The sequence below is a fragment of the Lampetra planeri genome, chromosome 61 (genome assembly GCF_965212315.1).
Source record: "Lampetra planeri chromosome 61, kcLamPlan1.2.h2, whole genome shotgun sequence".
Classification (NCBI taxonomy): Eukaryota; Metazoa; Chordata; class Hyperoartia; order Petromyzontiformes; family Petromyzontidae; genus Lampetra; species Lampetra planeri.
Genome location: NC_136167.1, coordinates 2,638,197 through 2,693,173, shown reverse-complemented (window position 1 = coordinate 2,693,173; position 54,977 = coordinate 2,638,197). Strand labels below are relative to the sequence as shown.

At 49.1% G+C, this 54,977-nt stretch overlaps 4 protein-coding genes across 4 annotated transcripts; 2 read left to right on the top strand and 2 right to left on the bottom strand.

The window, feature by feature from the left end:
• Positions 1 to 18,781: 18,781 nt before the first annotated feature.
• LOC144736590 (zona pellucida sperm-binding protein 3-like) lies at positions 18,782 to 25,044 on the bottom strand. Its single transcript, XM_078619153.1, has 10 exons — positions 24,891 to 25,044; positions 24,191 to 24,402; positions 23,640 to 23,756; positions 22,966 to 23,065; positions 22,089 to 22,266; positions 21,339 to 21,474; positions 21,147 to 21,241; positions 20,305 to 20,399; positions 19,809 to 19,937; positions 18,782 to 18,959 (listed from the first exon to the last, which is right to left on the bottom strand). The coding sequence occupies exons 1-10, from the start codon at positions 24,943 to 24,945 to the stop codon at positions 18,829 to 18,831; spliced, it is 1,248 nt and encodes a 415-aa protein (XP_078475279.1). The 5' UTR covers positions 24,946 to 25,044; the 3' UTR covers positions 18,782 to 18,828.
• Positions 25,045 to 25,201: 157 nt separating this feature from the next.
• Positions 25,202 to 33,927, top strand: LOC144736589 (zona pellucida sperm-binding protein 4-like). The gene is made up of 13 exons (XM_078619152.1): positions 25,202 to 25,344; positions 25,736 to 25,809; positions 26,665 to 26,754; positions 27,575 to 27,696; positions 29,195 to 29,309; positions 29,921 to 30,055; positions 30,238 to 30,416; positions 30,744 to 30,841; positions 31,250 to 31,377; positions 32,293 to 32,482; positions 32,950 to 33,085; positions 33,229 to 33,322; positions 33,599 to 33,927. The coding sequence occupies exons 1-13, from the start codon at positions 25,292 to 25,294 to the stop codon at positions 33,856 to 33,858; spliced, it is 1,674 nt and encodes a 557-aa protein (XP_078475278.1). The 5' UTR covers positions 25,202 to 25,291; the 3' UTR covers positions 33,859 to 33,927.
• A 5,405-nt stretch (positions 33,928 to 39,332) lies between these two features.
• Positions 39,333 to 45,651, bottom strand: LOC144736592 (zona pellucida sperm-binding protein 3-like). Its single transcript, XM_078619156.1, has 10 exons — positions 45,493 to 45,651; positions 44,794 to 45,005; positions 44,244 to 44,360; positions 43,571 to 43,670; positions 42,691 to 42,868; positions 41,940 to 42,075; positions 41,747 to 41,841; positions 40,902 to 40,996; positions 40,364 to 40,492; positions 39,333 to 39,510 (listed from the first exon to the last, which is right to left on the bottom strand). Exons 1-10 carry the CDS (start codon positions 45,545 to 45,547, stop codon positions 39,380 to 39,382), a joined length of 1,248 nt encoding a protein of 415 aa, XP_078475282.1. The 5' UTR covers positions 45,548 to 45,651; the 3' UTR covers positions 39,333 to 39,379.
• A 150-nt stretch (positions 45,652 to 45,801) lies between these two features.
• On the top strand, positions 45,802 to 54,415 carry LOC144736588 (zona pellucida sperm-binding protein 4-like). The gene is made up of 13 exons (XM_078619151.1): positions 45,802 to 45,946; positions 46,338 to 46,411; positions 47,269 to 47,358; positions 48,187 to 48,308; positions 49,693 to 49,807; positions 50,405 to 50,539; positions 50,722 to 50,900; positions 51,230 to 51,327; positions 51,736 to 51,863; positions 52,776 to 52,965; positions 53,432 to 53,567; positions 53,711 to 53,804; positions 54,087 to 54,415. The coding sequence occupies exons 1-13, from the start codon at positions 45,894 to 45,896 to the stop codon at positions 54,344 to 54,346; spliced, it is 1,674 nt and encodes a 557-aa protein (XP_078475277.1). The 5' UTR covers positions 45,802 to 45,893; the 3' UTR covers positions 54,347 to 54,415.
• Positions 54,416 to 54,977: the final 562 nt, after the last annotated feature.

The following is a 54,977-nucleotide window of genomic DNA, read 5'->3' as shown; positions in this document are numbered from 1 at the left end:
GGAAAGACAGCGCCTGAATGAACACCACCACGCTTGGCAGCGTATATTAGCAGCATCAAAGGGAGGGAGTAGAGTTAGCATTCATAAAGGGAAGGAATGTTAATAGTATGGAGCTGCAGCAACTGAACCACCATAAACTACATCAGATGATACTGATGTAGTTTATATTTTAGTTTTTTTACGCCTTTTGGCGTCATCTGGTCCAACCCATTTAAGACTAGGCTCTAAGGAAAGCTGTCTCGGGTGTGGACCAATCAACTTCAAGGACAGAGCACATTATCAGAGTTATGTTTTTTGTTTGCATTATGACTGCAGGTATTGTGGTCTATGCAAACATGACTCCTTGTAAAAAAAGGTGTCAGTTTTGTTGCCAGATAGAAGGGTAAAAAACCAATTATCATATTTTTTACTGGCAAATGAGGTTCCAATGGTGTAAATAACTTTTTACTGGTAGGAACCACCTGGTTACACCAGCCCACAGGGGATTATTGTGTCCCTCCGTCCGTCGTGCATCCAAAAATGGGAGGGGTGGGACTGGGTGGAGAGGGGCTGGGTGGGGAGAATGGGGCTGGGTGGGGGTGGGAGGGGTGGGGCTCGGTGGGGAGGGGCTGGTCACCCCTTGGTGCCCTTATAAAACTCAACGTTTAACCTACTCACGCCGGCTTGTGCCCGCCCTCACAGTCGGGAATATTTGCGGAATACACCACGCCGCCGTTAACCCTGGCCATTGACCGAACAACCCAACGTTCCTACCAGCTCCCTCCGCAGGAATGTTATTGCCGCCAGCAGCAACAGCACTGGACGCGATTCCGATACGAAACACGCAAAGTCACCAGCAAACAAATAACAAACACTGTACATCCACGCGCTGTGACGCTAAATGCGCAGTGCACAACACAACATAAAAGCCACGTGGTGGTGGTTGTGATGGTGGTGGTCATCGCGCACGCCACAGCGACGAGCGAGCGCTTCAGAAGGTGAACACGAGGGTGACGTCCACGCTGGTACAGAGAGGGGCTTGTCCAGCCCCCCAGTGTTACAGGAAGACGCGCACATCACCGGCATGTGTGTGTGGTATGCCTGCTCGAGAGAGACCCCCCCCACCCCGATCGAGAAGTTTGGTTACGGCGCCAATGCCGCGTGTGTGTGTGGTGGTGGAGGAGGAGGAGGAGGTGAGACCAACAATATCTGGCCCGCTACCTTAACATCTCCTCCACCGGCTCTGGCTCATCTTCTTGGTTCTTTCGGTAAAGTCACGTAGAAGGGAAATAATAAAATAATCAAAATTAAAACATAATAAAATAATTCTCACGACGTTTCGGCCACAACGCAAACAGCCGACACGTCGTGAGAATTATTTTATTATGTTTTATTATTTTATTATTTCCCTTCTACGTGACTTTACCGAAAGAACCAAGAAGATGAATCTCTGCAGTCACGAAAACTTTAAATCGAAATCGGCTCTGGCTCCTCTACCAGCCCCAGTGAGACGAGATGCCACGTCCCAGTCGCGAGTGTCCACCGCCAAAGGTCCGCCTCCATCCCAGACCATCATCATCATCATCTCTCTGTCTCCTCTCTCTCCCTGCCACACTCTGGCATCGCAACACGCTCCCAATCACCCTTCGGCATGCGCATGGCGGCACCCACAGGACGGCTCCTTTGTCCGCGGGAGGTTCTCTGATTTTTAAAAAAATGTATTGTTTTTTTTAATCATTCGTGAGCGATGTTCGTCTGGAAGCTGCCACCACCACCCCACTCACCCACGAGATCAGTTCGCCGAGGGGAGAACCCTAACCAGGAGTACGAGAACACAGGGGAGGTCGCTCTGAGGATCATTGGAACACACGAACCCCCAACACCGCGATAACGTCACGATCCCTTAGGTGGGCGCGTGGCCTGTTGTTATATTTTTATTATACTTTTTATAATTTTATAAATTTTATTTTTTATTTCACCAAACGCAGCCTGGTTGACGAACCGGTTCGATTTCGCCGCTTAATCACAGCCGGGTCAAACCTCGATTCGAACCCCAGGGGCGTCAGGTACCCGGTCAAAGGCACGGCCCAACGTTGGGCCGACGTTGGGCCGAACGTCTCCATAGCAAACGCCAACGTTGGCTCAACGTTACCTTAACGTGGCCACGCTGCCTCGGGCACTGTGACCCGTTCGCATGTTGTCGCCTATTATATATATATTTTAAGGCTCACGGAGTTATTGGCGAATGTGTTTAGTTTTAGTTTGTTTTTTGTTCTCATCATCATCATTATGATTGTTGTAAGAAATCTAATGAATGTCAGACGCCAGTCGAGAACGGCTTAGCTGTGGTGGGGAAGGCACCGAGGATTCGAGTTAAGGGGATTGGGGGCAGCCAAGAGTGAGCTTTACATAATGCGAAAGACAGACCAAAAGCAACATGCATATTTAAACCCACATTGCAAAACAACCGAGGCGTTAGATAGGCATGCCGTGTGTGTACGCGTGTGTGTGTGTAAATGTGTGTGCGTAGCGTGTGTGTGTGTAAATGTGTGTATGTGTAGCGTGTATGTGTGTGTAGCGTGTGTGTCAGTGTGTGTGCACGTGTGTGTACGCATGTGTACGTGTGTGTAAATGTGTGTGTGTAGCGTGTGTGTGTGTAAGTGTGATGTGTGTACGTGTGTGTGTGTGTCCGTGTGTGTACGTTTGTGTGCACGTGTGTGTACGCGTGTGTACTTGTGTGTAAATGTGTTTGTGTGTAGCGTGTGTGTGTGTACATGTGTGTGTACGTGTGTGTGCACGTGTTTGTACGCGTGTGTACGTGTGTGTACACGTGTGTCTATGCGTGCGCATGTGTGTGCATGTGCGCGTGTGTTTGTGTCTATGTGTGTGTACGCGTGTGTGAGTGTTTGTGTACGTACGCGTGTGTGTGTGGGGGGAGCGCGGTAGTGTAGTGGTTAGCTTTAATCACATTTTCCTATTACATCGAATAAGGAATAACAATTTTAATTTTAATGAAACATTGTATTTAAAGAAGCAAATTTATAGAAATTATATTACATGGTTCACTCAGTCACTGTCGTAGACTGGTTGACATAGTCTACAAAAGATACAATTTTCTTGATTTAACTGTCGCAAACTGGTCAATCACGTAATCAAAATCTGTTTTTTTTTCAATGTTTCTCTTTCAACGCTAAGAAGAGCAAGATCGCTGAGACGATCTTGTCCCATTGAAGCCGCAAATACGACAAAATAAGTTTCAATTTGTTGAACGACCACTCTCAGCTTGCAATTGAAACTGCTATTGTTAATAAAATTTGCAGTGAAATTCGCAAATTCGGAAATATTTCGTCTCCATAAAACACAATAAAACCAAGAAGATCCAAAGGAGTTTCTGGTAGAACTTCATTCCGGTTACTGAGCAGCATTTTGCAATCTCCAATTTCTGTGAAAAGTTCGTGGCCATTTATGTCGGTGTCATAGAAATTTACAAAATCTGTGCAATTTCGACGAATTGCATCGACATCTGTGTCGGATAGAAGAGTTTTGACGTCCAGCAGAAATCAAAATTTTGTGTTCAGGTCTATTATTCGTAAAAACCGAGTTGACATCTCCTGTTGAAGTCGATAAAATACGCTTATCATAACGCGCACAATTTATTCTTCCGCTGAAAGTCCTGCATCTCTTGCCAGTTATCCTGGCATCTTCCGACGTCGCCTAATTCTTCTGTCCACATCGATCCCGAAGGCTGTGCATCTTGTTTTGGCGTTTTCTACAGCAACTTGGCTCAAATCATCACGAAGCTTGACAAATTCAAGCTCCAAAGATTCAAGATCAGTTGCTGCTTCCTTGATATTCATAGTAGGATCCTGTAAGCGCTTCTGAACACGATCAATTTTTCCAAGAATGGGTGGGCGGTGGGGGTGGGGGGTGGTGGGATGGTGGGGGTGATGGGGGGTGGAGGTGGTGGGGGTCCAAAATGTGAAATGGCCAAGCGGGCCAGAAACAAACAGCACCACTTGAAGGTGCGGTGGGCAGACAGCAGACAATGACGATGGTGATGATGACGACAACGATGGTGACGATGATGATGATGACGATGCGTGGTGACGACGGTGATGATGATGATTATGGTGATGATGACGATGGTGATGATGACGATGATGACAATGATGGTGATGATGATGTTGATGATGACGATAACGATGGTGATGATGATGACGACGATAATGATGGTGACGATGACGATGGTGATGCTGACGATGATGATGATAACGATGACGATGATGGTGATGATGACGATGACGATGGTGATGATGGTGATGATGACGATGACGATGGTGATGATGACGATGGTGATGATGACGATGATGACAATGACGGTGATGATGACGATAACGATGGTGATGATGATGACGACGATGACGACGATGATGATGGTGACGATGACGACGATGATGATGGTGATGATGACGACGACGATGATGAGCGACTGCGTCGTGGTGACCTGCCGCGTGTTGGTGGGATGAACGATCGACTCCAGACCGCGCGGCCACCGTGGCAGCGTGAACCCTCACGGAGCTCACGGATGAAAGTGGAGTTGCTGCGTGACCACGGCTACTCTGCCCGTCGAGCCTGCAGAGCCCCCACACAGGGGCTAAGGTGCCCACACACCTTAGGGGCGAAGGTGTGTGGGCAACGCGCCCCTCTTCAGATGCGTCCGTCGGGCGTGCGAGGACTTGGGCCGGATGAGCCGCTCGGGGAAGGGGACACTTGGTTGCACGTTCCTCAAGAAGCACCGCCTTTTGGCGTCATCTGGTCGAACACCATATAAGACTAGGCTCTAAAGAAAGCTGTCTCTGGTGTGGACCAATCAGTTTCAAAGACAATGCATAAATTATCAGAGTATTGTTTTTTGTTTGCATTTGACTGCAAGTATTGTGGTTAATGTAAGCATGATTCCTTGCCAGAAAAAAGGGGAAAAACCCTATTAGTATAAGTGTAATATCGTTGAGGACTCTTGGACGCCGGGGTTGAGGCACACGTATTTATTCCGCAACAGTTGTCACAACCGCGGACATACAACACTGGAGGGGGTATCGGCCCCCTCACCCGGCTAGCTGGGAATACACTGCTAGCTATCTCTGACCTACCTCCTAGTCCTCCACTAACGGGCTAGGGGAGGCTGTCTGGCCCGACACTGGTAAGTCGGGCTACGGTACCCGGAGTCCCAGAGCACTAGCTCTGGTTTTCGGGACCACGCCGCTGGCTCGGTCCTGCGCGGCCCTGACAAGGGCGGCGACCCAGGGGAGTCCAGGGCTCTAGCTAGACGATCTTCGGTCTTCACTGGTTTAGCTTTAACATTGTACCCCGAGCTCTCCGGCTCATCCCCTTTTATACCAAAACCCCCCGCTGAGGGGTGGGGCCAGCCCCCCCCCCCCCCCAGGCTGCCCTGTGCGGACGTCGTTGAGAGCACCTCCCCGTGCACTCACGAAGCCCCGCCCACTGTGTTTGTTTCCCGTGTGATCCTATGTATACAGCCCCTCCGTAACACCCCTACATCACCCCCCCCTGTACAGCTCGCAGCCGTCCCGGCTGCAACAACCGACAATAAAAGTGTATTTACCCCTCGACCCCGCGTGTGCCTCGCAATTTTTTCAACAATAACGAGAACGAGAACAACAACAAGAACCAGAAAAGCAAGAAGGGAAAATAACCCGACGCACCCCACCCCCGAATAAATACGAAATCCGTAAAACCAACGTATATACAATTTGCAGGGAACCCCAGCACACACACAACACACAGTGAACACAACATACGTACAATCCAATGTGCCAGGAACACACCACCGACGCCGCACACAGTGAACATAACATGTGAAAAATATATTTTTTTCTTTTTGTGCATCACAAGAGTCTGCGCATTCTTGCGCGCGTCCTTGCAGCAGGCCCGTCACACGGGGCAACCCCGGATGGCGGGCCGTCGGGTGGCAACTGTCCATTTCCAAGTGAGTCTCCTCTCGATGTCGCGAGACCCTCGGCATCCCCCGTAGGGGTTGTCGGGCGTGAGCCCGTCATTCCTGGTGCACCTGGGGGCGGGACAGCCGGCAACACGTCAGGCGAGAGCAGCAGAGACGGACCCTTTGAGTCGGTCGACCCCCCACATGTTTGGCCACGCGTGTGTGGAGTGTGACTTCGCACCGCAATGAAGGGTTTCAATCTGGAGGGGTGCACAAACCACCGGCGCTTCCCCCATTTGATGCGTACGCACTGAGGCCGCAAAACCTCAACCACCTCGACAGGGCCCCGCCACGGCCGCACCAGTTTAGAGGAGGTCGCGAGTGGTACCTGGGGACAGTGCAGCCATGCCCTGTCCCCCGGCTTCCACTGTAGCACGTGCGCGCGACCCAGTCTGAGCCGCTCATTAGCTTTCTAACGTAGGTCGGAATTTTGCATGGCAGCATCCCGTGCCTCTGTTAATTTCGCAAGATTAAATTTAACATGGTCGGCCAATATAGTTTTACCCTGCGGCGCGGGGATCTGCAGCTGGGCCCGAACAGGTGGGTCAGGTTCGCGGCCATACATGAGGAAGAAGGGAGAAAATCCCGTTGCCGCATGGGGGGCCAATCTATATGCTGCCAGGACCCCTTTAATTTGCAGGTCCCAATCGGTCTGTGAGTCCGAAACCTGCTGTGACAACATGGACGTGATGGTTCGGTGCAGACGCTCGACCATCCCGTCAGTTTGCGGGTGATAGGGAGAGGTACGCATTTTTTTCGTGCCCAGGAGCTCACAGACTTGTTGGAGAAGTTTGCCGGAAAAATTTTTGCCCTGGTCGGTCAGCAGCCGCTCGGGAGCACCTTTGTCCAGGACGTATCCCTGGACAAAGGCCTCCACGATGGCTGCTGCTGACTGGTTGGCCAGGGGCCAGGCCATAGGCCAGCGCGTAAAGTACTCCACCCCGGTCAACAAATATCTATTGCCCCTGAGGGTGGCGGGGAATGGGCCCAGAATATCCAGCGCGACAAGTTCGTTGACTCTGGAGACTCTGATAGACTGCAAAGGCGGGTTAGACTCCCGTGCTGGTGGTTTCCATTGCGCACACCGAGGGCATGACCCCAACAGATCTGCGACATCCCTTGTCATGCCCGGCCAAAAAAAATCAAGCTGGAGCAAGGCGAGGGTCTTTTGGGTCCCCAGGTGGAGGAGGCGCTCATGAGCGGCCCACACCACCTTACCCCGTAACCCAGAAGGGACCACCAGCCGGTGTCGATGGGATTTCCCGTCCCAATGCATCAGCAGACCCGTGACCATTTCCCATGCGTCGGCATCACCCCTCCCCCGCCCAGCATCCCCGACGCGATGACGCAACGCGAGGAGGGAGGTATCCTCCATCTGTAGGCGCCCCCATTCAGTGACAGGCAAGCCCAACAGGGAATCTGATCCCTGTTGTGCGATCGAATTCGTCATTGACGCTGCGTCGTCTGCGGCCACCAAGACCGGAACAGATATTTCCCCCGGATGCCTGCAACGACCCGACCCCAGGAGGCATGCGCATTCGGGGGTGGTTGGCATGCGCGACAGAGCGTCCGCATTGGTGTGGCGGACGCCCTTACGGTACGTGGTTTCAAAATCAAAGTCCTGGAGAACCTCCAACCATCAAGACAATTGTCCCGATGGTTGTTGAACTCGCAGGGCGTACTGTAGTGCCGCATGATCTGTACGGACGGTGAAACGCTGACCGTACAGATATGGGCGGTACTGTTGGATGAAATAGACAATTGCCAACAGTTCCCGACGGGTGACACAATATCTTTGCTCCGCTGGAGACAACACCCGACTACTGTACGCGACTACCCGTTCCACGCCGTCAACCACCTGGGAAAGCACGCCCCCAATACCTGTGTTGCTCGCATCGGTGTCGAGCACAAAGGGTTTAGAAAAATCGGGGTAAACCAAGGGAGGAGCTTTAACCAGAGCGTCCCGAAGGGAGCGAAAAGCAGCCTCCTCCTCCTGTCCCCAATGAAAGCGGACCCCCTTTGACGTCAAAGCGTGTAGGGGCTTTGCAATTGTCGCAAAATCCGCGACAAAGCGTCGGTAATACGACGCGAATCCAATGAAACTCCTGACCTCCCCCACAGAGGTGGGAGTCGGCCAGGAGCTGACGCACTGCGTTTTGGCGGGATCGGGAGCAATACCCGAGCGTCCAACGATGTGTCCCAAATAACGCACAGATTTGCATAACAGATGACATTTTTGGGGTTGAAATTTCAAATTAGCAGCCCGCAATCACTGGAAAGTCGCCGGCGCCGAGTGGAGTCCCATCGGCTACCGATTGAATTGGAAGAGACCGTGCGGTGTACGGAATGCAGTTTTAGGCTTAGAATCATCGTCCAGAGGAAGCTGCCAGAATCCCGAAAGCAAATCCAATGTGGAGAAGAATCGCGCTCCCGCCAAAGCGTCCAGCGATTCGTCAATCCGTGGGAGCGGGTATGCGTCAGCAACAGAAATTTAGTTGAGGCGGCAAAAATCGACGCAAAACCGCAACGAGCCATCCTGTTTCTTAACCAGGACGATCGGCGCTCCCCACGGGCTGGTAGAGGGAGAAATGATGTCGGCGGCCAACATGTCATCAACAGCCGATTTGACATGGTCCTTTTCGGCGGGACTTAACCGAAAAGGATTTTGGCGTATTGGCGCGCTGTCACCTGTATCAATATGGTGACGCAGCAGATGGGTACAGCCCAAATCGAATTTGTTCTGACTGAAAACGTCGAAAAATTCACGCAGCAGTGTCTTAAGCTTTTGACGCTCTAAATCCGACAGGTCCGTCGATCCCGCACAAAGCGCCTCGAGCCACCCTTCATCGGTGTCCGAATGTGGATGCGGCAGAGGGACAGTGCCTACGTGATTCGCGACAGGTTCCTCACAGGGCACCGGCGTTGCGTGAGCAAGCACGGTCCCTTGAGGAACCACCACTGTCTGCGACCCCACATTGAGGACCGTGATGAAAGGGTCCCCGTCCCCTTTTACGATGGTCTGGGCCGGAATCAAATGGGGTCCGCTAACCCCGGCCCTAGATGGCCCCAGCAGAATTCCCTGGTCCCCAACTCCTTTAGCGAAGGGCCGACGAAGTTTGAGAGGCACCAACATTTGTGCCCCCGGCGGTACGCGAACCGTTTTAACGACGAACGCCGGTACCGTCGCGAACGCCGTCCGAGCCGCAGTAGGGGACGGCAGAAACGCCATGCGTCGTCCCGACGGGAGCTCAATGCAGCCCTGGTCTATTAAAATACGAATCGGCATTTTGCCCAAAAAGTCCGTCCCCAGCAGGCACGGAACCGCCAGCGAGGAGGAAACAAAAATCGGGCCGGACAATTTGATATCACCGATACAAATTTGTGCTCGAATCTGTCCAATGATGCCAAGTGAGCCCCCATTAGCAGCATAGAATGGGACGTTAACCGGCAGTAAAGGACGGCTCTGGACAGGGAGAATATTGTAAATTAGTTCAGAAATTATGGTCGCCGATGCTCCTGTATCGACCAGGATGCGCACCTCAACCCCGTCAATGTGCCCCACCACGGCTGACGACCCCGACGATGCGGCCACAACGCGATGGGCCAACACGGACCACTGCCTGGGTTCGATCTGAGTCCCCATAGTGGTGCGTGTTGGCGCGATGGTGCGCAATGTCGGCCCCCCGTTCGTTGTGGTGTGCGAGTGTGTGACGGGTGTGTGCGTGGGCCAAACATGAGGGGTGCCGCGACTCGCCGGGTTATGTTGATGGAGCTTGGGAGGAGGGCCGGCGTCCTGTCGAGGCGTCGTCCCGCGCTGCCGAGGAGAGCGGCACCCCGAGGCGACATGGCCCCGGATGCCGCAGTTGTAACAGCGCGGGAGCGCAGGCGGCGATGACGGATGGTCGGAGCGGCTCGCTCCATCCCGGCCTGCCCGTACTCCCACCCTCTGCTGCAGTTGATGGTCGATGGCGCAAACTTCCTCCGCCGGGAAGGTGGCTGCAGCCACCGTACGCCCGGCCACTGCCCTCCTGGCCTTCCGTCGCTGCGACAGCAGATTGGCGTGGAGGAGCCGCGCAGCCTGGAGGGAACCCATTTCTGTGTCCTCCTGTGCAACGACGGCGATGTTCAGGTCGTCCGCCAGCAGGAGGATCTTTTCCGTTACCATCGCGTCCACGCCTTCGTCGTCCATTCGTGGGAAGGCCGTCTTCGCCAGCGCCAGGAGACTCGTATGGTACGCCAGGGGCGACTCCTTTGCACCCCGCTGGCGATCATAAAAGAGCTGCCTGCATTCCGTCGATGGTCCGTAGACCCCAGCCAGCAACTGCAGCGCCATCTGTAGCGTGGAGCGTTTGTCCTTCGGCGCCGATGTAAGAGCAGCGAGGGCGTCGCTGTCGAGGAGCGCCGGCAGCGCGCAGAGGGCCTCGGCATCCGACCACTGCGCCATTTCCTGGTGCGCGAGGAAGCGCCGCTGGAAGCCGCCCCAGTCGCCCTCCTCGCCCACAAACTCTTTGAGTGGAGGTAGGCGTTGTTGCAGCGCAGCGGCCGCCGTGGAAGCTCGCACTCCGCTGTCCCCGTTACTCGGCTGGGCTTCGGCGCGAACGACGGATGGCATCGCCGGTCGCACCAGTGGTGACGCTCTGTCCGCTGGTGATGACGCGGCAGCACCTGTGAGGCCGATGTCGGACCCGAGGTTCAGGCCGGCCACGCCCTCAGCAGCTGCTGCGGCAATGGCGGGAGATTCAAAGTTGTGCTCCGTTGAAATGGCGGGAAGGCGCACCGGTCGTCGGCTGTCCTCGCCCCGTGGCTGTCCACCAGCCCCCAGCCGTGTGATGTGTTCGAGCGTGGCGGCAGCAGCGTACAGCAGCTCCGCCAGTCTGGCGTGAGCCAGCCTCAGTCCGTCTGTTGACGGCTCCCCTTCATCCCGATGCTGCGGTAAGGATGCGTCCGGGCCCGGCTGCTCGATGCCTTCTTCAGCCGTCCCGGGCTCCACAATTTCAGCGGTGTCCTCCGCCTCCGGTACCCCGGCTCGAGCTGTCCGGCGCGTGTCCATGTTCGTGGTCGTTTACTTCTGTCACCAGATGTAATATCGTTGAGGACTCTTGGACGCCGGGGTTGAGGCACACGTATTTATTCCGCAACAGTTGTCACAACCGCGGACATACAACACTGGAGGGGGTATCGGCCCCCTCACCTGGCTAGCTGGGAATACACTGCTAGCTATCTCTGACCTACCTCCTAGTCCTCCACTAACGGGCTAGGGGAGGCTGTCTGGCCCGACACTGGTAAGTCAGGCTACGGTACCCGGAGTCCCAGAGCACTAGCTCTGGTTCTCGGGACCACGCCGCTGGCTCGGTCCTGCGCGGCCCTGACAAGGGCGGCGACCCAAGGGAGTGCAGGACTCTAGCTAGACGATCTTCGGTCTTCACTGGTTTAGCTTTAACATTGTACCCCGAGCTCTCCGGCTCATCCCCTTTTATACCAAAACCCCCCGCTGAGGGGTGGGGCCAGCCCCCCCCCCCCAGGCTGCCCTGTGCGGACGTCGTTGAGAGCACCTCCCCGTGCACTCACGAAGCCCCGCCCACTGTGTTTGTTTCCCGTGTGATCCTATGTATACAGCCCCTCCGTAACACCCCTACATAAGCACCGTGTTGTAGAAAGGGAGGGGGGGAGGTAACATTTCCAGCGGGGTTATACTCTCGTCATCGTCGTCTTCGTCCTAGGCACCCGCCCTGGCTGCCCGCGACGCTCCGCTATTATCATATCTTCTCGCTCCTTCAGTCTTCTTGCTGTAGCTCCCCATCATTAATTATCCCGTCAGCCCCTGTGCCCCTTCCTCTCCGCATGTTTCTCAACCATCCTCAACACAAACTGTTCTCTTTCCAATTTCTCTCGGCTCCTCGGCGTCTTCTTTCTCCTCGGCCATTCTTCAGCAGCTCCCCGTGACCTCTCTCCATTGACGCACTCATGCCAGCAGGCAGCGTCAGCAGGGGGAATTGCAGGGCTGCGCTTCAGCCTTACATCTTATCTGTGGGGAGGACGCCAGCACACCACGTTCTGAAACGTTACGTATGTTTCGTCTTTGTTTCACGCGTTAAAGCTACAACATGTATATGCTGTTTTAAGCAATACGTCCCTTTAAGAGGTAACACCAGATATATATATTTATTGAACAGCGGATTCAAAATAATATATCAAGTCTCGACGCGTGGTCAGTGTGGCATTACATCGATTGAAACGAGAACACGCTTCAACTTTTGTCACGCGTTTGGGGCTCAGCGACTTTTACTGAACAAAGTAGAACTTTGAAGAAAAGTTTCGTCCCCATCGAGGTTAGTAAGTCTAACACGTAGGCTTTCGCGACCAACACACAAGCGGTGTTGCTGTACTAGTGACGGATTGGCCACGTTCTGTTTACGTGACAAGCCTTACTCGTTGGCTGCGTCGGTGGTGGCAGGTTCTAACGATACAACATTTATATATTTACGCGATCGAACCCAAACAAAAGACCTGTATTCTGAAAGTAGAACTTTGTTTGGCTGCAGTGAGGCTGATCGTGATGATTGCCAACCTAAAAGTGTGCCGACAATCCCCCTCAGTCACGGATGGCGGTGATGGTGGTGGTGGTGACGATGGTGGTGGTGATGGTGGTGGTGATGGTGGTGGTGATAGTGGTGGTGATGGTGGTGACGATGGTTGTGGTGATGGTGGTGGTAACGATGGTGACGATGGTGGTGGTGACGATGGTGGTAGTGATGGTGGTGATGGTGGTGGTGACGATGGTGGTGGTGATGGTGGTGGTGATGGTGGTGGTGGTGATAGTGGTGGTGATGGTGGTGACGATGGTGGTGGTGATGGTGGTGATGGTGGTGGTGATGGTGGTGATAGTGGTGGTGATGGTGGTGACGATGGTGGTGGTGATGGTGGTGATGGTGGTGGTGGTGATAGTGGTGGTGGTGGTGATGGTGGTGATGGTGGTGTTGATGGTGGCGGTGATGGTGGTGTGGTGATGGTGGTGACGATGGTGGTGGTGGTGGTGACGATGGTGGTGGTGGTGGTGACGATGGTGGTGGTGATGGTGGTGGTGATGGTGGTGGTGATGGTGGTGACGATGGTGGTGGTGATGGTGGTGGTGGTGATGATGGTGGTGGTGGTGATGGTGGTGACGATGGTGGTGGTGATGGTGGTGGTGACGATGGTGGTGATGGTGATGGTGGTGGTGATGGTGGTGATGGTGGTGGTGATGGTGGTGATGGTGGTGACGATGGTGGTGGTGATGGTGGTGGTGATGATGGTGGTGGTGGTGATGGTGGTGACGATGGTGGTGGTGATGGTGGTGGTGACGATGGTGGTGATGGTGATGGTGGTGGTGATGGTGGTGATGGTGGTGGTGATGGTGGTGATGGTGGTGACGATGGTGGTGGTGATGGTGGTGGTGATGGTGGTGGTGATGGTGGTGACGATGGTGGTGGTGATGGTGGTGGTGGTGATGATGGTGGTGGTGGTGATGGTGGTGACGATGGTGGTGGTGATGGTGGTGGTGACGATGGTGGTGATGGTGATGGTGGTGGTGATGGTGGTGATGGTGGTGATGGTGGTGATGGTGGTGACGATGGTGGTGGTGATGGTGGTGGTGGTGATGATGGTGGTGGTGGTGATGGTGGTGACGATGGTGGTGGTGATGGTGGTGGTGACGATGGTGGTGATGGTGATGGTGGTGGTGATGGTGGTGATGGTGGTGGTGATGGTGGTGATGGTGGTGATGGTGATGGTAGTGACGATGGTGATGGTGGTGGTCCACGTGGACGTGGTCCCCTCTAGTGGAACATCTGCGCCGGTTATATAACATTCAGGCTGGCATGACTACAAATCCATCCAGAGGCGTAGCTAGGATATTTTGCGCCCGGGGACGAACTATAAAATTGGCGCCCCCACCCCGTTTAATCACATTTTCCTATTACATCGAATAAGGAATAACAATTTAAATTTTAATGAAACATTGCATTTAAAGAAGCAAATTTATAGAAATTCTATTACATGGCTCACTCAGTCACTGTCGTAGACTGGTTGACATAGTCTACAAAAGATTAATTTTTCTTGATTTCACTGTCGCAAACTGGTCAATCACGTAATCAAAATCAGTTTTTTCCAATGTTTTTCTTTCAACGCTAAGAAGAGCAAGATCGCTAAAACGATCTTGTCCCATTGAAGAACGCAAATACGACAAAATAAGTTTCAATTTGCTGAACGACCACTCACAGCTTGCAATTGAAACTGCTATTGTTACTAAAATTTGCAGTGAAATTCGCAAATTCGGAAATATGTCGTCTCCATGAAACACAATAAAACTAAGAAGATCCAAAGGAGTTTCTGGTAGAACTTCATTCCGGTTACTGAGCAGCATTTTGCAATCTCCAATTTCTGTGAAAAGTTCGTGGCCATTGATGTCGGTGTCATAGAAATTTCCAAATCTGTGCAATTTCGACGAATTGCATCGACATCTGTGTCGGATAGAAGAGTTTTGACGTCCAGCAGAAATCCATATTTTGTGTTCAGGTCTTTTAGTCGTAAAAACCGTGTTGACATCTCCTGTTGAAGTCGATAAAGTACGCTCTTCATAACGCGCACAATTTCTTCTTCTGCTGAAAGTCCTGCATCTCTTGCCAGTTCTCCTGGCATCTTCTTCTGTCCACATCTATCCCCCAGGCTGTGCATCTTGTTTTGGCGTTTTCTACAGCAACTTGGCTCAAATAATCACGAAGCTTGACAAATTCATGCTCCAAAGATTCAAGATCAGTTGCTGCTTCCTTGAAGTTCATAGTAGGATCCTGTTGTATCTATGCCCCGTTTTCCAAAAATTCCTGTAAGAGCTTCTGAACACGATACATTTTTCCAAGAATGACATTCTAGAAATTTAATAAAACTATGAAGTTAAAATTTAATACGCATGCCTGTAACTGTTCTGCATCGCTTCTGGTTTCAGGCGTCATAGTTACGTCCTCCGATAATTTGTCTAGCAGCCCTACTAGTTCATCCAGTCCTTCATAGATAGCTTTAACAGCTTCTGATCGTGCACTCCAGCATGTTTCAGACTCCCACTTTACTGTGATGGGCACAGCTTTTTTTAACTCTTCCCAACGAATTGTTGAACGAGAGAAAAACAAATATATACTTTCAACTGTTCCAAAAAATGTGACGAAATGTGGATCCTGTTTAGCTGAGTGTACTCCTGCTAAGTTTAAGCTGTGGTTGTCACAGTTGACAAACAATGCTCTGTGATTTTTGTCACATATTCGTTGTTGAAGGCCGGATATATGCCCAGTCATCACAGCAGCATTGTCATAACATTGTGCCCGACAGTCGGCTAGAGGTATGTTGTCAGATTTCAGTCTTTCGACGATGACTCTTTCTAGGCTTGCTGCATCTTTTGCATGTGTAATAAGAGCCATGTATGGCTCACGTGGTGATCGGCTTGCCGGTCCCGCTTTGTAGCCAATGAGGGGAGAGCCAGGGAGCATGGCCTCGGCGTGATCACGGCATGTTAGCTAGGGTGATTGGCTTGGCCGATCGGGGCCTCAGCTAATGGGAAGCAGAATCAGAGGCGTGGTCCCGGGATTGACGGGGAATGATCTGGAACGGTCAACGCTGACTATGGAGGATTGGCTTAGGAGTACCACGTGACCCAGGGATTAAGAGGAGGAAAGACGGAGGAGTCGGGAGCAGACCTGGGAACGAAGAGAGCAGGAGCCACGCGCTTACAGGGCTCTGGGTGCCGCGGGCGACTTAGCTGTATGTCTGCCCGCTTCCAGTTGCCTGTCAGCAACGGGGAGTGTGTGTAACTGTGGAAGTGAAAAATAAAGGACTGATTCCAGAAGCCGTCTCGAGAAGGTTTATTACACATGTATATCGATATAACCTTAAAAAATGTATTTGATAGTTACTTTTTTAGTTAAAAAATCCACATTCACAAATCTTATGACCTGAGAAAGCTGTTCCCGATGTCCTAGATCAGGAGTTGAGTCAAGTAAGACACCATAGTACTTGTTTTACAGGGAGGAACAATGTTCCACACTGCCCACCAGGGATTATTTAGCTGTCTGTCTGTCTGACTGTCTGTCTGTCTGTCGTGCATAAATAAATATATAATACACACAGCTCTTTGATTGGTGGAGACCTTACAAACAGCTCTTTGATTGGTGGAGACCTACTGCCGGGTACGGAGAGGGGAGGTGCCTAAGGGAGGAGGGTCAGGGGAGGGGCCTAAGGAAGGGGGGAGTCAGGAGAGGGACCTGAGGGGGGAGGTTCGGGGGAGGGGCCTGAGGGGGGTTCAGGGGAGGGGCCTGGGGGGGGGTCAGCAGAGAGGCCTGAGGGGGGGGGGTCAGGGGAGGGGCCTAAGGATATGGGGGGGGGTGCTCAGGGGAGGGGCCTAACAGAAGGGGGGTCAGGGGAGGGCCTAAGGGAAGGGGGGTCAGGGGAGGGGCCTGAGGATATGGGGGGGGTGGTCAGGGGAGGGGCCTATGGGAAAGGGGGTCAGGGGAGGGGCCTAAGGGGGGAGGGGCCTAAGGGAGGGGGGGGGGGCGATAGTTAAGGGGGCTGTCTGCCTGGCTACCTAAAGTCAAGTTATCTTTTATACATACAGGTACGAACAACAGGTTCCACACTGCCCACCAGGGATTATTTGTCTGTCTGTCATGCACGAATGCGCTGTCCAACCATGTTCCTACCTGCCCACTCCGAAGGAACGTGTTTCCTGATATCACTCAACAATTGGTTCTTTACAGTCGACGCAAGTATGTGGATAAATTCATTCTGGATTTCGGGTGACAAATAAGAAACTGATCCCGGATTTTCTCCTGCGTGCTGTACGTGTTTTGCTAACAATGGGTCATACTGCGCAACGAATTTGATCAGCGCGATAATTTTTCCAACATTGTTATCCTCATCTGCATTCAAATTTTTCTCATGGCCACGTAGTGCCAAATTTTGTGAAACCAGAAACTTAATACAGGTGAGTATTTTTTGCAATATATCTCGCCAACGTTGTTTTTCCAAATGAATCTGAGCTTGAACCACTGCATCAATTCCAGTGCCATCAATTATCCTTCGTTCGGCTTCCTTCCATGCAGTAAAAGCTGTGCGGTGGTTAGGATTGTTTTCATGAGAATTTCGTTTTTCTGGCTTTCTCCACTTGTTGAAACCGTTTGTAAACTCAAACGAAGCTCGTGAGTTTGAACTCGATGATGTAAATAGACAACAAAAACCGTAAGCAGCTTTATTGATTGTTGAATATAATAGCCACGAACGATTCACTTCCTCTCCGTTCGCTAGTCGGCGTTTAAACCATGCTGATGTAATTGAACGTGCGTGGGCTGCTCTGGCTGCTGCAGCCGCTTGGAGCGTGGTGTCACTAATAAGAACTAAAAATAGGCCGTCGTAGTTTCTGCCACCAAAAAACAGGCCAGTGCCCAAGGCTGAAAGACTGCGCCTGTCTGTTGTTTGGGACGTTCTTCCATGTAAGTTCTTAATAGGCGCGCGTACCAAAATGTAATTACATGACATGTAGGCTGTGTGTGGCGGGATATATAAACTTTTAGGTTGAGGTGTAGATTTGTGCAGTAGTTTCAGGCTGCCGCGCCCGCCGCAATAAGTTATAATGTAACGTTGCAAGCCTCATTTTGGCACCACTTTACCTTGGCGCCCGGGGACATATGTACCCCCCTGCCCCCCCCCCCTAGCTACGCCTCTGATGACCACCACACTTGCTGATAGCCCAGAGTCTCCGGTCTACAACTACCTGTGTTAAACCATCTGCCTGGAAAACTCGGCTGTTAGGGAGACCGTTTGCCTCAAACACGGCCTGGAAATCATTGACCTCCTCCCTTCTACCTTGGCGTTTCTCCTCAACTTCCTCGAACTGTGTGAAGGACTGACAACCTGTAAAGACCATTTCTCCTGGACTTGCTCAATCCTGCATAATAACTGACATGACGCATGAAACGGTACTATATTTTTTTCGGGGAGATTTGAATGTTCCTTTTAAGTAAAAAAAAACCATACGAAACATCTACGTGACCTAGCGCCTGAAATATCATGGTATAAAGTTATTGTCCTGAACTGATAACATTTGTAATAACAAGTTCCTTGGGAATGGGCAGATAGGAACTTGGTTGGATAACGCATTCGTGCGATCTGTGTCACGCGGCGCAAGGTACGTGGGGCGGCGTATCACGTGGTACTAAGCCCGCCCGAAGCGCTCTATGAAATACAAATCGAGGGCGTGGCTATGCAAGACAGATAACCAATCCCTGGTGGGCAGTGTGGAATTGTTCCTACCGGTAATATTTTGATTTAAGGCTGTGGGCACTCTGGAAGCAAATTTCCACATGTAATACTCCAACCAGCTTAAGTACAGTATTAAATGCTCCTATTTTTTGCACGGTTGTGACACATTATCCGTCTTTGTAATGTACCAACAATGCCCAATTACTGCCACGGTTAAAAACTTCTGGGGCCATTTTTATGGAAGATTAAAGTGACATAGGAATGGATTTCTTACTTGAAATTGTTCAACTGCTCCATTGTACATGGACAACAATGACTGCCAGTTTGGACAATTGGGAAGGTTTAAAAAAAAACATTTGCATTATTATTAGGTACATCCTACTAGTCCTGGCACGCATGAATTGGAGACCGCAATTGTTTCCATGCTCACCCTCATGAACTGGGCTATGGTGTAGTTACACAAAGTGCTCGAAACGCCAAGCAAAGACCCCACAAGACAAGAAGTAATGCACCAGTTTTATTTATCACAACTTGAGCAAAGCAACTGAAGATCAGAAGCTCGTTTGCAATCCCTTTGAAGGAGTCGCGTGACGCCTCTTCGAAACAAACAAAGCCACCGTGGCGCTTGCTGCGACAGCCATCACCAGCGCAGCCACTCCCAGACCAAGGACGGGAGCAGCACCTGTAAAATAACAATTGAGAGAAAGGGCTGGTGGGTAACTGCAGAGCCGTAAAGCTAGGGTTTCCACATGCTGGAGGTTGTGGGGGCATTTGACCCATCCAAGTATTTGGTCAAGGTGTGAAAGGTGTACTGTTCAAATTTGTCACTCACCAAGGTTCGCCATTTAACACTGGTGGATGGGTTTAGTTCAGCACGTCACATCTTATGTTATTAAAAAACAATCACAAATATCATATTGGGTATGTTAAACAAATTGAGATGTTAAACATTTACATCTGACGACCAAAGCACATGAGGATCATGGCAATATTTGTTGGTCATACCTTTTAGGGCACTGCTGTAATATCCGTGTTTTGTACCTTTTCAACTTATTGGGGAAGGGGGTTGAAGTTGGATGTCATAGGCCCTTTCAAAGGAGTAAGAATGCAGACTTCGAAAAACAAATTGCTTCCTCCCCAAAATGCAAAAAGTTCCGTATAGAGATTAAGTATTACAAACTGCCAATCCATGAGAGGTCAACCTTAAAGCGTCATTGCCTCATGGATGTCCTGGTTTTAAATTAAGTCTGCATTAACCACACGTACTTTTGGTGAACATGCTCCTTTTGTATAGGTATCATCTTTGAAACGGATTGGTCTACACCAGAGACAACCTTCTTCATGGGCTAGTCCGAGTCAAACCAGAAAACGTCAAAAGGCAAACAGTACAACGACAATCCATGCATCAGAGCATTTATATCCCTGGGCGAGCAGATGCATCATGGGACCTTTTTGCCAGTATCAAAGTATGAGAAATAGCTTTTAACCGAGACTGGAAAAAATGTGCCATGAAAGAATCTGGTAGCTTTACCTTTGGATGCAGATGTAGAAACCCGTGGCTGCTGCCGTTTTGCAGGGCTGCTTGGCTCGGCACCATCTGAGAAGGGCTTGGCAATCACGATGGGGCCCAGCATCACATCTTCCACCGCATACGACGGTCCTGAGTGAGAGGACCACATTAGTAATGTGGCGAAGGCCCAGGCTTAAGCCCATACACAACTGATGATGATTGCTTGTGTTGCAATCCAAACGTCATGAGAATTTTAGTGTTTAATTTTTTTATTTCCCTTCTACGTGACTTTACCGAAAAAAACAAGAATAGGAATCCCTGCAGTCACAAAAGCTTTAAATAGAAATTATTTCCATTTAGTTTACTTGGCACATACCTAACACCATTATTTAGGCAAGGCTTACATAGTGAATGTCGCAGTTTGGCTTTTCTGACACTTTCCAAGAACGTAACTCCCTTCATATTCAAGGGTTTTCTGTACAAGACTAAAATGGCTGAATACGACGGTTGTACTCACCAGTCACTGCTGCCACTTCCCTGCGCCTTCTTCCACTGGGGCACGTGGACTCGCAGCAGCTGCACACCGAGTCCGAGCCATCAGCAGAGACCCACCTGCATTGCACACGAACGTCGTCTGTAGTTACACAGGCAATGCTCACTCGTATCCGTTCACATTTGAGAAAAGTGCCGATTGAGCACCCGTTCAGGGCAAGCAACGTACAGTAGTGTGCCATTTGGCCAGCACCATGGTCGACCAGACCGATAGCGACAATACCACTCGATGAGAGCAGTGGCCAGGAATACAATTCTGGGCGTAGTTGTGTTTAACTGTATGACAGTACCCGACCTGTAGAGTCCGAGCCTTATAGGAAAGTACTGAAAGTATTTGTAGCATGAAGGGAAAGTCTGTGACCAGGACCACTTCCAATGTTGTTACACACCAGCCCTGGTGATCAGCTTGAGGAAAAAAAAAAAAATCTACGAAGGCGAGGCTCGGTTGATGCTCCCGACATTAGCCACAAGTGAGATTTGAACTCTGGCTACGAGGCTGAGATTTTTCAAAAGGAGCTCAAACGAATGACAGATGTCGATTGCAGGCTGCTACACTTGTTGCTAAACTCAAGACAAGTGCAGGCTATGACCAATAATCACCTGAATGAATCCAAACAAGAGAAGACCCGTGGGACTGCACAGGAAATGTAATACCAGTTGCAGCTAGAAACCAGTCAGCTCTCAGGGATATTAGTCAAGCACACAGGCATGCAATAATATGTAGCCCACATGCAAGGCATGGATTGAGCTATTGGATGGAAGACACTGAAAAACAAATTGCTGGGCAATGCAAGGAAGCAGACCAACCTGTATGCAGCCGAGTGGCTGTAGGTGCAAGCTTTATTGACAGCCGTAGGAGATGTAGCAACATCTGCAACCTTCAGCTGGCAGAAGACGAAAACCTGGACCGAGAAGAGGAAGATGGTTATTACACAACAACATTGCCTACCACGTTGCTAAAAGGTGGTTTCTGTAGAAGCCTGCATGACAGTAGATCACCTGATCGCCATTGTTGGTCAACGTCGCAAGGAAGCGGAAGGAATCGATGAAGAAGCGAAGGACGTTGTCACTTTGCCGGAGCAGGAACCCAGAAGTAAGGTGAGCATCATACGAGACTTTGCCATCCACCAGACACCTGCACAGGCACCGTAGATGTACGACACGTGACTTTACATAGGGCAGGCCAGCAGAAAGCCAGCGCTAGGAGATGTAGTACTCCTCTTCCACTGTATAATACGGCACAGAGGGTGCACCAAGCCCACCTCTTAAGGGGCAAGGGGCTCCCCCTCCCACTCGCAAACCAAATCAGTCACCGATGACGCACATTGACCACATCTCTCATCAGTAATGTACCGACAGACGCCACATGATAACAGGTCCCTGCGGGGTGGGCTGGTAGGAACTAATAACCAAAGAATATAAACATAATGTATTATGACACTTGTTTAGCCAGGAAAGCCTCAGAGAGTGTTAAGGTTTTTGTAGGGTCCTGCCAAGTGTTTGCAGTAGGGGGCGATGTTGCTACACCTAATCGGACATCGGACGGACGGACTAATCTATTGTAGGCTGGTTCACTTCGTTCCTACCAGTAAAAATCATTAACCATACACCTGGTCAGGCTTAACCATCAGAGCAAGATTCAGCGGCATTCCAAGGTCAGGCTCTGTTATATACTCAAGCAGTGGAATGCCACCTTAAAAGACAAGGAGCATGAACATTCATTAGGTGGAATTAAGAGAGAAATCTCACCCAGAGTTAGAAATTATCTGGTAGCTGAGGGGAGAGTTCCTGTCCGGAACGGGGGTTGCAAAGCAGCTGACCACGAAGATCCGGAGTGGAACGTGGTTCAGTGTCTGCACGCTCGCCTCGACATGCAGAGTCTGGCCCAGCTGGTATACGGTGGAAGGTCGCGCCACACTCCAGTCGTCTTTATAAAAGGAAACACAATTAGACAACTTCAAAACACAATTGCCAAGGCCGAGTGCAGACTAAAAGCACAGCCAGGAAAGTGCTTGCTCACGCCACTGCTTGTGGAAGAAACCAAGATAAATCATGGGACCTCCTTTGTCAGTACCAAAATGAGAATAGGTTTCCCTTTTTCTGGCAACAGGTGTTAAGATGCTAAAACAGCAAACTGAAACGTTTTACAAATGAATAATGTCTGCATTAACCACAAAATTTGTGGTCAGAGTGCAAATAAAAAACGGATAATCTATGCATCATCTTTGAAACTCATTTGGAGGAAACCAGAGACGGCTTTCTTTCTGGCAGTCTTTCGTCTCGACAGAAAGCCGTCTGGTGTGGACCAATCAATTTCAAAGACAATGCATATATTATCAGTTGTTTTGTTTGCATTCTGACCACAATTAGTCGTTAATGTGGACAAGATTCCTCCTAAAAAAGTTCTCAGTTTGGCGTTTTAACATCTAAACACCACAGTTTTGATGCCAGAAAAAAAGGGGTAACCCTATTCTTAAACCTCAGATAAAGTTTAGGGACCTCGGGCATATATGTGGCCTATTCTTCAATACCAAGCACACATCTTGAAGGGGTTGTAGTCTAAATTGCCATCCTGGTAGTAGCCATGTGCATAATAGGCAATCAACGTCCTCACATCACCACTGACCGGTCATGAGCCTCAGCGTGAAGCTCAGCTGCTGTTGCATAACCTTGGCGCTGCTGAACGGGATCCATGTGGGTTTGATGGCATTGCTGGACACGTTCCCCTTCCTGCAGTCAGGAAGAGAGATCAGGCACACATTCTCTACAAAGAGCAGAGGTGGGTGATGCTCAACTGCACCAATTTGTGACCAGATTAGTATTGCAATGTCGTTAACATCTTACAACGAATAGACAAGCGAAGAGATACAGAACCATATTTTCAGAGTATATTAAACATCGCAACTTGCAAGACTTTTATCCAACGAAGACCAAATAAGAGTAAAGTAGACGACTTGGGGGAATGGAGTATAATTAAGGGAACCGTGGTTCACACAGTATGCAATGCATGCACCACTTCAGGCGTGGACACTTGCAAGGCTGGATGTTTGAGGCAGGCAATGACAGGCGTTTGATGTGAACCCATCAGTAAAGTTGCCACTAAAAAGCCCCACGACAGGCAGCACAGGGAGACTTTCCATCGGTGGATTAACTCGCTGACATTGGCTTTATTGCAATTCAGGCCTCGCAAAGCTAAAGCACACGCAACGGCACGTAATTTTTAAAGACAGTGGTAGAATTGTAAACAGTTTAGCTGGACTTCAAAATTAAGAAAATGTCAACAAGAGACTGCTGGTGAACTCGCCTGGGATAGCGGCAAACGACCGGCACGGCGACGTAGTTTGTGCGGATAATGCCCGTGTTGGACGTGGGGCGGTAGTAGAGGTAGTTCTCGTAAGACAGCAGCTCTGCACTCGTCTAAGAAGGGAGGAAGACGTGGGATTTATTACCCATTGCAATACTAGCGGAATAATAATAATAATAAAAAAGCTCAAACACCTTGGTGAAAGACCCAATGCAGCTGTTCCTTGGTTTAAATAATTCACCTAGCTCATGTCACCCATAAAAAAAACACCCACACAAACCATGGCAAATGCAGATTCCCAATGTATTATGGAAGAATAAAAACGCTCTAATGTACGACTGGTCAACCAGAACGGACTTTAACATAATAATGCAATGACCGATCTACAAATACCAAGGGGATTTCAAAGCGATACACCCCGCTGTTATTGAAGAAGTCTGGCTTGACTCGAATGCGGAATTGTAATTCTTCTGCACCTATACTCGGCAAAAACATAAAGCAGTTGGATTGCGCAGATTATGTTACAGCAGCATTAGCAGCCAGTTACCTGGAGGCTGCTGCCACAGCTTTGCAGTGCGTAGAGGAAGGTCACCGTCCCAGCAAGGGCGTCGCTCCCAGTGACGGGGCAGGCTGGTACTCCCAGGGACAGGTCACTCGCCTGGGCCAGGTGACCCGTGCCGAACAGGTCCCTGCTCACGGTCAACGTGAGCGTCGCCTCGTCACACACCACACTCACCGTGGCGGAGGTGGCCACTGCAGCTGGAAGTGCAGCACGGGAGGAGACGCTAGAGTTACCCAAACAGTGACACATGTGGTCAGTGAAGCCGTAGAAAGTCTCAGAGCCTCGAGTCAATCATCCACACGGAGCTGCTAATACAAGAGAGTTCGAATTCCCCAGTAGCACCTCAATGAATGTATATACGCGTCACGACAGGTTAAGAATACGTTTTGGCAATCTACTACTGGATCAAGTCTCGCACATTGCGGTCGTCAGTTTGACCATACAGATCAGTACGGGCTGAATTAGGGCAAAGCCCCAGGTCTAGACACATCTCGCCAATGTTAACATTACCAGGACGCAAATTCGTGTTCAGGTATATAGAACAGTGAATTAACCACCACGCCACACTACCAAACCCATCGTTAGTACGTGTATATTATGGTGTTCACATTAGTAAACACGGCAGTTACATTACACGACGAATAAACACGTTTGTAAAATAATCTTTCGACCAAACTCCACTCACCAGAGGCAAGACATAACAACCCCAGGACCGAAAACAAAGCCCTCGTGATCTCCATCGCAAGTACAACAAAAAACGGAGACTTAGCACGGCACCAGCAGAGCCAACGCAGCTACTGTCCCGACTCGGGGCTTTTATCTGCGCGCGGCCTCATTCAGTTTCAGTAATGAGCCAATGAACTCCTCCTGCGTACGTGCCGCGTGATTTGCGGTGCAGCTCCTATCCATGCACGTGCGCCGAGATCGAGCAAACCTCTACTGATGAGACAATGAGTGACTCGATCTGCTCTGATAAAATCTCGCTGATTAGACAATGCGTGGGTGGATCTGATCCAATCTGGATCGGGATCGCTGAGGGCTCTCCATATAAAATGGGTCCATGGCCTAACGGAAGCGACGCAGCCGATGATTTGTTTTACGATGGCGGCTCTGCGAGTTCTTCTCCTGCTCCTGACCAGGTGAGGAGGCGGAGGGGCGTGCTGAGTGGTGTTCAGGGATGTTCCTCAACAGCTCTGGATAATGAAGTCTTGTGTACGTTTGTAAGAAAGGGCGTTTCCATATCGCTTTGGCTAACTGGCCTGCATGGAGAAATGCATTGAGATAAAAATGTGGAAATGCGGTCCTGAAATGTCTCGCTTGCCCCATTGTGGGTGGTAGGGGTTCCAAAGGTGGCTTTGCGGGGCGCTGTTTACACCAACTCCTTCGTGCACCGTGCTGGCCTTGAATAGGCCCTTCCTAAAATCGCTGCAGGGCCACTTCTTTTTTTGTGGGGGGGTTGCGGTGTTTGCCTCTCTCTCCTCCCCCTGCGTTCTCTCGTCTTGGCGGTCACGTGTCTCGTACTTCCCGCAGCTTCCTCTGCCTGGGCTCCGTCCACGCGAGGCTTCGACAGTCGCTGGGACCGCGGACGCTGGGGGAGCCGAGTGGTAGGGGGCGCTGCTGCTGCTGTTATCGCCACATGACAACCACATCGCGCATTCTCTCAATACCGCTATCGTGTGTCTGGACACCGCCATGCACAAGACTATAATGGCGGCGTCTCTCGGTGAACTGGTAAAGCGTTACCGGCGACACGAGTTGCCAACAAGAGCGCTGCCTGGACGAGGTGGAGGGGGGTGAATTTGTTGTGCGCCTGCCGTTGGAGCGGTCACGTGACGCGACGTGATGGCTGCCGTCGGGCATAGGCCGGCACGTGGTTAATTAATAATCCTCCAGCGCATGGAAAAGGGGGCGTTCGGGGACATTAACTCTCCCTTGCACGTTCCTTTTTACGATAATAACGCTTTCGAAAAATATGGCTGGTGACTGATTGGCACGGCCCTTGCAACTTTACTTAAAATAGTGACTTGTACAACATTTGACTGTGCACGACTATACGTAACACACGCGTGCAAAATCATCATGACCTTGTTCCTTTCCATTATAGTAACAACGAACTGTGCACTCGCGTTGATAATTTGCATATCAGGCTCTACCTTGGCAACTTTCTACTACAATTTCAAGAGTCTAATGCAGGGGTCTACTACCAAAATATCATGTTGCAACCAGCTGCGTCGAAACTGCAGGCTGACGATCCCTGGTGTGAGGTTCATACTGTCCAGTCGTGCACGTGCCTTTTGAATTTGCGCCAAATAAGAACAACACACAACACCTTACATGTGTGCACAGAAAAGTGAAGGGACTGATGTGCGCCCTCCCAGCAACCGTCGCGGGCTGTTTTTTAATTGCTCCATAAGGTGTAGTTGATGTTGACGTCACAACTTCTGAACTGCCTCCCCCAGGTCTGCTGAAGCAATGCATCACCTCCACCCTTGGTTTTTCTGTGGGATGGAGCAGCCCCTCCCACAGTGACTACCGTGTCTTTGTACGGAGTGAGTCCACGAGCTTTCACTTAAATCGTGATGACATAATTGACATCTTGATCCATTGTATGATTGAATATATGACGCTTCTCATAGATGCTATCAAATTGATTCGAGATGAAATTCTCTGGCCAGTTTGGTCCCAACTGCTTCGCTTTCAATGTGCACTAATCTCTCATTTTCTCTTATTCGGTGTCGATTTTAGGTTTTTTGGTTAATGCTGTGTGGCATGTAATTCGCATGAACGATGGAAACTTTTATCTGGGATTCAAAGCATGATACTGTATTGGCGTCGGGGTTCATTTCCACTAGTCTAATACAGCAGACGACGATAATCAAATCTTATTCTTCCATAGGATAACTGCGTGTGTTTACTAGACGGTTGAATCCCTTATTAATCAATACCACCTCTTGATTGCCTGCACAATGCGCTCTCCCATTAGTTGGAACATTTCATGCAAGGTCATGACTTCCATTGTAAACTGAACCTGGTGACTCATGTCAGACTTTGGTTCTCTCCTCGCATTGTCTGCATTTCCCACGAGTCCTCCGTTGACGACTTGGGAGATCTTGTCACTAAATCCAACACGCAGCCTTATTCACTAGCAACTATTAGACGAGATCGTTGTGCAGGTTTGGGAGTACCGTAATTCCAACAGTGTATTGAAGCTCATGTGTCCTAGAGACGTTCCTGGTACTGTGGAGATTTCCTATTCGCGTTCACACTGACACCATACTTTGTTGTTCTCCACAGTCACGCTGCCCACATAAACTTGTGGTGCGTAATCCATCCAAATGCAGGTTTTTTTTACTTTGTATTTGTCTCCAGCGGTGCGGAATGAAGCCGTGGATGTGGAGTCTGCGCCGGGGGACTGCGGCTTCTCCATCGCGAGGGACGGTGCTGCGCTGCACTTCACCGCTGCTGGTGATGCCTGCCACGTGCGCGTGGAGGTGAACACGAGGAGACCGTTGTGACTTGCGTCGATGCTGGGACTGCTGTGGTAGTAGCGAAATTGATGTTTCGCAATCCATAACCGATCGGCCATCACGTGCCCACAGATGTGGTCTGGCCAGAATCTAATTTGATTTTGTCTACTCTGGCATTTTCCCATCCACGTTTGCTTAGCTCGTGCATTTATTTTTAAGTTCCTTCCAAGATTTTTTTTTTTTTAGCTCATGCCGTCCACTTTGGAATTTGTTTTCAGATTGTTTGCATTGCTTTTTCAATTTATTCCTACAATGATATTTCGATCATCTCTTGGTGGTAGAGTCTTTAATTCTAGTTTATACAGCAGCTCCTTCTCTTGACTGGTATCCCTGGACAATCGATGCAATGCTCATTCCATATGTCTTATCAAGATCTTGCCATCTTTGTCTTATCTGATTTACCTTGGTTTGCACTTGCCATTTGTGCTCTTGTTCATTGTAGTATGCCATGTCGCTACATTACTCTTTAAACCAATCCTAAGTATCCTTTCTAGCCCCATGGCCTTGCCTCATTGCATTGCTTTTTTGTCTTTAGTCTCCGTCTTATCTCTAGCATAAATGTTCTATTCTGGTGCTTTACGGTAAAGGATTTTGACATGGACGCCATCTAGACGTCCATGTCACCAAAGTGGTCACCTTAATAGAGGCAATGTTTGAACGGTTAACTGGTGTTTACATCACACAAAATACACGGCAAAACAAGCTTTCAGTTGATGTATTTCACGCCTGCTAATGGATGCAGCATTCGCGATACTATTCAATGCAAAGAAGGGAATCGGAGCAGTTTGATGCTTGGTATAGAATCAACGGCACTATATATTGCTACAGAAGGTCACTATCCAAGCTGGCCTCTAAGAGACCAACGTAGATGTAAGAAAATACTGCACACGGGGCTTACTTGGACATGTATGATCTACAACAGCAAAATGAAAGTGGCAGACCTAACCAACATACGAGCTTTGTGCCAGAAATGTGCACTACTTGAGGTTTGCTTGCAGAAGCCATGAAAGTCTTGTGAAGGGTGGTAATTTGCAGAGGTGTGGACTCGAGTCATGAATTTGACTTGCGACTCGACTTGGACTTGCATAACAATGACTTTGTCCCACCTCTGGTAATTTGTGAGCGCTATGTGTGTGGGAAGAGTATTGGCGGTTTTGTGGCAAGCTGAATATGGAAACTGTATTACACTCGGCGCGGCGCAGCATCCGTTTGTACAATAACAAGGGTTAACCTGGGAAAGTGATTTCGGACCCAGGAATGCAACCCCCCCCCCCCCCCCCACGTGCGGTCTACCTGCCTTAATTTGGGTGGTAGGTGGTGGCGGGTTTCCCATTTGACAGTTTTACTTGTCATTAACCTGGCCTCGCCCAACAATGTCGAATGCACTAAATCTACTGATTTGTTTAAGCCTTCCTGGAGCACTGGCCCCGAGTCTGATGTTCAGGACTGCTGATTTCACCAGGACGGCAGGAGGAAGATCCAGGTGGAGCTGCAGGAGATGCGGCAGGGGCTGAATGGACTCGTCTGGGCTTTCACCATCGACTGCCCTGAGAACCTAAGATCGGCGAGGGCTGGAGGTGAGTACCATTGATTTGACTCTGCTAATCTGACCCACAGACTGCACTACCTGTGACTTGGTGCTATAGAATGGGTCTGCTGGGTCAACAGCTGCCTTTTTGTTTCGACCTAGATCATCTCTCCTGGTGCTCTTGCAATAATGCACTTGCATTTCCTGCAGATGCGTTTCATGCCCTTGGCTTTTACTGGACAAACTTGCAGCTTGAATCCTTTTCCGATGCACTTTCCCCCAATGGCTGATTGCAATAGTTGCACCATAAAAACGCGTTTTCCTAATCCACTGCTGGTTGGTGCTGCCCTGGGTCGTGAGGGTTAATTTGACCATGCTTCACCACGCTGCTCCTTGTTGGCCGCGGTTGAGTGGCACTAACCTTCAATGCAACAAATTGTGCTGCACTGCCAGAGCCTTTTGCAGCCAGTGAGCAACGTTTTCGCCCATCTTTGCTGTACACTCAACCCTGCTCCGCTTCTGAGATTTCGTGCATTGCCCGGGTGATTTGGTCATGTGCCAAGTAACACTCCTTAACATACGTGGCTCAAACGATGCCGTTTTATATTAAGTACGTGTGGGGTTTTGTACGATGACCTGTTGTGCTCCTGCTGCTATTAGAGATCGCCACGTGCTCTGGTCAGAACAGGAACTTCCCATGCAACTCTGTGCAGAGTGTCCTGAGCGCGGACGTCTGTGCACAGAGTGGCTGCTGCTACGACCCCACTCTACGCCGCTGCTTCTACAGTGAAGCTGGTACGTAGCTGACTCAAAACAGAGGTTCCATCATTCACTACCTAAACTAGGCTCCTGCTTTGAGGTTCTATGTTGGCACAGTAGCATCCTGCTGTGCTGGTTCCCTGGATTTGTTCCATCACCACGGTCTACATGGGGCATCTTTCGTGATTCACCATACCCTCCCGCCATGCTCCACCCAGTGTGCACCACAGATGGGCGCTTTGTGGTGCCCGTGTCTCGGAACCTAACGTCTCCGCCGCTGGACCTGAGCACCGTGCACCTGACTGGCGGTAGCAGTGCGCAGTGCAGCCCCGTGCTGGTGTCTGCAGACCTTGCAGTCTTTGACGTACCCATGGCAGCGTGTGGTGCCACTGTCCAGGTAATGGGCTCCTGGACTCTGCTTTGCCCTGCCCCCATCCTGATGGTTGTTGTTTGACCTTGTTGAAGTGCTGCATCGAGACCCTTCACGATGCACAACTCCTTGATGTGCAGAGTACAATCATGCACGCGTTGATGAAGAACAACAGGGTCACTTTATGATTGAGTTTCAAATGAATCGAGTGCCAAAGCAGACTTTAGGGGGATTCTAATATAATTTGTAGCTAATTGTGAGAAATTTGGACTCCTGGCCAGTACCACTTATCATTCTTCTACTTGATCACTCTGGCATTATCGTTTTGTGTCAACTACTTTGTGGTGTGTCCAGTGGAGTGGGCAGGAGCTCGTGTACGAGTTGCTGTTGGTCTCCAAGCGGGAGCTCTGCGTTGATGGAAGCGTCGCCATCACCAAATCATCCACATACAAGTAAGCACTGCCACCACCCCTCTGCAAGTGCTGTGCTCATGAGTGTCAAGCATGAGTCTTGCAGAGGAGACCCACCCACATTAATGGCCACTGTCCCTGCGACATTAAATATTTGCAGCATATGCCAGCAGAACCGTGACCAAGCTGTGCTTCCATATTCAACGATTTAATTATTAAATTGGGACATTCGACGCACAAGGGCGACTTTTCCTCGTCACAGGATCTTTAACATCTTGTAGTAGGAATATGGTTCATGGCTAATGTAAACACGGTATTAACCAAGGTGGGGGTCCCTTCACTGGTACATCTGCAAAACACCCTATCGGTCTGCTGTGTCGCTCCTGCAATCTATTGCTGCCGTGAGGGCATTGTGCATGCCTTTTGGCTGGTGGTGTGTGTTTTTACCAGGATGGTTCTTCAATGCCGCTTCCTTGGAAGTGGAGACCTGCAGCTTCGAGTGCAGGTGAGCACTCTGCCACCGCCACCTCCAGCCACGGCCACTGGGCCCCTCTCCCTGCTGCTCCAGGTCTTCACTGGTGAGTACTGCTCTCTCCGACACCCTGTGCAGCTCTAAATGGACAAATGCCACCTTGAACACGGGTTGATGTCGCTCTACCCAGGGAAGACTTGGGTCTGTATTAGCTCTGACTCGAAGCCAGCTGAAAGTCATGATTATTTTAGCCATTGCTCGGCTAGGAGCTCAACCCTGCTTTAATTTCCACTGATTGCAGGCTGCATGCCATTTTTGAATGCATTAATCGGCATGGCTGCTGGACTTGAACTGCAAACGGATGACGTGCTAGGCTGTGCTGCCAGTGTTGTGAACCTGCCAACAGAGTTCATAATTAGCCATGAGGGAACTAGAACGACGTTCACATTCTCCATGGTACGACGTATAACTTCAAATGCTAATTTCTGCTGAGGTTTTGAATCTAGCAGCTATTAGCTTGAAACCATGTTGGTGTGGGGCTGACATTGAATGGGATGACAATGCCCCTATCAATCAAAACGGTCTCCTTGAGGGCATTGTTTACAGGAAAATTGGACTGGCTTTCTTAGCCTCATTTGTTGGATCACATTTGCTTGAACGAATTGTTATCAATAGCTTCATTGGTTACCAATTGGCTAAAAATGGGACTAGAACTTGGCCAACTGTTAGCACCCGATTCCCGTCCCTCCGTGTGAAATGGTGCCCCCTTACAGCATCATCTACAGACATTTAGAGATGCCGTTGTATGTAGATGAGGGTCACAGAATTGTATTCTGAAAATACAACTAAAATATAAACCACGATTTTTATGCCAGGAACATGTTGAGATGTGCACTAGTTCAATTCAACAGTAATGCGCACGTTTTAGGGGTTTTGTGCTTTACCTTGTCCAATGTGCTCTAAACAGGTCCTATACACCACTAATCCACATGCCTTGTGAACCATGTCTGAACGCTGCCAGACAACTCCTACACCACGCCGTACCAGCCCTGGCAGTACCCGCTGGTAACGCTTCTGGGAACGCCGCTCTACGTGCAGGCGTCACTGCTGCACCGCTCTGACCCCACGCTGGTGCTCTTCCTGAAGGACTGCTGGGCCACGCCCACGACAGATGCCACCGACCCCACGCAGTGGAAGCTTGTGGTGGATGGGTGAGGCTGGGCGGGGTAGTGCTCTCTCTGCCACAGCAGGGCCTGCAGAGGCAACCTGGTTTTTGAGGCATTGGTTGTCTCTTTTTCTTCCCCCACGTAAGCAGAGTTGTGCTAATTACGTCCCCTTGTTAATGACAACGGTTCGTGTAATGGTGACTATCAAGTACTGGCGTCTAAGCAAGATTGCAGTGCCATCCCCAAATGTCGATGGCCACTGCTCCTTTGGTTCTGGATGTTAACACAGCCACCCTTTGCCTCCCAGAGCTGGTGATTTGTACAAGGCCCGACTACATGCAGTGATGGTTGCATTGCACCGATGCACTGAATATTGGCATTTGGGCTGCCTTGCTAGTCGTGAGCATGTCTTGACTAAAGCTGCCCTTCATCCTTGCGTGAAAGATTTAAATAAAAATGCGTGCATTCAATCTTCTTTGAATTGAGGGTAAACGGCACTTTTTCTTGTGCAGCTGCCCCGTGCAGTCTCCTTGTTGCAGTGTGTTCTTCCCTGGTGTTGCTGACCTGCCACTGCCTTCTCACTACAAGCGTCTGGCACTCCAGGCCTTCGCCTTCATGAACTCTGACCGCAGCACCACCCGTGACCTCGTGAGTGCCCGATTCTTTTCATCCATTGAAAACCAGGCCACCATGGAAGGATGACGTGTACTGTGTACAACTGGAGGGCAAAAGGACTACCTAAAAACATGGAAACCTTTACTTACCGGAGCGATGCATTCTGTCTGCCACAGGTTTACCTGCACTGCTCTATCGTGGTGTGCGACAGCTCCAGCCCCAACTTCCTCACCGAGTGCAATCGGCAGTGTGGACAGACCAGGCTCTACAGTGAGCAGCACCACCGCGACCTATTGAATATTTTGTGCTTGTTTACCCAGAAAAGCCTCGCAGAGTAACGATTTTTCAAGAGGACGAAGGGGTTTTAATGTTGCTATGTTATCGTTTATATTTGGAGTGCATTTGCTGTGACCTTTGCAGGCTGGTTTCACAACCCGTGGCATGCCACAATTACCTTCTCGTTTGATTTTCTGGGTAACTTGACCTGCCGCATATGTTGTCCTTTCGTATGGGCCAGTTGTCATCAACCGATTTCTGTTGTTCCAGAGCGCAACGCCATCTCTGACACTTCCAGCGTGGTAGGAAAGCACGTGGTGTCACTGCAGGGCCCCGTGCTCTTTGAAGAAGCTCCTGTTAACGACGCTGCTCTGCTGTTGCTGGAGGCTCCCTCCTCATCGTGGGCCTCGGCTGGGACTCTGTCCTTTCTCCTCGTCATTGCCACAGCCGTCATTGCTCTCCTGTCTGCTGCCATTGCCGTCAGGAGGCACAGGAGCCGGGCTGTGGCGCTCGATGGGAGTGGCTATTGATGACTACTTGTGATTGCTGGCACTTGCATGTCTTGCTGACCATTGCCAAAAATAAATTTCTTAAATTCGCTACTTCTGTTCTGACCTTTCACGAGGATTGTGTGTGTGCAATATGTAGGCAGTGTTAGTGCTGCATTTGGCCACGTTTCTTCCCCAAGGAAAGTCCCTCGATAGCAGCAACGTGTACCAAGGTTTAGGCCTTTGGCTTCAAACAAGAGCACCTTGCCATGCTTAAAGAATCTGAATCCAGGTTTCTTTAATTTATGACCTAATGAATCCTTTTTCCCCAAACACGCAAATGTGGACATTATGGTCCAGAGACAATTTTTTTCTGTCACACTAACAAACTATTTCAAATGAACATCAAGAATGAGTTGACCTTGGTTGTAGCATTACAACGCACATGTCTACATTGTCAAAAGTGCTCTGCCCCTGAAAAAGACAACCAACGCTGATGGAGGCTTGACTAGACATTGTTTGTGGCCTTGTACACAAGTGGCTTGTTTCAGATCCCTGGGTTCTGAAGCGGTGACGCATCCGTCTATCTGCATTGGGGTGAATGCTGGATAAACTCTGCCTCCTCGGTTCATCAACGTTTAACTCCTTGGGCATGACCACCAGAGGCGTAGCTAGGATATTTTGCGCAATTGGCGCCCCCCCCCCCCCCCATTTAATCACATTTTCCTATTACATCGAATACGGAATAACAATTTAATTTTAATGAAACATTGTATTTAAAGAAGAATATATATGGCTCACTTGGTCACTGTCGTAGACTGGTTGACAGTCTACAAAATATTAATTTTTCTTGCTTTCACTGTCGCAAACTGGTCAATCACGTAATCAAAATCTGTTTTTTCCAATGTTTTTCTTTCAACGCTAAGAAGAGCAAGATCGCTGAGACGATCTTGTCCCATTGAAGCACGCAAATACGACAAAATAAGTTTCAATTTGCTGAACGACCGCTCACAGCTTGCAATTGAAACTGCTGTTGTTAATACAATTTGCAGTGAAATTCGGTATTATGTCTCCATAAAACTAAGAAGCTCCAAAGGCGTTTCTGGTAGAACTTCATTCCGGTTACTGAACAGCATTTTGCAATCTCCAATTTCTGTGAAAAGTTCGTGGCCATTGATGTCGGTGTCATAGAAATTTCCAAATCTGTGCAATTTCGACGAATTGCATCGACATCTGTGTCGGATAGAGTTTTGACGTCCAGCAGAAATCCATATTTTGTGTTCAGGTCTTTTAGTCGTAAAAGCCGTGTTGACATCTCCTGTTGAAGTCGATAAAGTACGCTCTTCATAACGCGCACAATTTCTTCTTCTGCTGAAAGTCCTGCATCTCTTGCCAGTTCTCCTGGCATCTTCTTCTGTCCACATCTATCCCCCAGGCTGTGCATCTTGTTTTGGCGTTTTCTACAGCAACTTGGCTCAAATCATCACGAAGCTTGACAAATTCATGCTCCAAAGATTCAAGATCAGTTGCTGCTTCCTTGAAGTTCATAGTAGGATCCTGTTGTATCTATGCCCCGTTTTCCAAAAATTCCTGTAAGAGCTTCTGAACACGATACATTTTTCCAAGAATGACATTCTAGAAATTTTATAAAACTATGAAGTTAAAATTTAATACGCATGCCTGTAACTGTTCTGCATCGCTTCTGGTTTCAGGCGTCATAGTTACGTCCTCCGATAATTTGTCTAGCAGCCCTACTAGTTCATCCAGTCCTTCATAGATAGCTTTAACAGCTTCTGATCGTGCACTCCAGCATGTTTCAGACTCCCACTTTACTGTGATGGGCACAGCTTTTTTTAACTCTTCCCAACGAATTGTTGAACGAGAGAAAAACAAATATATACTTTCAACTGTTCCAAAAAATGTGACGAAATGTGGATCCTGTTTAGCTGAGTATACTCCTGCTAAGTTTAAGCTGTGGTTGTCACAGTTGACAAACAATGCTCTGTGATTTTTGTCACATATTCGTTGTTGAAGGCCGGATATATGCCCAGTCATCACAGCAGCAATGTCATAACATTGTGCCCGACAGTCGGCTAGAGGTATGTTGTCAGATTTCAGTCTTTCGACGATGACTCTTTCTAGGCTTGCTGCATCTTTTGCATGTGTAATAAGAGCCATGTATGGCTCACGTGGTGATCGGCTTGCTGGTCCCGCTTTGTAGCCAATGAGGGGAGAGCCAGGGAGCATGGCCTCGGCGTGATCACGGCATGTTAGCTAGGGTGATTGGCTTGGCCGATCGGGGCCTCAGCTAATGGGAAGCCGAATCAGAGGCGTGGTCCCGGGATTGACGGGGAATGATCTGGAACGGTCAACGCTGACTATGGAGGATTGGCTTAGGAGTACCACGTGACCCAGCGATTAAGAGGAGGAAAGACGGAGGAGTCGGGAGCAGACCTGGGAACGAAGAGAGCAGGAGCCACGTGCGTACGGGGCTCTGGGTGGCGCGGGCGACTTAGCTGGTTGTCTGCCCGCTTCCAGTTGCCTGTCAGCAACGGGGAGTGTGTGTAACTGTGGAAGTGAAAAATAAAGGACTGATTCCAGAAGCCGTCTCCAGAAGGTTTATTACACATGTATATCGATATAACCTTAAAAAATGTATTTGATAGTTACTTTTTTAGTTAAAAAATCCACATTCACAAATCTTATGACCTGAGAAAGCTGTTCCCGATGTCCTAGATCAGGAGTTGAGTCAAGTAAGATACCATAGTACTTGTTTTACAGGGAGGAACAATGTTCCACACTGCCCACCAGGGATTATTTAGCTGTCTGTCTGTCTGACTGTCTGTCTGTCGTGCATAAATAAATATATAATACATACAGCTCTTTGATTGGTGGAGACCTTACAAACAGCTCTTTGATTGGTGGAGACCTACTGCCGGGTACGGAGAGGGGAGGTGCCTAAGGGAGGAGGGTCAGGGGAGGGGCCTAAGGAAGGGGGGAGTCAGGAGAGGGACCTGAGGGGGGGGGGGTTCGGGGGAGGGGCCTGAGGGGGGTTCAGGGGAGGGGCCTGGGGGGGGTCAGCAGAGAGGCCTGAGGGGGGGGGGGTCAGGGGAGGGGCCTAAGGATATGGGGGGGGGGTGCTCAGGGGAGGGGCCTAACAGAAGGGGGGTCAGGGGAGGGCCTAAGGGAAAGGGGGTCAGGGGAGGGGCCTGAGGATATGGGGGGGGTGGTCAGGGGAGGGGCCTATGGGAAAGGGGGTCAGGGGAGGGGCCTAAGGGGGGAGGGGCCTAAGGGAGGGGGGGGGGCGATAGTTAAGGGGGCTGTCTGCCTGGCTACCTAAAGTCAAGTTATCTTTTATACATACAGGTACGAACAACAGGTTCCACACTGCCCACCAGGGATTATTTGTCTGTCTGTCATGCACGAATGCGCTGTCCAACCAAGTTCCTACCTGCCCACTCCGAAGGAACGTGTTTCCTGATATCACTCAACAATTGGTTCTTTACAGTCGACGCAAGTATGTGGATAAATTCATTCTGGATTTCGGGTGACAAATAAGAAACTGATCCCGGATTTTCTCCTGCGTGCTGTACGTGTTTTGCTAACAATGGGTCATACTGCGCAACGAATTTGATCAGCGCGATAATTTTTCCAACATTGTTATCCTCATCTGCATTCAAATTTTTCTCATGGCCACGTAGTGCCAAATTTTGTGAAACCAGAAACTTAATACAGGTGAGTATTTTTTGCAATATATCTCGCCAACGTTGTGTTTCCAAATGAATCTGAGCTTGAACCACTGCGTCAATTCCAGTGCCATCAATTATCCTTCGTTCGGCTTCCTTCCATGCAGTAAAAGCTGTGCGGTGGTTAGGATTGTTTTCATGAGAATTTCGTTTTTCTGGCTTTCTCCACTTGTTGAAACCGTTTGTTAACTCAAACGAAGCTCGTGAGTTTGAACTCGATGATGTAAATAATAGACAACAAAACAGTAAGCAGCTTTATTGATTGTTGAATATAATAGCCACGAACGATTCACTTCCTCTCCGTTCGCTAGTCGGCGTTTAAACCATGCTGATGTAATTGAACGTGCGTGGGCTGCTCTGGCTGCTGCAGCCGCTTGGAGCGTGGTGTCACTAATAAGAACTAAAAATAGGCCGTCGTAGTTTCTGCCACCAAAAAACAGGCCAGTGACCAAGGCTGAAAGACTGCGCCTGTCTGTTGTTTGGGACGTTCTTCCATGTAAGTTCTTAATAGGCGCGCGTACCAAAATGTAATTACATGACATGTAGGCTGTGTGTGGCGGGATATATAAACTTTTAGGTTGAAGTGTAGATTTGTGCAGTAGTTTCAGGCTGCCGCGCCTGCCGCAATAAGTTATAATGTAACGTTGCAAGCCTCATTTTGGCACCCCTTTACCTTTGCGCCCGGGGACATATGTACCCCCCTGCCCCCCCCCCCCACCGAGCTACGCCTCTGATGACCACCACACTTGCTGATAGCCCAGTCTCCTGTCTACAACTACCTGTGTTAAACCATCTGCCTGGAAAACTCGGCTGTTAGGGAGACCGTTTGCCTCAAACACAGCCTGCAAATCATTGACCTCCTCCCTTCTACCTTGGCGTTTCTCCTCAACTTCCTCGAATTGTATGAAGGACTGACAACCTGTAAAGACCATTTCTCCGGGACTTGCTCAATCCTGCATAATAACTGACACGACGCATGAAACGGTACTATATTTTTTTCAGGGAGATTTGAATGTTCCTTTTAAGTAAAAAAAACCATACGAAACATCTACGTGACTTAGCACCTGAAATGTCATGGTATAAAGTTATTTTGTCCTGAACTGATAACATTTGTAATAACAAGTTCCTTCGGAATGGGCAGGTAGGAACTTGGTTGGATAACGCATTCGTGCGATCTGTGTCACACGGCACAAGCTATGTGGGGCGGCGTGTCACGTGGTACCAAGCCCTACCGAAGCGCTCTATGAAATACAAATAGAGGGCGTGGCTATGCAAGACAGATCACCAATCCCTGGTGGGCAGTGTGGAATTGTTCCTACCGGTAATATTTTGATTTAAGGCTGTGGGCACTCTGGAAGCAAATTTCCACATGTAATACTCCAACCAGCTTAAGTACAGTATTAAATGCTCCTATTTTTTGCACGGTTGTTGCACATTATCCGTCTTTGTAATGTACCAACAAAGCCCAATTACTGCCACGGTAAAATCTTCTGGGGCCATTTTTAGGGAAGATTAAAGTGACATAGGAATGGATTTCTTACTTGAAATTGTTCAACTGCTCCATTGTACATGGACAACAATGACTGCCAGTTTGGACAATTGGGAAGGTTTAAAAAAAAAACATTTGCCATTATTATTAGGTACATCCCACTAGTCCTGGCACGCATGAATTGGAGACCACAATTGTTTCCATGCTCACCCTCATGAACTGGGCTATGGTGTAGTTACACAAAGTGCTCGAAACGCCAAGCAAAGACCCCACAAGAGAAGTAATGCACCAGTTTTATTTATCACAACTTAAGCAAAGCAACTGAAGATCAGAAGCTCGTTTGCAATCCCTTTGAAGGAGTCGCGTGACGCCTCTTCGAAACAAACAAAGCCACCATGGCGCTTGCTGCGACAGCCATCACCAGCGCAGCCACTCCCAGACCAAGGATGGGAGCAGCACCTGTAAAATAACAATTGAAAGAAAGGGCTGGTGGGTAACTGCAGAGCCGTAAAGCAAGGGTTTCCACATGCTGGAGGTTGGGGGCATTTGACCTATCCAAGTATTTGGTCAAGGTGTGAAAGGTGTACTGTTCAAATTTGTCACTCACCAAGGTTTGCCATTTAACACTGGTGGATGGCTTTACTTCAGCACGTCACACATCTTATGTTATTAAAAAACCAATCACAAATATCATATTAGGTATGTTAAACAAATTGAGATGTTAAACATTTACATCTGACGACCAAAGCACATTTAAGGAGGATCATGGCAATATTTGTTGGTCATACCTTTTAGGGCACTGCTGTAATATCCGTGTTTTGTACCTTCAACTTATTGGGGAAAGGGGTTGCAGTTGGATGTCATAGGCCCTTTCAAAGGAGTAAGAAAGCAGACTTCGAAAAACAAATTGCTTCCTCCCCAAATTGCAAAAGTTCCGTATAGAGATTAAGTATTACAGACTGCCAATCCATGAGAGGTCCACCTTAAAGCGTCATTGCCTCATGGGATGTCCTGGTTTTAAATTAAGTCTGCATTAACCGCACGCACTTTTGGTGAACATGCTCCTTTTGTATAGGTATCATCTTTGAAACGGATTGGTCTACACCAGAGACAACCTTCTTCATGGGCTAGTCCGAGTCAAACCAGAAAACGTCAAAAGGCAAACAGTACTACGACAATCCATGCATCAGAACATTTATATCCCTGGGCGAGCAGATGCATCATGGGACCTTTTTGCCAGTATCAAAGTATGAGAAATAGCTTTTAACCGAGACTGGAAAAAATGTGCCATGAAAGAATCTGGTAGCTTTACCTTTGGATGCAGATGTAGAAACCCGTGGCTGCTGCCGTTTTGCAGGGCTGCTTGGCTCAGCACCATCTGAGCAGGGCTTGGCAATCACGATGGGGCCCAGCATCACATCTTCCACCGCATACGACGGTCCTGAGTGAGAGGACCACATTAGTAATGTGGCGAAGGCCCAGGCTTAAGCCCATACACAACTGATTATGATTGCTTGTGTTCCAATCCAAACGTCATGAGAATTTTAGTGTTGAATTTTTTTATTTCCCTTCTACGTGACTTTACCGAAAAAAAACAAGAATATGGATCCCTGCAGTCACAAACGCTTTAAATCGAAATTATTGCCATTTAGTTTACTTGGCACATTACTTATTTCAATCGCGATGCCTCCATTCCTGATTGCCACATACCTAACACCATTATTTAGGCAAGGCTTACAAAGTGAATGTCGCAGTTTGGCTTTTCTGACACTTTCCAAGAACGTAACTCCTTTCATATTCAAGGGTTTTCTGTACAAGACTAAATGGCTGAATACGACGGTTGTACTCACCAGTCACTGCTGCCACATCCCTGCGCCTTCTTCCACTGGGGCACGTGGACTCGCAGCAGCTGCACACAGAGTCCGAGCCATCAGCAGAGACCCACCTGCATTGCACACAAACGTCGTCTGTAGTTACACAGGCAATGCTCACTCGTATCCGTTCACATTTGAGAAAAGTGCCGATTGAGCACCCGTTCAGGGCAAGCAACGTACAGTGGTGTACCATTTGGCCAGCATCACGGTCGACCAGACCGATAGCGACAATACCACTCGATGGGAGCAGTGGCCAGGAATACAATTCTGGGCGTAATTGTGTTGAACTGTATGACGGTACCCGACCTGTAGAGTCCGAGCCTTATAGGAAAGTACTGAAAGTATTTGTAGCATGAAGGGAAAGTCTGTGACCAGGACCACTTCCAATGTTGTTACACACCAGCCCTGGTGATCAGCTTGACGAAGAAAAAAAATCTACAAAGGCGAGGCTCCGTTGATGCTCCCGACATTAGCCACGAGTGAGATTTGAACTCTGGCTACGAGGCTGAGATTTTTCAAAAGGAGCTCAAACGAATGACAGACGTCGTTTGCAGGCTGCTACACTTGTTGCTAAACTCAAGACAAGTGCAGGCCATGACCAATAATCACCTGAATAAATCTAAACAAGAGAAGACCCGTGGGACCTGCACAGGAAATGTTGTAATACCAGTTGCAGCTAGAAACCAGTCAAGCTCTCAGGGATATTAGTTAAGCACACAGGCATGCAATAATATGTAGCCCACAGGCAAGGCATGGATTGAGCTATTGGATGGAAGACACTGAAAACCAAATTGCTGGGCAATGCAAGGAAGCAGACCAACCTGTATGCAGCCGAAGGGCTGTAGGTGCAAGCTTTATTGACAGCCGTAGGAGATGTAGCAACATCTGCAACCTTCAGCTGGCAGAAGACGAAAACCTGGACCGAGAAGAGGAAGATGGTTATTACTCAACCACACTGCCTACCACGTGGCTAAAAAGGTGGTTTCTGTAGAAGCCTGCATGACAGTAGATCACCTGATCGCCATTGTTTGTCAACGTCGCAAGGAAGCGGAAGGAATCGATGAAGAAGCGAATGACGTTGTCACTTTGCCGGAGCAGGAAGCCAGAAGTAAGGTGAGCATCATACGAGACTTTGCCATCCACCAGACACCTGCACAGGCACGTAGATGTACGACACGTGACTTTACATAGGGCAGGCCAACAGAAAGCCAGCGCTAGGAGATGTAGTACTCCTCTTCCACTGTATAATACGGCACAGAGGGTGCGCCAAGCCCACCTCTTAAGGGGCAAGGGGCTCCCCCCCTCCCACTCGCAAACCAAATCAGTCACCGATGACACACATTGACAACATCTCTCATCAGTAATGTACCGACAGACACCACATGATAACAGGTCCCTGCGGGGTGGGCTGGTAGGAACGAATAACCAAAGAATATAAACATAATGTATTATGACACTTGTTTAGCCAGGAAAGCCTCAGAGAGTGTTAAGGTTTTTGTAGGGTCCTGCCAAGTGTTTGCAGTAGGGGGCGATGTTGCTACACCTAATCGGACATCGGACGGACGGAATAATCTATTGTAGGCTGGTTCACTTCGTTCCTACCAGTAAAAATCATTAACCATACACCTGGTCAGGCTTAACCATCAGAGCAAGATTCAGCGGCATTCCAAGGTCAGGCTCTGTTATATACTCAAGCAGTGGAATGCCACCTTTAAAGACAAGGAACATAAACATTCATTAGGTGGGATTAAGAGAGAAATCTCACCCAGAGTTAGAAATTATCTGGTAGCTGAGGGGAGAGTTTCTGTCGGGAACCGGGGTTGCAAAGCAGCTGACCACGAAGATCCGGAGTGGAACGTGGTTCAGTGTCTGCACGCTCGCCTCGACATGCAGAGTCTGGCCCAGCTGGTATACGGTGGAAGGTCGCGCCACACTCCAGTCGTCTTTATAAAAGGAAACACAATTAGACAACTTCAAAAACACAATTGCCAAGGCTGAGTGCAGACTAAAAGCACAGCCAGGAAAGTGCTTGCTCACGCCACTGCTTGTGGAAGAAACCAAGATAAATCATGGGACCTCCTTTGTCAGTACCAAAATGAGAATAGGTTTCCCTTTTTTCTGGCAACAGGTGTTAAGATGCTAAAACAGCAAACTGAAACGTTTTACAAATGAATAATGTCTGCATTAACCACAAAATGTGGTCAGAATGCAAATAAAAAACGGATAATCTATGCATCATCTTTGAAACTCATTTGGTGGAAACCAGAGACAGCTTTCTTTCTGGCAGAGTATTTCGTCTCGACAGAAAGCCGTCTGGTGTGGACCAATCAGTTTCAAAGACAATGCATATATTATCAGTTGTTTTGTTTGCATTCTAACCACAATTAGTGGTTAATGCAGACACGATTCCTTGTAAAAAAAAGTTCAGTTTGGCGTTTTAACATCTTAACACCACAGTTATGACGCCAGAAAAAAAAGGGGTAAACCTATTCTTTAACCTAAAATAAAGTTTAGGGACCTCGGGCATATATCTGGTCTATTCTTCAATACCAAGCACACATCTTGAAGGGGTTATAGTCTAAATTGCCATCCTGGTAGTAGCCATGTGCATAATAGGCAATCAACGTCCTCACATCACCACTGACCGGTCATGAGCCTCAGCGTGAAGCTCAGCTGCTGTTGCATAACCTTGGCGCTGCTGAAAGGGATCCATGTGGGTTTGATGGCATTGCTGGACACGTTCCCCTTCCTGCAGTCAGGAAGATATCGGGCACACATTCTCTACAAAGAGCAGAGGTGGGGGATGCTCAACTGCACCAATTTGTGACCAGATTATTATTGCAATGTCGTTAACAGCTTACAACGAATAGACAAGCGAAGAGATACAGAACGATATTTTCAGAGTATATTTAACATCGCAACTTGCAAGACTTTTATCCGACGAGGACCAAATAAGAGTAAAGTAGACGACTTGGGGGAATGGAGTATAATTAAGGGAACCGTGGTTCACACAGTATGCAATGCATGCACCACTTCAGGCGTGGACACTTGCAAGGCTTGATATTTGAGGCAGGCCATGACAGGCGTTTGAAGTGAACCCATCAGTAAAGTTGCCACTTAAAAACCCCCACGACAGACAGCACAGGGAGACTTTCCATCGGTGGATTAACTCACCGACATTGGCTTTATTGCAATTCAGGCCTCGCAAAGCTAAAGCACACGCAACGGCACATAATTTTTAAAGACAGTGGTAGAATTGTAAACAGTTTAGCTGGACTTCAAAATTAAGAAAATGTCAACAAGAGACTGCTGGTGAACTCGCCTGGGATAGCGGCAAACGACCGGCACGGCGACGTAGTTTGTGCGGATAATGCCCGTGTTGGACGTGGGGCGGTAGTAGAGGTAGTTCTCGTAAGACAGCAGCTCTGCACTTGTCTAAGAAGGGAGGAAGACGTGGGGTTTATTACCCATTGCAATACTAGCAGAATAATAATTTAAAAAAAAAAGCTCAAACACCTTGGTGAAAGACCCAATGCAGCTGTTCCTTGGTTTAAATAATTCACCTCGCTCATGTCACCCATAAAAAAACACCCACACAAACCATGGCAAACGCAGATTCCCAATGTATTATGGAAGAATAAAAACGCTCTAATGTACGACTGGTCAACCAGAACAGACTTTAACATAATAATGCAATGACCGATCTACAAATACCAAGGGGATTTCAAAGCGATACTCCCCGCTGTTATTGAAGAAGTCTGGCTTGACTCGAATGCGGAATTGTAATACTTCTGCACCTATACTCGACAAAAACATAAAGCAGTTGGATTGCGCAGATTATGTTACAGCAGCATTAGCAGCCAGTTACCTGGAGGCTGCTGCCACAGCTTTCCAGTGCGTAGAGGAAGGTCACCGTCCCAGCAAGGGCGTCGCTCCCAGTGACGGGGCAGGCTGGTACTCCCAGGGACAGGTCACTCGCCTGGGCCAGGTGACCCGTGCCGAACAGGTCCCTGCTCACGGTCAGCGTGAGCGTCGCCTCGTCACACACCACACTCACCGTGGCGGAGGTGGCCACTGCAGCTGGAAGTGCAGCACGGGAGGAGACGCGAGAGTTACCCAAACAGTGACACAGGTGGTCAGTGAAGCCGTAGAAAGTCTCAGAGCCTCGAGTCAATCATCCACACGGAGCTGCTAATACAAGAGAGTTCGAATTCCCCAGTAGCACCTCAATGAATGTATATACGCGTCACGACAGGTTAAGAATACGTTTTGGCAATCTACTACTGGATCAAGTCTCGCACATTGCGGTCGTCAGTTTGACCATACAGATCAGTACGGGCTGAATTAGGGCAAAGCCCCAGGTCTAGACACATCTCGCCAATGTTAACATTACAGGACGCAAATTCGTGTTCAGGTATATAGAACAGTGAATTAACCACCACGCCACACTACCAAACCCATCGTTAGTACGTGTATATTATGGTGTTCGCATTAGTAAACACGGCAGTTACATTACACGACGAATAAACACGTTTGTAAAATAATCTTTCGACCAAACTCCACTCACCAGAGACAAGACATAACAACCCCAGGACCGAAAACAAAGCCCTCGTGATCTCCATCGCAAGGACAACAAAAAACGGAGACTTAGCACGGCACCAGCAGAGCCAACGCAGCTACTGTCCCGACTCGGGGCTTTTATCTGCGCGCGGCCTCATTCAGTTTCAGTAATGAGCCAATGAACTCCTCCTGCGTACGTGCCGCGTGATTTGCGGTGCAGCTCCTATCCATGCACGTGCGCCGAGATCGAGCAAACCTCTACTGATGAGACAATGAGTGACTCGATCTGCTCTCATAAAATCTCGCTGATTAGACAATGCGTGGGTGGATCTGATCCAATCTGGATCGGGATCGCTGAGGGCTCTCCATATAAAAGGGGTCCATGGCCTAAGGGAAGCGACGCAGCTGATGATTTGTTTTACGATGGCGGCTCTGCGAGTTCTTCTCCTGCTCCTGACCAGGTGAGGAGGCGGAGGGGCGTGCTGAGTGGTGTTCAGGGATGTTCCTCAACAGCACTGGTTAATGAAGTCTTGTGTACGTTTGTAAGAGAGGGCGTTTCCATATCGCTTTGGGTAACTGGCCTGCATGGAGAAATGCATTGAGATAAAAATGTGGAAATGCAGTCCTGAAATGTCTCGCTTGCCCAATTGTGGGTGGTAGGGGTTCCAAAGGTGGCTTTGCGTGGCGCTGTTTACACCAACTCCTTCGTGCACCGTGCTGGCCTTGAATAGGCCCTTCCTAAAATCGCTACAGGGCCACTTAATTTTTTGTGGGGGGGTTGCGGTGTTTGCCTCTCTCTCCTCCCCCTGCGTTCTCTCGTCTTGACGGTCACGTGTCTCGTACTTCCCGCAGCTTCCTCTGCCTGGGCTCCGTCCACGCGAGGCTTCGACAGTCGCTGGGACCGCGGACGCTGGGGGAGCCGAGTGGTAGGGGGCGCTGCTGCTGCTGCTGTTGTCGCCACATGACAACCACATCGCGCATTCTCTCAATACCGCTATCGTGTGTCTGGACACCGCCATGCACAAGACTTTAATGGCGGCGTCTCTCGGTGAACTGGTAAAGCGTTACCGGCGACACGAGTTGCCAACAAGAGCGCTGCCTGGACGAGGTGGAGGGGGGTGAATTTGTTGTGCGCTTGCCGTTGGAGCGGTCACGTGACGCGACGTGATGGCTGCCGTTGGGCATAGGCCGGCACGTGGATAATTAATAATCCTCCAGCGCATGGAAAAGGGGGCGTTCGGGGACATTAACTCTCCCTTGCACGTTCCTTTTTACGATAATAACGCTTTCGAAAAATATGGCTGGTGACTGATTGGCACGGCCCTTGCAACTTTACTTAAAATAGTGAATTGTACAACATTTGACTGCACGACTATACGTAAAACACGCGTGCAAAATCATCATGACCTTGTTCCTTTCCATTATAGTAACAACGAACTGTGCACTCGCGTTGATAATTTGCATATCAGGCTCTACCTTGGCAACTTTCTACTGCAATTTCAAGAGTCTAATGCAGGGGTCTACTACCAAAATATCATGTTGCAACCAGCTGCGTCGAAACTGCAGGCTGACGATCCCTGGTGTGAGGTTCATACTGTCCAGTTGTGCACGTGCCTTTTGAATTTGCGCCAAATAAGAACAACACACAACACCTTACATGTGTGCACAGAAAAGTGAAGGTACTGATGTGCGCCCTCCAAGCAACCGTCGCGGGCTGTTTTTTTAATTGCTCCATAAGGTGTAGTTGATGTTGACGTCTCAACTTCTGAACTGCCTCCCCCAGGTCTGCTGAAGCAATGCATCTCCTCCACCCTTGGTTTTTCTGTGGGATGGAGCAGCCCCTCCCACAGTGACTACCGTGTATTTGTACGGAGTGAGTCCACGAGCTTTCACTTAAATCGTGATGACATAATTGACATCTTGATCCATTGTATGATTGAACATATGACGCTTCTCATAGATGCTATCAAATTGATTCGAGGATGAAATTCTCTGGCCAGTTTGGTCCCAACTGCTTCGCTTTCGATGTGCTCTAACCTCTCAATTTCTCTTATTCGGTGTCGATTTTAGGTTTTTTTTGGTTAACGCTGTGTGGAATGTAATTCGCATGAACGATGGAAACTTTTATCTGGGATTCAAAGCATGATACTGTATTGGCGTCAGGGTTCATTTCCACTGGTCTAATACAGCAGACGACGATAATCAAATCTTATTCTTCCATAGGATAACTGCGTGTGTTTACTAGACGGTTGAATCCCTTATTAATCAATACCACCTCTTGATTGCCTGCACAATGGGCTCTCCCATTCGTTGGAACATTTCATGCAAGGTCGTGACTTCTGTTGTAAACTGAACCTGGTGACTCCTGTCCTACTTTGGTTCTCTCGTCGCATTGTCTGCATTTCCCACGAGTCCTCCGTTGACGACTTGGGAGCTCTTGTCGCTAAATCCGACACGCAGCCTTATTTACTAGCAACTATTAGACGAGGTCGTTGTGCAGGTTTGGGAGTACCATAATTCCAACAGTGTATTGAGGATCCGGTGTCCTAGAGACGTTCCTGGTACTGTGGAGATTTCCTATTCGCGTTCACACTGACACCATACTTTGTTGTTCTCCTTGCAGTCGCGCTGCCCACATGAACTTGTGGTGCGTAATCCATCCAAATGCAGGTTTTTTTTACTTTGTTTTCGATGTCTCCAGCGGTGCGGAATGAGGCCGTGGATGTGGAGTCTGCGCAGGGGGACTGCGGCTTCTCCATCGCGAGGGACGGTGCTGCGCTCCACTTCACCGCTGCTGGTGATGCCTGCCACGTGCGCGTGGAGGTGAACACGAGGAGACCGTTGTGACTTGCGTCGATGCTAGTACCCGCTGGGACTGCTGTGGTAGTAGCGAAATTGATGTTTCGCAATCCATAACCGATCGGCCATCACGTGCCCACAGATGTTGTCTGGCCAGAATCTAATTTGATTTTGTCTACTCTGGCATTTTCCCCTCCACGTTTGCTTAGCTCGTGCATTTATTTTTAAGTTCCTTCCAAGATTTTGTTTTAGCTCATGCCGTCCACTCTGGAATTTGTTTTCAGATTGTTTGCATTCCTTTTTCAATTTATTCCTACGATGATATTTCGATCATCTCTTGGTGGTAGCGTCTTTAATTCTAGTTTATACAGCAGCTCCTTCTCTTGACTGGTATCCCTGGACAATCAATGCAATGCTCATTCCATATGTCTTATCAAGATCTGCTATCTTTGTCTTATCAGATTTACCTTGATTTGCACTTGACATTTGTGCTCTTGTTCATTGTAGTATGCCATGTCGCTACATTACTCTTTAAACCAATCCTAAGTATCCTTTCTTGCCGCATTGCATTGCTTTTTTGTCTTTAGTCTCCGTCTTATCTCTAGCATAAATGTTCTCTTCCGGTGCTTAATGGTAAAGGATTTGCCATCTAGACGTCCATGTCACCAAAGTGGTCACCTTAATAGAGGCAATGTTTGAACGGTTAACTGGTGTTTACATCACACAAAATACACGGCAAAACAAGCTTTCAGTTGATGTATTTCACGCCTGCTAATGGATGCAGCATTCGCGATACTATTCAATGCAAAGAAGGGAATCGGAGCAGTTTGATGCTTGGTATAGAATTAACGGCACTATATATTGCTACAGAAGGTCACTATCCAAGCTGGCCTCTAAGAGACCAACGTAGATGTAAGAAAATATTGCACACGGGGCTTACTTGGACATGTATGATCTACAACAGCAAAATGCAAGTGGCAGACCTAACCAACATACGAGCTTTGTGCCAGAAATGTGCACTACTTGAGGTTTGCTTGCAGAAGCCATGAAAGTCTTGTGAAAGGTGGTAATTTGTGAGTGCTATGTGTGTGGGAAGAGTAATTGCGGTTTTGTGGCAAGCTGAATATGGAAACGGTATTACACACGGAGCAGCGCAGCATCCGTTTGTACAATAACAAGGGTTAACCTGGGAAAGTGGTTTCGGACCCAGGAATGCAACCCCCCCGACATGCAGTCTACCTGCCATAATTTGGGTGGTAGGTGGTGGCGGGTTTCCCATTTGACAGTTTTACTTGTCATTAACCTGGCCTCGCCCAACAATGTCGAATGCACTAAATCTACTGATTTGTTTAAGCCTTCCTGGAGCACTGGCCCCGAGTCCGATGTTGAGGGCTGCTGATTTCACCAGGACGGCAGGAGGAAGATCCAGGTGGAGCTGCAGGAGATGCGGCAGGGGCTGAATGGACTCGTCTGGGCTTTCACCATCGACTGCCCTGAGAACCTAAGATCGGCGAGGGCTGGAGGTGAGTACCATTGATTTGACTCTGCTAATCGGACCCACAGACTGCACTACCTGTGACTTGGTGCTATAGAATGGGTCTGCTGGGTCAACAGCTGCCTTTCTGTTTCGACCTAGATCATCTCTCCTGGTGCTTTTGCAATAATGCGCTTGCGTTTCATGCCCTTGGCTTTTACTGGACAAACTTGCAGCTTGAATCCTTTTCTGATGCACTTTCCCCCAATGGCTGATTGCAATAGTTGCACCATATAAACGCGTTTTTCCTAATGCACTGCTGGTTGGTGCTGCCTTGGGTCGTGAGGGTTAATTTGACCATGCTTCACCACGCTGCTCCTTGTTGGCTGTGGTTGAGTGGCACTAACCTTCAATGCAACAAATTGTGCTGCACTGCCAGAGCCTTTTACAGCCAGTGAGCAACGTGTTTGCCCATCTTTGCAGTACACTCAACCCTGCTCCGCTTCTGAGATTGCATGCATTGCCCGGGTGATTTGGTCATGTGCCAAGTAACACTCCTTAACATACGTGGCTCAAAGGATGCCGTTTTATTTTAAGTACGTGTGGGGTTTTGTACGATGACCTGTTGTGCTCCTGCTGCTATTAGAGATCGCCACGTGCTCTGGTCAGAGCAGGAACTTCCCATGCAACTCTGTGCAGAGTGTCCTGAGCGCGGACGTCTGTGCACAGAGTGGCTGCTGCTACGACCCCACTCTACGCCGCTGCTTCTACAGTGAAGCTGGTACGTAGCTGACTCAAAACAGAGGTTCCATCATTCACTACCTAAACTAGGCTCCTGCTTTGAGGTTCTATGTTGGCACAGTAGCATCCTGCTGTGCTGGTTCCCTGGATTTGTTCCATCACCACGGTCTACATGGGGCATCTTTCGTGATTCACCATACCCTCCCGCCATGCTCCACCCAGTGTGCACCACAGATGGGCGCTTTGTGGTGCCCGTGTCTCGGAACCTAACGTCTCCGCCGCTGGACCTGAGCACCGTGCACCTGACTGGCGGTAGCAGTGCGCAGTGCAGCCCCGTGCTAGTGTCTGCAGACCTTGCAGTCTTTGACGTACCCATGGCAGCGTGTGGTGCCACTGTGCAGGTAATGTGCTCCTGGACTCTGCTTTGCCCTGCCCCCATCCTGATGGTTGTTGTTTGACCTTGTTGAAGTGCTGCATCGGGACCCTTCACTATGCACAACTCCTTGATGTGCAGAGCACAATCATGCACGAGTTGATGAAGAACAACAGGGTCACTTTATGATTGAGTTTCAAATGAATCGAGTGCCAAAGCAGAATTTAGGGGGATTCTAATATAATTTGTAGCTAATTGTGAACAATTTGGACTCTTGGCCAGTACCACTTATCATTCTTCTACTTGATCACTCGATGGCATTATCGTTTTGTGTCGACTACTTTGTGGTGTGTCCAGTGGAGTGGGCAGGAGCTCGTGTACGAGTTGCTGTTGGTCTCCGAGCGGGAGCTCTGCGTTGATGGAAGCGTCGCCATCACCAAGTCATCCACATACAAGTAAGCACTGCCACCACCCCTCTGCAAGTGCTGTGCTCATGAGGGTCAAGCATGAGTCTTGCAGAGGAGACCCACCCCCATCAATGGCCACTGTCCCTGCGACATTAAATATTTGCAGCATATGCCAGCAGAACCGTGACCAAGCTGTGCTTCCATATTCAACGATTTAAGTATTAAATTGGGACATTCGACGCACAAGGGCGACTTTTCCTCGTCACAGGATCTTTAACATCTTGTAGTAGGAATATGGTTAATGGCTAATGTAAACGCGGTATTAACCAAGGTGGGGGTCCCTTCACTGGTACATCTGCAAAACACCCTATCGGTCTGCTGTGTCGCTCCTGCAATCTATTGCTGCCGTGAGGGCATTGTGCATGCCTTTTGGCTGGTGGTGTGTGTTTTTACCAGGATGGTTCTTCAATGCCGCTTCCTTGGAAGTGGAGACCTGCAGCTTCGAGTGCAGGTGAGCACTCTGCCACCGCCACCTCCAGCCACGGCCACTGGGCCCCTCTCCCTGCTGCTCCAGGTCTTCACTGGTGAGTACTGCTCTCTCCGACACCCTGTGCAGCTCTGAATGGACAAATGCCACCTTGAACACGGGTTGTGATGTCGCTCTACCCAGGGAAGACTTGGGTCCGTATTAGCTCTGACTCGAAGCCAGCTGAAAGTCATGATTATTTTAGCCATTGCTCGGCTAGGAGCTCGACCCTGGTTCAATTTCCACTGATTGCAGGCTGCATGCGATTTTTGAATGCATTAATCGGCATGGCTGCTGGACTTGAACTGCAAACGGATGACGTGCTAGGCTGTGCTGCCAGTGTTGTGAACCTGCCAACAGAGTTCATAATTCGCCATAAGGGAACTAGAACGACTTGCACATTCTCCATGGTACGACATGTAACTTCAAATGCTAATTTCTGCTGAGGTTTTGAATCTAGCAGCTATTGGCTTGAAACCATGTTGGTGTGGGGCCGACATTGAACGGGATGACAATGCCCCTATCAATCAAAACGGTCTCCTTGAGGGCATTGTTTACAGGAAAATTTGACTGGCTTTCTTAGCCTCATTCGTCAGATCACAATTGCTTGAACGAATTGTTATCAATAGCTTCATTGGTTACCAATTGGCTAAAAATGGGACTAGAACTTTGCCAACTGTTAGCACCCGATTCCCGTCCCTCCGTGTGAAATGGTGGCCCCTTACAGCATCTACAGACATTTAGATGCCGTTGTATGTAGGTGAGGGTCACAGAATGTTATTCTAAAAATACAAATAAAATATAAACCACGATTTTTATGCCAGGAACATGTTGAGATGTGCACTAGTTCAATTCAAAAGTGATGCGCACGTTTTAGGGGTTTTGTGCTTTACCTTGTCCAATGTGCTCTAAACAGGTCCTTTACACCACTAATCCACATACATTGTGAACCATGTCTGAACGGTGCCAGACAACTCCTACACCACGCCGTACCAGCCCTGGCAGTACCCACTGGTAACGCTTCTGGGAACGCCGCTCTACGTGCAGGCGTCACTGCTGCACCGCTCTGACCCCACGCTGGTGCTCTTCCTGAAGGACTGCTGGGCCACGCCCACGACAGATGCCACCGATCCCACGCAGTGGAAGCTTGTGGTGGATGGGTGAGGCTGGGCGGGGTAGTGCTCTCTCTGCCACAGCAGGGCCTGCAGAGGCAACCTGGTTTTTGAGGCATTGGTTGTCTCTTTTTCTTCCCCCACGTAAGCAGAGTTGTGCTAATTACGTCCCCTTGTTAATGACAACGGTTCGTGTAATGGTGACTATCAAGTACTGTCGTCTAAGCAAGATTGCAGTGCCATCCCCAAATGTCGATGGCCACTGCTCCTTTGGTTCTGGATGTTAACACAGCCACCCTCTGCCTCCCAGAGCTGGTGGTTTGTACAAGGCCCGACTACATGCAGTGATGGTTGCATTGCACCGATGCACTGAATATTGGCATTTGGGCTGCCTTGCTAGTCGTGAGCATGTCTTGACTAAAGCTGCCCTTCATCCTTGCGTGCAGATTTAAATAAAAATGCATGCATTCAATCTTCTTTGAATTGAGGGTAAACGGCACTTTTTCTTGTGCAGCTGCCCCGTGCAGTCTCCTTGTTGCAGTGTGTTCTTCCCTGGTGTTGCTGACCTGCCACTGCCTTCTCACTACAAGCGTCTGGCACTCCAGGCCTTCGCCTTCATGAACTCTGACCGCAGCACCACCCGTGACCTCGTGAGTGCCCGATTCTTTTCATCCATTGAAAACCAGGTCACATGGAAGGATGACGTGTACTGTGTACAACCTGGAGGGCAAATGGACTACCTAAAAACATGGAAACCTTTACTTACCGGAGCGATGCATTCTGTCTGCCACAGGTTTACCTGCACTGCTCTATCGTGGTGTGCGACAGCTCCAGCCCCAACTTCCTCACCGAGTGCAATCGGCAGTGTGGACAGACCAGGCGCTACAGTGAGCAGCACCACCGCGACCTATTGAATATTTTGTGCTTGTTTACCCAGAAAAGCCTCGCAGAGTAACGATTTTTCAAGAGGACGAAGGGGTTTTAATGTTGCTATGTTATCGTTTATATTTAAAGTGCATTTGCTGTGACCTTTGCAGACTGGTTTCACAACCCGTGGCATGCCACAATTACCTTCTCGTTTGATTTTTTTTTTTCTGGGGAACTTGACCTGCGCAAATGATGTCCTTTCGTATGGGCCAGTTGTCATCAACCGATTTCTGTTGTTCCAGAGCGCAACGCCATCTCTGACGCTTCCAGCGTGGTAGGAAAGCACGTGGTGTCACTGCAGGGCCCCGTGCTCTTTGAAGAAGCTTCTGTTAACGACGCTGCTCTGCTGTTGCTGGAGGCTCCCTCCTCATCGTGGGCCTCTGCTGGGACTCTGTCCTTTCTCCTCGTCATTGCCACAGCCGTCATTGCTCTCCTGTCTGCTGCCATTGCCGTGAGGAGGCACAGGAGCCGGGCTGTGGCGCTCGACGGGAGTGGCTATTGATGACTACTTGTAATTGCTGGCACTTGCATGTCTTGCTGACCATTGCCAAAAATAAAATTCTTAAATTCGCTACTGCTGTTCTGACCTTTCACGAGGATTGTATGTGTGCAATATGTAGGCAGTGTTAGTGCTGCATTTGGCCACGTTTCTTCCCCAAGGCAAGTCCCTCGATAGCAGCAACGTGTACCAAGGTTTAGGCCTTTGGCTTCAAACAAGAGCACCTTGCCATGCTTAAAAAATCTGAATCCAGGTTTCTTTTATTTATGACCTAATGAATCCTTTTTCCCCAAACACGCAAATGTGGACATTATGGTCCAGAGACAATTTTTTTTTTTCTGTCACACTAACAAACTATTTCAAAGGAACATCAAGAATGTTGGGCAAGGAGGGAGAAACGGAATACTGCCAACTTTAACTAGCTTTAAGTAAAGGTTGAGTTGACCTTGGTTGTAGCATTAAAACGCATATGTCTACATTGTCAAAAGTGCTCTGCCCCTGGAAAAGACAACCAACGCTGATAGACATTGTTTGTGGCCTTGTGCACAAGTGGCTTGTTTCAGATCCCTGGGTTCTGAAGCGGTGACGCATCCGTCTATCTGCATTGGGGTGAATGCTGGATAAACTCTGCCTC

Excerpts from the sequence above, each read along its gene's own strand:
- LOC144736589 (XM_078619152.1), top strand. The coding sequence starts at position 25,292 with ATGATTTGTTTTACGATGGCGGCTCTGCGAGTTCTTCTCCTGCTCCTG. Across the intron at positions 25,345-25,735 it reads CTTCTCCTGCTCCTGACCAG|CTTCCTCTGCCTGGGCTCCG; the intron begins GTGAGGAGGCGG and ends TACTTCCCGCAG. Across the intron at positions 32,483-32,949 it reads TGGAAGCTTGTGGTGGATGG|CTGCCCCGTGCAGTCTCCTT; the intron begins GTGAGGCTGGGC and ends TTTCTTGTGCAG.
- LOC144736592 (XM_078619156.1), bottom strand. The coding sequence starts at position 45,547 with ATGGAGATCACGAGGGCTTTGTTTTCGGTCCTGGGGTTGTTATGTCTT. Across the intron at positions 42,076-42,690 it reads CAGATAATTTCTAACTCTGG|GTGTCTGGTGGATGGCAAAG; the intron begins GTGAGATTTCTC and ends GTGCCTGTGCAG. Across the intron at positions 40,493-40,901 it reads GGATGTGGCAGCAGTGACTG|GACCGTCGTATGCGGTGGAA; the intron begins GTGAGTACAACC and ends CCTCTCACTCAG.
- LOC144736590 (XM_078619153.1), bottom strand. The coding sequence starts at position 24,945 with ATGGAGATCACGAGGGCTTTGTTTTCGGTCCTGGGGTTGTTATGTCTT. Across the intron at positions 22,267-22,965 it reads CACGCTGAGGCTCATGACCG|ACGACTGGAGTGTGGCGCGA; the intron begins GTCAGTGGTGAT and ends CCTTTTATAAAG. Across the intron at positions 21,475-22,088 it reads CAGATAATTTCTAACTCTGG|GTGTCTGGTGGATGGCAAAG; the intron begins GTGAGATTTCTC and ends GTGCCTGTGCAG.
- LOC144736588 (XM_078619151.1), top strand. The coding sequence starts at position 45,894 with ATGATTTGTTTTACGATGGCGGCTCTGCGAGTTCTTCTCCTGCTCCTG. Across the intron at positions 48,309-49,692 it reads CCTGCCACGTGCGCGTGGAG|GACGGCAGGAGGAAGATCCA; the intron begins GTGAACACGAGG and ends TGATTTCACCAG. Across the intron at positions 53,568-53,710 it reads GCAGCACCACCCGTGACCTC|GTTTACCTGCACTGCTCTAT; the intron begins GTGAGTGCCCGA and ends TGTCTGCCACAG.